The sequence below is a fragment of the Pinus tabuliformis genome, chromosome 5_2 (genome assembly GCF_031772625.1).
Source record: "Pinus tabuliformis cultivar Carrire ecotype Pingquan chromosome 5_2, CPIR1, whole genome shotgun sequence".
NCBI lineage: Eukaryota > Viridiplantae > Streptophyta > Pinopsida > Pinales > Pinaceae > Pinus > Pinus tabuliformis.
The window spans coordinates 1096330727-1096402815 of NC_142306.1; positions in this window are offsets into that span (position 1 = coordinate 1096330727).

Sequence of the window (72089 nt, forward strand, 5' to 3'; positions counted from 1 at the left end):
GAACATAGATAATGGATCTACCTATGTATGACGGGTTAAGCGAGGTGGATGATTTCCTAAACAAATTTGAAAAAGAAGTGTCAAAACAGCAGCGGTTCAATGCTCTGAAATGGATACTACGTGCTATGCCCGCAAGGTGGTGGGGTATGCACCAACAGAATTTTGAGGACTGGTGGGAATGAAGAAGGATGATGCGCCTACGATTTAGGAAGCCTCAAATGCGGCTAAAAGATAAATGTGATGGATGGGATGATCCATGTGCACACCTCGCGAAATGGACCAAGGTCTACGGGGAAGAGCCACAACATGAGTGGGTGCATCTGTTCTGTCATACCCTGGATATCATACCCATGAATTAGTATACTAAGATGGAGCTCCGCCATGGCATGAGAGAATGGGATATCTTGCACGAAGGATTCCTTCTAACATTCATGTTTGAGGATCATTGGTGGGATACTGTTGATGATGCACTACAAGCAGTAAAAGCCGATATCTTCAAAATACCCCAGGAGCCAATGGAAGTGCTTCAGCCGAAATGGGTGACCCAGCTGAGCTATGCGCTAGAGTGTTACAATGTAAATATTGAGGAGGATGATGAGGACCCACAGAAAATTAACATTCCAAAAACCGAAGGCTGTCATGAGGTTCAAAGACCATTGATTGAAGATCCTGACATTGCCGTGTTGCTAAAAACGAAGCAAGTAAACATTAGGACGGAGGCTGAACCGAAGTATGCAACACTTGGTGATTATTGGGATGATGCCATGATGGATAAGATCTCTTAGTTACTCCACGAGTACCAATACTTATTCCTGACCAAGATTAAGGACTCAAAAGGGATCATTGGAGATTTAGGGATGATGAAATTCACCCTAAAACCTTACACAAAGCCGGTTAAGAAGAGGCCTTACCATTTGAATCCGAAGTACAAGTAAAAGGTCTGCGTAGAACTAGACAAAATACTCGTAGCCGAAATTTATTGAGCCAGTGGAAGAATCCAACTGGGTGAGCCCTATGGTAGTGCAGGAGAAAAAGCCGAAGGGTGAGATAAGAATATGCATGGACCTCAGGAAGTTGAATGATGCCTGTGTACACGATCCATTCCCGACCCCGTTCATAGATGAAGTATTAGAAAATGTTGGTGGGCACAAGGCATATTCTTTCACCGATGGGTTCTTAGGGTACCACCAGATCAAAATTGTGCCAAAAGACAGGAGCAAGACCACCTTCGCCACTGAATGGGGTTGTTTTCAGTACACCATCATGCCGTTTGGGTTAAAGTAATGCGCTAGCCATCTTTTCGCACATAGTTGTTGCCGCCTTCAAAGAATATATCCAAAAATTCCCAGAGGTCTATCTAGATGATTGGAATGTCTTTGGATTTGTTAAGCACCACGTAGCAAGCTTGTGCTTAATGCTGGATACTTGTGCTAAACCTTAAGAAGTGCACATTCCTTGTTCCCTTTGGCAACCTACTCGGACATGTGGTCTACAAACAGGAACTGATGGTAGACCCTACGAATATTGCAGTAATTTTGAATTTGGAAGCACTGCAAAGTGTTAAACAGTTGCGCGCTACCTTGGGACACACAGGGTATTACAGGAAGTTCATCAAAAGCTATGCCCAAATCACCACGTCGATGGAGAAACTATTGAAAAATAATGTCACATTTTGCTGGAATGATGATTGCATGAAGAGCTTGGATGTCCTAAAGGGGAAATTGGCTTCTGCTCCAATCCTGGTCTTCCCAAAATGGGATGTGGAGTTTCAATTCCATGTTGATGCGTCGTGTATCACGCTAAGAGCGCTGCTCACACAAGAGGGCGGAGATGGCTTGGATCACCCTATCGTGTTTGCAAGTCATAGATTGTCCAAAGCCAAAAAGAACTATTCCACAACCGAGCACAAGAGATTGGTTATGGTGTATGCACTCCAAAAATACTGGCACTAATTGCTAGGAGGACATTTCAAGATCTATACAGACCATTTCGTGCTAAAGTACTTGGTCAATAAGCCTATGTTGGGGGGGTGCATGTGTAGGTGGCTCTTATTGTTCCAAGAATATGACTTTGAGGTCGTGGTAAAACCTGGACGCCTCAACGCAGGACCGGATCATTTTGTCACGTATTGAGACATGCGAGGAACTTACTAGTTTGGAGAAAGGATTACCCGATGCACAGCTGTTTGCTGTGCACATTGTGGACAGACCCTTCGAAGATATAATCCACTTTCTGACAACAAGGACCGCGCCGAAGGAATACTCTATCCAACAGAAGAAAGAATTGGTGGTGCGCATGGAGGATTTTTCTGTCATCGCGAGGCACATATACAAAATGGGAAATGATGAGATATTGTGAAGGTACGTACCTGAATTTGAACGAAGTCAAATCCTAGCCGAAGCACATGGGGGTGCTGCAGGAGGACACTATTCAAGATGAGCAACTGCAAAAAATATTCTTCGCGCAGGGTTGTGGTGGCCAACCCTTCACGAGGATTCAAAAGCACACTATAAGGCCTACGATATATGTCAAAGGATCGACAAACCATCACGGAGGGAGGAGATGTTGTTGAATCCACAAATGATGTTGCAACAATTCGAGAAATGGGTAATCGACTTTGTTGGACCTATCAAACCTCAGGGAAAAATGGGCGCACAATACATCATCACTGTGACAGAGTACTTGACATGATGGAAGAAAGCACAACCGGTCAAAGATTTCACGGCCGCTACGGCTACGAAGTTTTTGTTTGAAAACATGTTGACCCGATTTGGTTGTCCAAAAATCTTAATGAGTGATTACAGTACACATTTCCTAAATGAAACCATCAGTGCGCTCACAGAAGAGTTCCAGGTGTATCATCAGAAAAGCACACCGTATCACCCACAAGATAATGGGATAGTAGAAGCATTCAACAAAATACTGGAGACTGCGCTAACCAAAGTGTGCAATGCGTAGTGAAGCGATTGGGACCTGCACGTACCTACAGTACTATGGGCTTATAGGACAATGTGCAAGAAACTGACGGGACAAACACCTTTCCGGTTAGTTTATGGCATGGAAGCTATCATGCCGATGGAATATATTGTACCTAGTCTACGCATAGCAACACTCACAGGTATGATAGATCGCGAAGCTCTAGAAGAAAGGCTCGCGCAATTGGAAGAACTTGAGGAGGAACGGTTCTTGGTTGGTTTTCATCATCAAGTACAAAATCAACATGAAAAGGCCTAGCATGATCGCCATATTAAGTTACACACCTTCAAGGTAAATGACTTAGTGTTGCTGCATGATTGTAAGTTTGAAAAAGTTCTGGAAAAATTCAGAATGCATTGGCTGGGACCATACGTGGTTAAGGAGGTCATAGATGGAGGCACGGTCCAGCTAGTCAAACTAAATGGAGAACCCTTCCCAGGCAAACTGAATGGCAACCACTTGAAGCCCTACATGGGTGGGTCGGCTATCTTACTAGCCGGCAGAATCACAATCGTCACACTCCAAGGATCCAGACAAAGGCGTGGGACTATAAACATATACAATAGATACCAGTACAGATGTATGGAATAAGTTTGGACACAGAGGTCTCGGGACAACGTATGCAGCAGATCCAGCAAGTAGCATCTCAATGCACTGCTGACCTCTGTGCAATTCAAGAATAGTTGGAGGGACTCCGCACCAAGATCTTTGTGCTGATAAAGTGACTTGAGGGCAAGTCACAATGTTTGTGTTGGAGGCTTGTTGGGCATGGAATCCCCCCAAGGCATGTTTTAGGGCTCAAAGCCCAAGTTTTGATCGAATTTTGTTGTAAAGTTCCATGAATTGCGGCGCGGGGTGCAAAGAGTATGATAGAGTCACAAGGTTGTCCGCCCTAGTTTTGTAATGTAATGTTGGCGAGATTGTATAAATAGAGTAAGGATTTAAATGTAAAAGATAGCGAAGTAAGAGATATAGTAGAGAAGAAAGGGTCTAAGTGACTAAGTGTTAAGTGTATCTTTGGGTCGTAGGGTAGGAGAAGGCTCTGCAGTTGAGTGCGCATAGGCCTAGTAGTCTGCAGCTGAGTGCACGGACCCTTGTAGTTGAGTGCGCAGGGTGAAGTCAAGTCTGTAACCGAGGAATAAATTAATAAAGAGAAGTTTTATTATAATTTTGTGCATCTATTCTTTGGTTAATACATTTTTGATATAAGTTACTAACATATTGTTTATTTACTGTGTGCACCTGTATGAATGGTTTATGTTGTTAAGTGTAACTTAAAGCATGCAAGTAGGCTAAGATAATCAACTAACATTGGAATACCATTAAGGTCTTGACTAATAACATAGAAGCGTAGTGTTTAGCCCCTGAATAGGGTTGCGCGAAGGTATTATCTCAGGCTACAAGGTATGGGAAAGTGCATGAAGGAACTTGCATGCAGGGTCGAACCGCGGACCACTTGAACTCATCAGACATCTCTAGGGTGTGGAAACCTAGTTCTAGCACCCTCCCATACTACTTCGGGTGAGACCTCAGTCCGCTCCATGGACTGTTGCCAAAAGGGATAGTAGTACTGGAATTTGTTTGGCTAAATCACCTTTGAACCTGGGTCAGGCCCCAACAAGCCAACAATAGGGTTTTTAGATGGTGCAACTATCATATTTTGAATCTAGCTTCTGCTTCTTGGGTAATTTATTCATTCACAATCTAGTTGGTTAATTATGATGGTGCTTGTATTTGTGTAGCAACCAAGAATGTCACTAAGTAGAGTACTATTATTGAACTACTTTTGGAGGGAATTACTTATGGTATTCAGTCTTTAGTGGTACACTTGGAATCCCAACTGGTGATGTCTCATTCTAATGGTTGGTAAGAGGTATGTGACTCCACTGTCCTCCATAAATTTCTATTAGTAAGGATACTTAAATGCTATTTTAATTTTATTACATATGTTCATGTTCCTATAAGTAGAAACATTTCACTAATTACAATAGTTACACCCATGTTCATGGTAATCCTACCACCCAAAGTTTATCATACTCTGGTAGGTCTTCTACTTGTGCCATTGGCATATAGTAGATTAAGCCCTCAAAGTTCTATTGCACAACTCAAAAAACTCTATCAACCTCTTTATCAAGTGTGTCTTTCCCTATGCCTCTATGGCAATGATGTGGATACCCCTTAGATCATATTTTTCTTACATCTACATGATAAGTGGATTTTGTTAGATATTTTTGTAACCAAAATATATGTTGCTTCATGAGTTTTATTTTATAAAAAGATAAATATCATAGAAATAAAATAAGTTAAAAATTGAAAAATCATATCTATGTCTCCCCATGCACCATTGAGAGGAAATTATAGCTCAAGATCTCCTTAGCAATATAATCCAATAGATTGGTATTCCTTGATGGCGATTATTTGGTAGTCTCACTAAATGAGCTCATTATCAAATGTTGCAGTCTTGACACCCCCAACTCTTAGTATCAATATGAGCTTAACCCATTGAGCCATCCAACACTCTCATGGGTCTGAAATAATAAGAGTGATCCATGGATTTAGGGCTATAACTTATTGAATAAAAATGAGAATAATGTGCTCCCATAGCTAAAGTTTGTCATCTTCCCTAATTTGTATTTTTTTAGCTATGTCTTCATGCCCAATAAGACTATAGTGTACTAATAAAAGAAACTTGGGCACCTACATTCTACTATGAAGTAAATTTTTGGGCATGATGCTTATTGTAATGATGCATAGCTAAATACTTGAGAGATGATGGAAACATTGATATCCAAAGCTAACTTTTGGATATCCCTGATATGAATATGGGGCCCAATGTTTTCATTCCCAAGGTAGCAGTAAAGATTAATATAGTCAACATTTGTGTTTCCACCTCCACCTTGTGTTTTTTGGTTCATTACTTCTCCTCACTAAAAGTGGCTAGTAATAAAGTGGTGGATTTTAAGTTTGATCACGAGATCTAATTATGAAAAAATACTAGACTAGTTACTTGCAAAACAAGAAACAAGAGAGAATAAAACTATTGAGAAATTAACTAATGAACCAAAGAAACAACTTGAATTATTGATAGAATATGATGGTGTTATTTTTTAACATGAATATAATATATAGAATATTTAGGAGGAATACCTAATTCAAACAATGTTGGGATTTCAAAAACATGCACTCAATGAACTACATAAGCACTTTCCCTACTTCACAAATGAGTGAAAGTTATATTGGGAGACCTAAAATTTGAAAAATATCCAATAATGGAGTGAATGGGAAGTAAGTGTAGTCAAAAATAAGTTAGAACTAAATAATAACTCTCATATGCAAAAAAAACCAGTTACACTCATTTGGTACTAAAAAATAAGAATGGGGAGAGAAAAATGGTGGATAAATGCTAAACATTATGGATTAATTGTGCATTCACAATAGGGAGACCTATGCATGATGGAATGTGCATTAATGGAGTGAAAACAACCCTATCAATAGGGAGGCTTGTGCATGAGGGAATGTGCATTAATGGAGTGAAAACAACCCTATCAATAGGGAGGCTTGTGCATAAGGGAATGTGCATTAATGGTGTGGCAATAGCCTTTTCATCCTACCATCAGTGTTTAATGAGTGCCACATGTCATCTTAGGTGGCATCCCTTGCTAAAAATAGACTTTCTAAAAATAGAAACCCCTAAAATAGAAAATGTGCCAAATGATAGGGAATTTCTATTTGTGAATGAAAAGTGGTAATATATGCCCCTAGTAATGTCTAGAAGAGGGTCTAATAATATCTATAGTGTAGTTCGTGGTGAGGTCCCAATGAACCACTAGCTACAATGTGTTCCAACACAAAGCATATATCTTCCACTTCAATCTTGATCGGCTAGTCAATGAGCATGAACATGTAATATTCTAGGCTCCAACAATTAATCAATGTTTGCAAAAGAAACTTTTTCACTTTCGTATTGGGAATCATAAAGAGTTTTATGAAACTAGAATCTCATAGGGTACTTATAGCCTCCACAATATTAAACACTTTCTTATTTATTTCTTCATGCTCTCTCTCTCTCTCTCTCTCTTTCTACATTATAAACATATTGCATTCAAAATCAAAATCTTGGGGCTAAAATCCAACCTTTCTCCATTTGTGTGCATATTTTTGTGACTCCTTAGGGATAGATGCATATATACACACCTTTCCATAAAGAATCATGTGTATAGCTTTGCATATATGTGTCTTGTGAGGATATTAAGTGTGTATACACAATATTCCTTTTTAAATCTCAAAAAATCATACAATTTGTGCATAAACGTGAAATTGAAATGGATGCAAATGAAGAAGAAGGCATAAGGAATTAATTAGTCCCTACGATTCTAAAATATGATGGGCATAGTTCTCTAATTGGCTAAAGAATTTTTGGGTATTTCAAGCAAAATTACCATTTTTGATAAAAACACAAATAACATGGTAAACAATCATTTTTCGCACACACACACACACACACACACACACACACACACACACACGCACACATACATACATACATACATACATACATACATACATACAGATACAAATATATATATATATATATATATAGGCTCCACCTTCGATTTAAGACACTTAAAATAGCTAGAAATGTTGGTGTCATAGTTTATTGGGGTTGATCCTATGGAAACCATGAAATCGAAGTCATAAATGCAAAGAACAATGCAAGATGACCCTACCTTATATGCTAAAAATCAAAAACATACTTTCCACACCAAAACATAAGTGGAACAAACTCATTGAAAATCATCATAGATTTATATTGCACCTAAAATATCAACAAAGGTCAATGCACAACTTATTTTAGGTTAGTCATATTAGTCAAAAATAACAAAAAGTTTATTTATTTATAGAAAAGTGGCTAAAATTGTTATGTGTGTGTGTGTGTGTGTGTGTGTGTGTGTGTGTGTGTGTGTGTGTATACATATGTATATATGTATCTATAGATATGTATATATGTGTGTGTGTATATATATATATATATGTATGTATATATATATATATATATATATATATATATATATATATATATATATATATATATATGTATATATATCTATATACCTATACATATATATATATATATATATATATATATATATATATATATATATATATATATATATATATATATATATATATATATATATATATATAACAATTTTAGCCACTTTTCTATAAATAAATAAACTTTTTGTTCTTTTTTACTAATATGACTAACCTAAAAAAAGTTGTGCATTGACCTTTGTTGATATTTTAGGTGCAATATAAAATCTATGATGATTTTCAATGATTTTGTTCCACTTATTTTTTGGTGTGGAAAGTATGTTTTTAATTTTAAGCATATAAGGTAGGGTCATCTTGCATTGTTCTTTGCATTTATGACTTCGATTTCATGGTTTCCATAGGATCAGCCCCAATAAACTATGACACCAACATTTCTAGCTATTTTAAGTGTATTAAATCGATGGTGGAGCCTACCTTTACCTAAGAATCCTAGTCAATACCATGCTATCCATTTTAGTGCCCATGTTGATTTGAATTCTTAGGCTTAGGGGCCCTTTAGAGATTTTCAATGATTTTTTAATGAATCCTCCTTAATTCCTCTTAATCTTGTTCTTTCCTTTATCCCAAGAGGCTCCCACTATTAAGTTGTAATACTAGATTTCATTTTCTTGCTTGTGCTTTGAGCCTAATGTTGGCTTCAACTTTCTCTTTTATAGACTACTACTTATGCATTATCTCTAGTTATTTTCCATTACATGTTAACATCCATATCCCTAGAGGGAACACTCCCAAGAGTATCCATATCCTACACACTTCTCTTGCATTAAGCATAGAAATGTTCCAAGCTCTAGAACTAGTTTTCTTGCCCACCGCACTCATTTCCTCCACTGTATTGTAGCATTATTTTATTAATTTGTTGGGATTTTATCATATGAGAAAGAAAAAGAAATAAAATATGATAGAAAATAGGAGATGGGAAACAAGTGACTTTTTGGTCTATTTCTAGCAGTAGCTTTTTGTTATGTAACCCTTGAACAAAGCACAAAGTGAGTCTATTAGATGAAATATCTCAGGGGTTATAACTTTCCTTAGGAAGATAAACCCTTTTATTAAGTCTTTATTCCTCCAACTAATTACTCTTCCATTCACCATGGAGAGTCGATTGATGCCTCCTCTATCATAATTTTATATCAATGTTTAGTCTCGAGTTAGTGTTTCCAATGTCACATTATGTTATATGCTTTTGTTCAAGAGAAGCTTTAGCATTTGTTAACCATTTCTCAATTCTTCTTGACTTATTATGTTAGCCTTTTTGGTTGTCAAGTCACTTTTAGCATCAAAAAAATATTTATTTTTTGCTCATGCTAATATGGAAGGTCTTCATTGACTTCTTTCTCATGAGCTATCTCTTATTGACGACAACAGATTGCTATGAGAGGCTCACCTAGAGTAGAAGCTTGGGCAATAGTGATTGAAGGGTTTCCCTTGTGTTTAATGTCAACAAAATTATTCACACATTGGGATTTTTGTACTACCTTCTTTTCCATTTTCCTCACTGGTGGAATTCCTCACCTTTTTCAGTGACTTTCATTTTTGGTTATTATTCAAAGGGTCTCCTCCTTGCAATATTCCATCTAGCACATGTAATAGATGTACTTGATGGTGGTACTCACAATATTTTCATCTGATTCCATCCAAATAATTTTTCATCAGTTTCATCATGTCAGACTATGGGAGATGCCTTAATGGCTTAACTCCGATGGATCTCTTTCCATTGACTCTAACTCATTTTATTTGGGAACATGATATAGAGTATTTATAAGACCTTGGTACTTACAATCATCAATTGTAGGCTATCTTGCCATTGACAGTTTGAAAACATCAATATGCCCTGATCATTGGATTATGTAAGTGTTTGACCTTAACTATAATTTCCCCATCCCACTACCAACTTTACCTGTTGGTATTCCCCTTCTTATTTCTTTTTCCAGGATGGTCACACGAATGTCTAAATGCACTCTAATTCAAATGCTTAGATATTTATTTTTTTACAAACAAAATATTATAATTCACGCATAGAAATTAAATTCATATATGAAACACAAGAAAATACATAATTAATTATAACATTATTAAACAAAATTTAACTGAGCACTTATATGATAAATTACCAACTAGATGCAAACCTTCAAAGTTCCTCCTAGCCATAGACCACACTATTCATTTTATCTTAATAACGAGTCACCCCTGAGCCAGGGCTTTGAATACATGGGGAAACAACTTTTCCAAATCCTGGTACATGTCTAGTACCATCAACCAACCAAGATACCAAAGCCCAATAGCCTCTAGCCTATAGGCTCACACCCCCCATTAACATGCACCCATGTAGTGCACACACTTCTCTACACTAACAGTCCCTTGGGATGTGTCTCCACCTCCAGGGCATCTTATTGAGATGGACAGGGACTTTATCAGAGTCTCATGGCTCCAAGATTTCTTTCTACCCTTTGGTGTCTGCAGGTATCATCTAGGCCCTCATATCAAATATTTGCAACCTCCAACCTTCAGGCTCACATCCTCCATCAACATACACCCAAGTTGGGCACACCCTTCTCTGCACCTGCAGTCCCTCAAGATATTCCACCACCTCTAGGGTGCCCAATTGGGTCGAACATGAACATTCTTAGCATTGGGGCTCCAAGACTACCATCTCCCATCCTGGTATATCCACTAACTAACTACTAACTCCTTCCCTTCATAATTCCAACCTCTTTATTTTATGTGCATGTCCTCTTTTTTACATGTGGCACTCCCTAAATTCACTTAATGTACCTTAGTTATATGCATGTTCTCTCTCTCTCTCTCTCTCTCTCTCTCTCTCTCTCTCTCTCTCTCTCTCTCTCTCTCTCTCTCTCTCTCTCTCTCTCTCTCTCTCTCTCTCTCTCTCTCTCTCTCTCTCTCTCTCTCTCTTTAAATTATTATTAAATCATATCAACCTCTTTTATATTCACATGCAATCTTGGTCCCCCATACTCTTTTTGTTTCATTCAGTTTGAAACCGTTATGTGTTTATTGACGTGTATAAGTTAAACATATCTAGAACATTAAGTGAGTCTAGCCTCATAACATATAAAAATATATACACATGGGCACACCAGCCCCAAAACATATACAAACACATACACATGGGTGCACTGCCCAAAAATTTAATTCTTAGCTCACTAAATGAATTAATATGTTTCGGCTTTCCAGCCTATGTTTAACATGTCAATGGTATTTACAATACATGGATAAAGTAGGGGTGTTACATTAGCTTTGTTAGGTCCCTATACTACTAGTGTAACCCCTTATTGTTATTAGTGCAATGCCCTTATTATATTGTTGTTCCCATGTAGTCCCTATATTTTTATTATTGTGCCCCATAGAAGCCCACTATTGTTATTTTTGTGCCCTTACATTATTATTGTTATGTTGGCTCGGAGTATATTAAGACCCCTTAGACTCCTATATATAGAAAGGATGCCTTGTCATTTGTATCATCCAAGAATTTTTCATTTGTATACTGTAAAGGAAGTTTCCTCCTTGAAGAGGCTAATTTCGAAGGTGTTGATCTATCTTTTCTATCATTTTGTGAGTTGGTTTCATAACATTTGGTATCAGAGCTTTGGATTCTAGGGTTTCGCTATTCCAAATAGGTCATCGTGGGATTTTCGCTATAACGGTTTTGCTACAATGTTTCAGAAGATAAAAAAAAAAAACCATTGGAGCCGCAATATTTTTGAACCTCAAGTCTGAATTTTAGATCTTATATTGCTATATCTTCAGAGATATGATCTGAGGAAGTTAGGGATTTTGCAAGCTCCAGATTTCCATCTAAAACAGGTCATCGTGGCCTTTTCGCTATAATTTTGTTTCTACGAATGTTTAGACTCTGAAGTTAAAACCCATTTGCACTGATATCTTGGTGAATCTTGGGCCCAAACTTCAGATCTTGTTTAGCTACATTTTCGGATATATAGTCCAAGACATTTAGGGTTTTTGCAAGCACTCGAATTAAATCCCAAATAGGTGACCTGGGGAAAATCATCATAACTTTCTCTCTGAGCATCATATTGAAATATTGTAAGAAGCTAAAGAAAGCGGACGGGCTGTATTGCGACAGAAGGGGAGAGAAGCGCAGGCAACGAGGGTTTCAGTTTTCGGAAGGGGTTTTTCTCCATGGATGGGCGTAGAGGAGGGAGCTCCACTCCCTCCTACAAGGAGGCAGTGGCCAACAAGGGCAAGAAACCTCCAGAAAAAGGCAGAGGTAATGCTGAGGAAGGAAGAAGAAACAGGGAAGAGGAAATAGAAAGTACCAAATCGAAGGAGAATGATGGCACAAAAGACAAGGAGGAAAATGACAAAAAACAAGGAACAAAAGACAAAAATCAGAAGGGACCGTGCAAACCCAAAGCTGAAATCACTCCTAGAGTAGTTTTAAATGATCCAGCACTGCAGGCGCACAGGGATCACATGCAGACTTATGCAATCATATGCAAATTCATGGGGCTATGGCCCACTGAAAAAGCTTTACAAACATGGATCAGATACCACTGGAAGCCTAAAGGGAGCATTGATCTTCATCTGGGGTCCAAGGGATTCTTTACTGTGGTGTTCACTAACATTGAAGATAAAGACAGAGTGTTTGAAGGTGGGCCCTACTTCTATGCAGCAACAGGGCTCTATATGCGGCCATGGATGATGAACTTCGTACCGGAGCGGGAAACTTTTACTTCAGTCCCGGTTTGGGTAAGACTCTATTCTCTACCTCTTGATTATTGGCAAACAGAATCACTAGCTACCATAGGCAATAAATTAGGACGGTTTGTCAAAGCTTCTGAAGCCACAAGGAGGGGAAAATATACCTCCTTTGCAAGGATCTGTGTGGAGATGGATCTATCCAGAGCTCTTTCGAATGAGGTCATCTTGGAGGTTTTTGATGAGGAATGGGTGCAGACAGTCGACTACGAGCATATTCCATTTAGATGTCGTAGATGTCATGAACATGGGCACCTTCTAAGAGACTTCCCCCTCAGTAAAGTAGAGAACAAAAGAAAAACTAACACAATGAAAGACACAGATAGCTTTCACAAAGTAGTTCATAAAGGAAAAAGTGGCAAAAAAGGGCCAAAGCAACACCAAAATGAAGGACAAAAGGTTAGTCAGAATCAGTTCCAAGTTCTTGAAGAGGATGAAGAAATAGCAGTAGAAGATCAAGTAATGAATGAAGGTTATGAAAAGAAGGAGAAGGAAGAAGAACATGATTAGACACAGGAAAATGAAAAATATAAATGGATCATGATGAGTGAATTAGAGCTGGAAATGGATCAGGAAATGACCCAAAGTGAGATGGAAATGGAGGACAATGAGCTACAGGAGATTCTTGATAGAGAAAACCTGGATCTAGAAGGGTTCTTGAGTCAGGGAACAACTGGCAAGGTAGAATCACTACCACAAGAAGAATGAAATCGAATACAGTAGTTATTCTTATGGAAAACTCAGGAAAAGGGTTTGGAGGGAGTAAACAACATTGAAATATAGAGTAATGAAGGGGTGAAAGCAGTAAAAACGACTTCATGGTTAGCACCAAGAAATCCAGGAAAAAAAAGAGGCAAGAAAAAGCAGAATGAGCCACTGATGGAATGTGGTAAGCTTATGGTAGACTCAGGTAAGATGAAATATCTAACCAATTACTCCTTTACCAATCTTTAATTATGAAGTTCACAACTTGGAATATTAGAGGTCTAGGAAGTTAGAGAAAACAAAGAATGTTGAATAACAGAATGAAACAGGTAGCTCCGGATATAATTTTTGTCCAAGAAACAAAATGCTCCATTAAAAAGTTAAGGAAAATACATAGTAAATGGCTCAACAGATTTGAGTTTCTAGAAGTTAAAGCAGAAAATACAGCAGGGGGTATCCTCACTCTCTGGAATCCCCAAAAAATTTGAATAATTGATGCAGAGGCATCAAGGAATTATTTGTTAGTGGTTATACAGCCTGTAGGAGACAAGGACACTTATCTAGTTATGAATGTTTATGGCCCTCAAAGGTTAGATGAAAAAATCAAGTTTATAGATTCCTTGGTGGATCTCCGGGTCAAACATGAAAGATTACCTTGGGTCATAGGAGGGGACTTCAATATGATTACATCTCTCTTGGAGAAAAAAGGGGGTACAAGAGCACTAAATAAATATTCCTCAGCCTTCCAAATCTTTTTAGAAAGCATGAAGCTTGTTGATTTTGAGACCAACAATGGCCTCTGTACATGGAACAATAAAAGAGGAGGGGATTTCAAGGTAGCCTCCAAGTTAGATAGATTCATGATCTCAGAGGATCTCATGCTTCTAGATAAGGAAATAATAGCAAGAATTCTTCCTTTTGGAGGCTGAGATCGTTGGTCAGTTCAAATGGAGATCAAGGGAATAGGTACCCCAAAAAATAGACCTTTCAGATTTGAAAACATGTGGCTTTCACACCCAGAATTCATCAGCAACATTGAAAAATGGTGGGCGAAGGACTTGCAGATTCAAGGATCAACAATGTTCCTGCTACACAAAATATTAAAGCACATCAAGCTAAAGCTAAAAGCTTGGAACAAGAATGAATTTGGTAATATTTTTGCAGGAAAGAAATCTGTGGAAAATAAAATTTTGGAGCTCAACCAAGCTTTGATCAAGGAAGGCTTTGATAAGAACAAAAATGATCAAGTAGAGAAACATCATCAAGAATGGGAAAAGTTGTGTAAACAAGAGGAAATTTTTTGGAAACAAAAATCAAGGGTTCAATGGCTAAAAGAAGGAGAGCATAACACTAAATTTTTCCATAGATCCACCATTGCAAATAGGACTCACAACAGGATCTCTTTGATCAAGGACGAGGATGGGCAGATTCATCAATCCCATGAGGAGATAGAAGTAGTGTTAGTAAAGAACTTCCGAGGTATTGCCCAGGAAAACGTTTTAGTAAGGGAACCTTTCATCAAGGACTTCACTAAACATATCCCTAAGCTAGTATCCAGAGAGGATAATTGTAATCTCAACAGACCTGTAACTGAAAAGGAGGTTAGTGAGGTCCTCAAGGAAATGCAAAATGGCAAGGCTCCAGGTCCGAATGGATTCAATGTGGATTTCTTCAAATCTTGTTGGAATATTGTCAAAAAGGATATTTTAAGGGTAGTGGAAGATTCCAGGCTGAACAGAACTATTTTGAAAGCACTCAATACCTCCTTTATCTCCCTTATTCCAAAACAGGATAATGCTCAAACGCCAGAGAGGTATAGGCCCATCGCTTTATGCAATGTAGTTTACAAGATAATTTCCAAGGTCGTGGCCAACAGACTCAAACCTTTGCTGCCTACGCTTGTTTCGGGGGAACAATCTGGTTATGTGGAAGGCAGACAAATTCTAGATAACATCATTCAAGCTCACGAGGTGGTTCACTCGTTAACTAGTAATAGGAAAGTGGGTATGATCATGCAATTGGACATAGCCAAAGCATATGATAAAGTGAACTGGACATATATCAAGAAAGTGCTTACCGCGTTTGGTTTTGATCATAATTGGGTCAGATGGGTCATGGCCCTGGTGACTTCCTCCAGCTTTTCAATTTTAGTTAATGGCTCTCCCTCTGAACTTTTTCTTCCTTCTAGAGGACTCAGACAGGGAGATCTGCTCTCTCCTTTTCTCTTCATCCTCATGATGGAAGGGCTGGGGCGGTCCATTAAGCATGCTAGAGTAATGGGCAAAATTCAAGGACTCCAACTATCAGAGAATGGTCAAGTGCTGACTCATCAACAGTTTGTAGATGATACCATGTTACAAGGAATTCCCACAGTCAAGGAAGCACTAGCATACAAACAAATCTTGAATGACTTTTCTATGGCAATAGGTATGGAAGTCAATCTTTCCAAATCAAAAATATTTTTCTTTAACACCCATATAGCCATTCAGAGAAATGTCTCCAGAATTCTTGGCTTTCAAAGAGAATCCCTCCCCTCTAAGTATTTGGGAGTTCCTCTAATGGCTAAACCTCTACACAAGAGCATATGGGAACCGTTAATCATTAAAATTCAAGATAAGGTCAGGAAATGGACAATCAGGTCTTTAAATCTGGCTGGTAGACTGGTTCTTACAAAGGCAGTGCTCCAAGCTATCCCAGTCTTTATGCTATCAGCTCTCCCAGCTCCAAAAGGAGTCTTACAACAATTTAGAAATATCCAAAGAGATTTTCTTTGGGGCAAAGAGGAAACAAGAAAAAAATGGGCTTTAGTCTCATGGGAAAATATCTGTAAACCCAAGAACCAAGGAGGCCTAGGATTGGATGATCTAGAGATTCTCAGTAAGGTTCTAGGGGCCAAAATTTGGTGGCGGTGGGTTAAGGATCCTAAGGCTCAATGGGCAAGCATCTGGAGGGAAAAATATGCTAGCACTGGCTTTCCTATGATATCAAAATAATGTCTAGAAATATGAAGGGATCTCCCATATGGGACAAGGCATGGGAGAACAGAGGGGTGGTTTAGAAAAACAATTTCTGGGAAATCAGACAGGGCAATCTGGCACTATTCTGGGAGGATAAATGGCAACAAGAACCAACTCTATTGAAAGAGGAATTTTTGGGCCTCAAGCATGAGACAGACAACCAAGGATTAGTAAAGGTAAAAGACTTTTGGGAGCATTCTCACAATACAGGAAAATGGAGAACCTAGAGAAAAATAGATGGCAGAGAGGACAGAAGCCTCAACAGTAGAGCCGAGACCCTTAAAAGGATGTTAGATCAGAGGATGATTTTAGTTATTGAAGGGCAGGATCAACTAAGATGGGGTAACAACAAAGAGGGCAACTTTAATATTAAGGAAGCAAAAGGTATTCTCCTTGGGCTGGAATCCCAAGCTCCGGATAGAACTTGGCAAAAGCTATGGAGGCACAAAGGTTGGATGAAGATCAAACTCTTTATGTGGTTGGTTCACCATAGGAAAATATTAACCTGGGATAATATTAGAAAGAGGGGTATGCTAGGACCCTCCAGATGCCAGCTCTATGAAGCCCAAGAGGAGACTATGGAACATCTTCTCAACAGCTGCATTTTCACCACCAGGTTATGGGATTTTTTTGCCAACATCTTCAATCAGTCTGATAGAGACAAAGAAAGTATCACTAACACCCTAAACAATTGGAGGAATAATTTTTCAGATTATGAAGTTCTTAACTCTGCCTGGGCTCTTTTGCCAAGTTTCATTATATGGAATGTGTGGAAAGAAAGAAACAAAAGAATCTTCAAAGAGGAGAAGAATTCCTCTCTTCGCCTATTGGAGCAGATCTTAAAACAGCTTAAGGAGACAGTCAGTACCACAGTAAGGGATCTCCCCAAAAATCCTCCCTCAGAAGTAGAGTTGAGAATTCTTAGGTAGTTAGGCATGCAGGGGCTCATTCCACAAGGTCTAGACAGGAAAATAATCATGAGGGAAATGGTTAAAGAATTCTGGAATCCTCCCCCGAAAGGTTTTTTGAAGTATAACATCGACGAAGCTTCAAAAGGTAACTCGGGAATGGCAGGCTTTGGAGGAGTTCTTCGGGATGAAACCGGAAGCATTATCTCCCTCTTCCATGGTCATTTAGGAAAAGCCACCAACAACATGGTGGAATTAATGGCTTTAGAGCAATGCTTAGAATTTTTGAAACAAGACAACTGCCAAAATGTGATAATAGAAGTTGATTTAGAGTTAGTCATCAACGCGACCAAGAGAATTATTCATGGAACAAGGCCGGAAAAAGTTACAAAACACTAGAGCTTAATATAGGTTCTCCATAAAATACAGGGACTACGCACACTTAGATTCATCCATGTGTGTATAAAGGCTAACAAATTGGCGCACATTCTAGCCAACCAAGGTGTCAGCTGTCAGGACAACAGAATTTCGATGGATTGGCTTGCAATGTCGCAGAGCAACCTAAGAGAACTTTTCCATAACCAGGCAGAAGAGGACAAAGAAGTGTATAAGAACAAAAATGAGGAAGCCAATTCACAATGAGCAGATTTCTGCAGGAATCACAATTTTGGTCAGACAGGTCTATGGTGGAAGGATGGCCAGGGTCCGCCTCAACAACCATGGTAATCACAACCTTGAAAATCCCTAGCATCAGACGCAAGGTTTTCTCAGTCCAAAGAGAGGTTGATAGTAATAATTGATGCCTTCCATTTTGGCGGTAATATTTCCCAATTTTCCAGTGGTAGGAGACAAAACCGCTTCCCGAGTGGTTTTGGAGCAATCACACCACTTTCAAGCCGAAGGTGGTTTTGAAAATTTGGCAGCGATGCCATACAACTCATGACACGTGGATGAGGGCCGGGTCCAAAAACCACCCTCATCACACACTAAAGTTTGATGACTTTAGCCGTGCGATATTCAGCTCCGCCGTCCGATTTAGCAAGGCCGATCAACGATCAGGATTGAGCGAGCGGTTTGGTGGGGTTTGGGGGTTAACCATCTTGCATCTTCATGGAGCGATATGTACCTCTGTCATCAGATTAAAAAAGAAGAATGAACGACAACGATTAAGAGGTAGGTTAGGTGTTTGTGGGCGCAGTTATATGTGGGGAGGGTTCATGTGCCCTACGATTCCTGTTGCTTATTCTTGTTTGTACTCAAAAAGGGTTAGGTGGGTACTTTTTGGGGTTTGAGGGTTTTGATTCAGACAGGAATTTTCCTATTTTACCTTAAACCACACAGTATGGTGGAAATAATTATATATTGTAAATTATGTTTGATTCAATGATATAGAAGGCACGACTCTTGCTTTAGCAAAAAAAAGAAAGCGGAAGAGCTGTACTTTTCTGTGTATTGGTTTCAGGTCCTAAGGTTGCAATAGTAACACGTGGCACTTTTTACAAGTTTGCTCTACTGAAAAAGTATATAAGCAGGTCATCTTGGGAGATTGGGCATAACTCTTTCTTGGGGAATCCAATATTGATCAGACTAGTGGGGTTAGAAAGAGGACGCTGAGAGCTACCACAAGAAGCAATTTCAGAAATTGGGGATCCGCAAGTACAAAGCTACAGTGGTTTCAATATCGAGCACCTACAATCAAGAAAAAATGATATGAGGAAGTTTGATGGCAAGGATCCGTAAATTGGATACTACAGATGGAGCAATATTTTGATCTACATGGTGCACAACTATTACAAAAGGTACAAATTGCATATTTATGTTTGGAACCGAATCATTTATATGGTATAAAGGGATTTTTTCTCGTAAACAACTTTTCACTTTTTCAATTTTCATGAAGGAAATGATAGCACTTTATGAGGATACAAAGAGCAACACCTTCTTTAGCCAATTGATATATCTCAAACAAAAGGGCACAATGGAAGAGCACATTGAGGACTTCCAAAAATTGAATATAAGGGTAAATGATATTCTAGAGAAGGAAAGGATTTATGTCTTCATAGGGAATTTAAAGGATAACATTCAACATGAGGTTCATCTTTGGGAACCTGATTCATTGGAGAAGGCATTCAAGTTGGCAAGAAAAATTGAAAGTGGAATTATGGAAACAAGGAATCCTACTACTCACAACTATCAATATGGAAGTGTTTTTTCTCCTAGTCTTCCACAACCTACAAGGTTTACACCACAAAAATTGGAAGAAGAAGGAGAGAAAGGGCTTTGTTACAGCTGTGATAACAAATATACTAAAGGTCATAAGTGTGCTGAGAAGAAATTATTTTACATAGATTGTGAAGAGGAGCAAGAAAGTTTCAAGAAATGTCAAAAGAAGAGGATATGCACTAGGAACCAACCCTAGAGAAAGAAGAAATGAATCCAACCATATCTTGTAAAGCATTGGCAAGAATTACCACTCCTCAAACTCTCAAGATAGAAGGACATATCAAGAAGAAAAGGTTCAAGAAGTGAAAGATCACATCGAGAATCAAGAAATGAATATGGCCATATATTTCAATGCATTGGCAGGAATTACCATTCCTCAAACTCTTAAGATAGAAGGACATATCAAGAAGAAAAAGGTTCAAGTAGTGATAGATCAAATCGAGCATCAACAACAAGTTCTCCAACTTCTAAAGGATAACCCCACTTTGGTGCAGAATAGAATGAAACAACAAGTATATCAACATCGCAGCGAAAGAAGTTTTGATATAGGCGACTGGGTATTTTTACGAATATAACCATATAAACAAATGTACCTCAAGCAATCTAAGAAGGATAATAAATTATCAACAAAGTATTATGGTCCTTACAAGGTCCTGCAAAATATTGGTACTATGGCATACAAATTGGAGTTTCCTGCATCTTCCCGAGTGCCCCCAGTTTTCCATGTTTCATGCTTAAAGAAGGTTATAGGTGACAAGCTCCCAGTTCAAACAATATTGTCAGAACTTGACGAGGAAGGAAACATCATATTGGAACCTGAAGCAGTCACGGAAAAAGAACACGACAACTACGAAATCGATCAATTTTAGAGTATCTCATCAAGTGGAAGAACTTACCCGCTGAAGATTACACATGGAAGGACGAGAATTTTATACAAAAGCATCCATAATTACTCAAGCGTTGAGGACAACGCTTTTTGAAGGAGAGGGGCATGTTAGGTCCCTATACTACCAGTGTAACCCCTTATTGTTATTAGTTCAATGCCCTTATTATATTTTTGTGCCCATGTAATCCCCATATTGTTATTATTGTACCCCATAGAAGCCCACTATTGTTATTTTTGTTCCCTTACATTATTATTGTTATGTCGGCTCTGATTATATTATGACCCCTTAGACTCCTATATATAGAAAGGATGTCTTGTCATTTGTATCATCCAAGAATTGTTCATTTGTGTAATGTAAAGGAGGTTGCCCCCTCGAAGACGTTGATTTCTAAGGCGTTGATCTATCTTTTCTATCTTTTTGTGAGTTGGTTTCATAACAAGCTCATCTAGTTGCACTTGTTATAATGTATTTGTTACCTTAACAACTATTATCATCATTGGTAGGTTGTCCCACATTTTTTAATGGTATACATTAACGATCATTAATCAAGCAAGATCTCCCATTTTCAACTTAAACTCATTTATTCACATCTCATAGGCTCATACCTTTGATGACTTTTTTTTAATACCTTGGATCTATCACAACATCATCCCTTTTATGTTGTTGCATGAGTTTTATTTGACAATAGCACTCCTATATTTGACATTGGTACTTATGGAGGATCAATTTTTTCATTCTATGAAATTTAGTTATCCTTCTATGTTGAGACATAGATCCATTATGTATCTACTCATGGCTATGCTCTTCTTTGACATGGATCTATTGTCTATTGTGCTTGCTACTCTCTTATATATTCATGGATCCACTATGTATTCATTCTTGTGGCCATGATCATTCTTTGTATATACTTCATGGATCCACAATTTACCTAATTTGGTGGCCATGATTTTTTTACAACTAAGCATTGGTATGCCCACATCGGGAAGTGAGTTATAGCTAACCTATTTTCTCGTTTATATGTGTCATTCATGCCCATTCTCTAGTGAAATATTCTTTTCCCCACTTGACATATCCTCCTAGATTTATATAATGCATTCTAGCTATCAGATTCTCTTCTGAAATCACACATTAGGGGGCATTTGTTATAGCATAATTTCCAACCTATGCATATGGTATGTCCCAATCTTACTATGCCCAAACTTTGTAGAAAACCCTCCTCACTGGAACTCTTTAGAAAATAAGTTTTCATTTCATATACATGGTGCCTATAAAAATGCATACACAGGTGACTCCTCTAAAATCAAAGCACACACATACACTTGTTTCCCTCAAGAAACTCACATATATCTAAATTTTTCACTAAAAAAAATTAAATGTGCACATAATAACATATTTTCGGTTGGGTTTATAGGTTTTACCGAGGATCCACATCCTATAGTTGGTTCCTAATGACCTAAACCACCTTTTAGGAGTATTTAATGATCCCATGGTGGAATAGGAGAGGGAGATAATAGGAGTACCAAAAATAAAGAATCGGGTGAAATATACTCATGTATTTGTTATTTTAGTCAATAGTAATGAAATCACTTCATTCTTGTCCTAATTTTACTTGTTGAATTTTTTTCTCATTTACTTAATTACAGTAAATTGGTTGCATTTACTTATCTACTTCTAAGTAATTAGAATAGTTATGGTTTTTCATTTACATTTCCTTCATTTTCTTCTTGTTCTTTCTTCTGTGTAGGATCATAAAGAAGGTTTTGGAGCAAGGCTTTGTAGTGAGAGGACTCTCCAATGGGAATCTTATCCAACATATAGTTGTCGAAGTCTTTATTTCCATTTAATTAGTTATAGTGATGAACATGTATCTATTATTATACGATTGTTGTGTGCTTTCTCTTTGTTTGATCTATTATGAATTCTAACCCTAGTAATAAGAAATTTTTCTAGAAATAGACATGCCCCAAATGAATTGGTGACAATTACAATAGCCAAAAAATATGACTCAAGTGCAGTTGTAGCCTACAACAACGATTTTTGTAGAAATTCTAAGTTTTGGCAACTAGGATACCTCCTCTAAGTGTAGGGAGAGGAATCTTAGCCTAAGAAATAGGCATGATCTAGAGTTTATCGTGAGCTATATGGATTAAGAAAAGTTTCAAGAATAACCATATTGTTGGGCGTGGGATCCCCCAAGGGCAGTTTTGGGGCTAAAAGCCCATATTTTGGTCAAATTTTGTAATCCAAGTGTAAAGACTCCATATTTTGTGGTCGCGAAGCGCGTAGATGTTAAAGAGGCATAGGGTTTTCTGCCCTTATTGTGGAAATGTAATGTTGGCTATAAAATATCTACCCATGGTCCGTGGACCATGGGATTGTATAAATAGAGCTAAGCTCTAAGTAGTTAGAATAAGGAATCAAGCAATGAAGATATGATGTATGAGAGATAGCTCTGAGGTAGAAGTCTAAGTTCGGGTCATAACGTAGGTAGAGGCTCTGCAGCTGAGTGCGCAGAGGCCTAGAAGTTTGCAGCTAAGTGCGCGGACCCCTGTAGCTAAGTACGTAGGGCAAGTTGACTCTGTAATTGTTTAGAATTATCAATAAAGAGAAGTATTCTACAATTTCCATGTCTTTCTTTCCTGTTTATGCATCTTGTTATGTTGGGTATGCATTTCAATTATAATGCTTTGTTGGGCAGTGGACCCCCCATAGTGAATTTTTGGGGCTTGTAGCCCAAATTTTGGTCAAAAGTAATGAAAGACCCCCTGAAATATGGGTGTGGAGCGCGAGAGTCTAGGGTTGTCCGCCGTAAAATAGTGTAATTTAATATAGAAAGTGTCGGCCTACCCATGGTTTGCGGACCATGGGATTGTATAAATAGAGCGAGGCTCGAAGTGTAGAAGTGAGCTTTTAGTCCTGATCTTAAGTGATATGGGTTTTTTAATGAGAAATTCGCTCTAAGTCTGTAAGTTTGAGTCTTGGGTCATAGTAGTAGGATGAGGCTCTGTAGGTGAGTGCGTAGAGGCCTGGTAGATTCCGCAGTTATGTGCGTGGACCCCTACAGCTGAGTGCGTAGGGCAGAGTTGGGATTGTAACGGGATAGAAGTTTAATAAAAGATAAGTTGATTCTGAAATATTGTGCATCTACTCATAGATCTGTGTGTTTATGCTTCTGTTATATTCTTATGCATCTCTTTACAGTTTATGATTGCGCGCACTTGTTATGAATATTGAATAATTGATGAAGAATATTGGGCCCACAAAATTAAGTTAAGATCTATAATAATAACACAGTAAGGATAAAGGATCTAGACAACACCTCTTCGCGCTCATTGCAAAGCTACACGAAGGTCTGATAGCTATGCGGAGTAGAGCAAGCGTGCAGTATTGGTTCACGAACTTCCTAGACTTCATCAAGACATCCCTAGGGTACGGAAACTTGGTTCCAGCACCCTCCCATACTACCTCGGGTGAGACCTCAGTCCACACTCTATGGACTATTGCCGAAAGGGTAGGTAGTTTCGGGATTTGTTTGGCTAAATCACTTCTGAACCTGGGTTAGGCCCCAACAAGCCAACAAATGGTTCCGTTGCTGAGACCGAGATCTGCCTAAGGGATGTCTGATGTCAGAACACTGGAACCCCACAAAGAAGGAAATTGAAGAGTGGTTGGATCAGAAGCTTCACGAGTTCATGACACAGGAAAATAGAACTTCGCAGATATATAAGAAAAGGTGGTTGGATCGCTATGTATATATGGAAACCCACGAGATCTTCTTCATGTCCTTCTCTTCTGAACTGTATGAGTGGATCGCAAGGTTAGCCAATAGCCAGGGAATGTACAAGCTCGATCAATCGATAGTGTGGACTCCGGAGTTAATGCACAAACTAGAGACATCAGAAGATAAGATCGCATGAGCTGTGGACCATTGGTTCGACTGGATAATAGGGGTATTTATCACTAAGTTCACGATAGACACAACCATGAGCTATAGCGAAGTAGAACAATGTTTTCTCAAGGGACCGCGAGGTAGGTACATTAAATCCCTTATACCTGGATTAAGATGTTGTTATGTGAAAAGTGGGTTATTTGAATGCATTAATGTTGGGAATGATGCGGACTGGAAAGATCTACAAAGGTATCGAAGGATTAGGAAACAGTCCTTTAATTTCACCTTCATGAGAGAGCGAGGAAGAGCGCACTCGAGTTCCCCAAGAAGTGTTGTCAATTTGATAAGGTAGCACATTCCACAGTTATCACCTCCACTTATGCCTTCACCCGCTTCACCTACTTCACCTCCATCTTCACCCACATCACCTCCACTACCCCACGATTCAGCATGGCAAGCGCAATCAAGCTACCTATATTCAGAGGAGTAGGGAATGAGGATCTGGACTAGTTCTGCTTCGTGGTAAGAGCAGTGTGGGAAGCACAAGGGGTCATGGATGACAACATTAAGAAGGCCACATTGGTAAGTGCACTGCGGGATCGTGTGCTAACATGGTATATCAAGAACTCGAATGATCACCCAAATGCAGGAATAGTGGAGATCCAGAATGCGCTGAACAGAGAATTTAGCCGGTCGAAATCAGAGACACAGTCAATCATTGGATTTAAAGAGATCGCGATGCTTCCAGGTGAGACCCCATGGGATCTGGATCAGAGACTGAAGAGTACGATCTGCGAGGCTAATATGATGCTAACGGATGTGCAGCATCACACATTGTTTTGTGGTGTCTTTGACACCATACCTAAGGACAGCGTTGTCACAACAGAAGCTTTCAACCCAGGCCGAAGCGTTGGAAATGGTGATGAGGTTGCATGAAACACTAATACAGGATCTAGGGTTGGATTCCAACAAATCCATGAGCAACTACAGAATCTATGCTTGGAGATGCAGAGTTTTAAGTAGGATAGGGTGCCGTGGCTAGAGGCGCGCGAAGAAGTGTGGTTCATAAAATGCAAAGGATAGGGCCACGACAAGGATCACTATCCAGTATTAGCGAACTACTTGGCACGAGGGGGACCAATGCTGTTGAGACCAGAGGCACAGGCAGGGCCAAGTTTGGAACCTGCGCTCTAGTGTGTGATTTGTCAGGTGGGAGGAAATCACACAATGGACAACTATCATTTGTTGCAGAAGCATACGCAGACTCCCCAGCAGCTGTTTTGCAATTTTTGTAGATCGGTGGGCCATGACTAGTGTACTTGTCACAACTACAAGTTAATGATGGAGTGGACCCCAGCATATAGAATGCAGAAAGAAATGCAAAGCCTCGACCCAACCGTGGGGATGGCATGCGCTAGATTTCAGGGTCAAGGTTGAGGACGAGGAGGAATGGGACCAAGAAGGGGCCATAGACAGTTAATTTGTTACAATTCTAGAGGACCAGGGCACTATGATCGTGATTGTACCAACCCATCGAGAATATCTTATTCGTATTGTTCTCAGTTTGACCATGAAATGGTAAATTTTCCTACGTTGATCACACAGATGCATGAGAAAGGGGCACTACAGCCTACGCCAACTCAGAATATCCAAATGATGAGGTCTAAACTGCGCGAAGAAGACTCCAACGTGAACATGGTGCTTAGAAGAAGCATGACCACAGGGGAAGATAAGGGGAAGCAGCCCAAGGAAGATACATGGGTTCGCAAGACTCCTAAAAGGGAACCTGAGTTTGACTTGGAACGTGCAAAGGAGACACTTATGGAAGCTAAGAAGAGCTTTGTAGAGGCCTCTGCTTCAGGTAGTAATGATCAACCAGAGACAGGGATGGATCCTTCTATGCTAACTACCTTTTTAGAGACATGCATGAAATTGTTGCGCAATAATAAGGTGGTTAAAGGACTACAAGAGTTGATAACTAGGTGCGTAGGATTAGGGGAACCACACGTAGTCCAGAAGCTAGGAAAGCATGCATTGCACACCGAGAGGGAAATGAGATTGATGGCACAGATTGGCGAATATGAAATGGATCAGGTAATCCTAGACCTGGGCTTGGACATGAATGTGTTACCAAAGCAGATGTGGGAACACATGGGCAAGCTCGTGTTGCAGTGGTCCCCCATTCAATTGTGAATGGCGAACCAACAAAAAAAATTTCCCATGGGGAGATTGCAAGGAGTAACAGTGGATATCGAAGGCACGAGCATGCAGACAGATTTTGAAGTGATAGAGATTGTTGATGACATCAATCCTTATCTCGCATTGCTAGGAATATACTGGGCCACTGATATGAATGGAGTCATCAATATAAAGAAGCAGAAGATGATATTCGAGAAAAAGTCCCTATGCGTAATAGTTCCATTAGACCCAGCCGAAGGAGCGCACTACACTGAACTGGTGCGCAACGATGGAAGCGACGATGAGCTGGACTGTATCTACAAGATAATTTCGTGAGATCAGGATTAGGTGAATCTGACTGTAGATGGAAGGATCTCATGGGAGCGTGCAGGTTCCTTCACCTTCGATTCAGACGAAGAAGATGAACGCTGGCACAATCAGTTGAACGAAGTAACAACGCTGAACTGCAACATGATTGTTAAAGGGAAAAGTGTCTACACAGAACTGCTCATCCCACTAAGGTGTGGTAGCTACCTTAGAAACAAACAAAGTAAAGCTACTTTCATTTTTCCTTTATGAAATATAGATGAGAGAAGAACAAAGAAGACCAACCTCTGTCTTGCGCTAATCTCCTAGTTCGATTCCTCTCTCTCTTGATAGTCTTTCACTTGCTCTCTTGTACGCCCAGCTTCACAGAGTACCTGTAAGATCAAAGTAGCATAGCACTATACAAGAACATGGATCTATAATCATAAACAATCTAGGATCAGATGTAAATTGACCATACAAATGCATAAAACATAAATGACACAAGAGTATGGAGGAAAACTTGAATAGCTTTTATTGATAAACAAGAAAGAGCCAAGGGAGTTACAACCAATTGTTCTGACCTAGCATCATCCTCTCAGCAAGGAAGCCCCTCTTCACCTCATACAAAGCTTAAATCACCCAACAATCTGATGTTGTCTCAAGAAACCAACAGCAATTCCTTACAATATGCAAAATTCCAGCCTCTGGATCTCTGGGATGAGGGATCCATATATAGATATCTGTAAGGGAGATGAGTTAGCTTGTGATTTGATTAGTGTCTTCCCTCTGATAGTTCTTGCTTCCACTTGGATATTGATGATCTCTTACTCATCCTTGGTCGAATTCAGAGAGGCAAGTGTCATAGGAGAAGTTTATGGAGGATTCCATGCCTCTCCACCTCGCGGAATGACACTGCCATTTGTCACTTCTCGTCCATCGCACCCCATAGAAGGGATTTTTGAAATGCAACGCACCCACATAGTGTATTTAGGTGAGATGCAACGCACTTTGCCTATGGAGCAGCTGAAATGATCCTGTTTTGACCAGTTCTGAGCAGTTTTTCATGGAGAACTTCTGGGAGAAGCTGTAATGAGTTGACCTTGTTCCTTTAGGGGTTAGAAAAACACTTTTAGGGACTTAGGAGCCCTTGGTTTATGGAAATTTCATGCTTGGGGTTGTAGTTCCCAAAAATGTCTATAACAGTTACCCCCTAAAGCATGAGGTCGTTAATCTTTTGATGTCGGGTGAAATGCTTTATTATGAGGATCCGAAGTTCTTTCAAGCTGGGAGGAGACCTGTAATAAGATACAATACAATACATTATCTTCATAATATTTTCATGATCTAGCTGAGGCGGGCATTCCCATGCTCAGCTTTATAAATTCATTTTCATGTACATAGGACAGACAATCGTTTGAGAGTAGACTGATGATTCTGGTAGAGCCATCATCCCTTTGATTGGATGATTATCTATACAGCAATGATGTATATTTGATGTCTTTATTTCCCTGAATATATATCGCAGCCCGGATGGATGAAACTAGATTCGGGGTCTTCAATCTCATTCGATCTTCACTCAAAGTACAAGTCTATCCATGTGAGAGATGTTCTGGAGTCGAACATGGAAAGACATCGCCTGATTACCAGCCAATGATGTAAGCTGTTAACAGGCGCGAGAGGAATCACTGATAATGATAATGACCCTCAAGGTACTGCAGTACAATTCATGTGGTGTGAATAAAGGGCTTGGCGTCGAACTGTTGGGTTGTGTTATATTCTTTCCACGTAGTTAATAGGGGGTTTGAAGGGCACCCGTAACCCCAATTTATGGTTTTGGACCATATGTTAGGTTGGGTGGACCCACCTATGGTTTTGTGCATGATTTCCGCACATGTTTTTTGGACGCGATGGTTTTCGGTCCATGGTATTGGACACGATGGTTTTCGGTCCATGGTATTGGATGCTTCGGCATGTATAAATATGTATTGTAACATTGAAAGGAACATAATGAAAAATCAAGCTGGTAGTCCCGGTTTTGGGATCCAGGGAAAAATCACTGTGCATATGTGTTTTATGGGTTATGCTCTCGCATTGTTTATTTTCTTTGTTTAAGAATTCGTATGCAGGTAATTTCTGTACAGGGTTAAAACCTACATTTGGTATCGGAGCTGTTTTGGCTTCAAGGGGACGCCTTTGTTGCTGAGGGGTTTCGCTCGGGCCTGTGGTAGACCCTGTTCAGTGGGAGATCTGCGAGATCGATTCTGGTGGTGAAAGAAGATGGCGAGTAGTGTAAAGATAGAGATTGAGAAGTTCAATGGTCAGAATTTTGATTTGTGGAAACTCAAGATGGAGGATCTGTTGGTGGATAAAGATCAGTGGATCGCGGTAGATCCGGGTACTAAACCATCGGGAGTGACCGATGAAGAATGGAAGAAGTTGGATAGGAAGGAAAAGAGCACAATACGATTGTGTGTCTCGGATTCAGTATTGCTGAATGTATCAGGGGAAGCTACGGCAAAGGCTTTGTGGGTCAAGTTAGGGACTTTGTACCAATCTAAGTCTCTGGTGAATAAACTGTTCCTGCGGAAAAAGCTGTATAACCTGAGGATGAAAGATGGAGACTCGGTGACATAGCATCTGAATGTGTTTAATACTGTGGTAAGTCAGTTATTATCTATTGATATCAAAATTTCAGATGAAGATAAGTGCATCAGTCTGTTGTGTTCTCTACCAGATTCATGGGATAGTCTGGTTATTGTAATAGGTAGCAATGCAACTGCTTTACAGTTTGATGAAATAGTCTCAGCCTTGCTAACGGAGGAGATGAGACAGAAAAATATGGACAACCAGAATGGTGATGCCTTGTCTGTACGAGGACGGTCCCAGAACAGAAACAAAAATAAGTCATCGAGTGGGAGATCTAAATCTAGAGGGAGATCTAAATCTCCAGGAAAACCTACAAAGGTGGTGTGCTAGAAATGCCGAAAGGAAGGGCACTTCAGAAGGGATTGTAAATCTAAAGCTCTTGATAAAGGAAAGGGATCTGATGATGCTCCTTCTGCAGAGGCGAAAACCACCTCAGATGAAGGTGGGGATGTGTACTTGGCTTCTTCAAGTACACATGTAGATCATGAGGCATGGTTGATTGACTTAGGTGCATCCTTTCACTTCACTCCCCATAGAGAGTGGTTCTGCGAGTATGAGAAATACGATGGTGGTGATGTCTTCTTAGGAGATGATAGGAAGGCTAGAATCATTGGTCGGGGAAAAGTAAAGTTGAAGTTGCAAGGTGGAAGGGTTAGAACACTTCCGGGTGCTCTACATATTCTTGCATTGGCCAGAAATCTGATTTCTGTAAGAAAGTTGGATGATGCAGGTGTAAAGATGGTGTTCGAGAAAGATACCTGCAAGATGGTTCAAGGAGCATTGATATAATGCGGGGAGTTCGGATTGGAACTCTGTACAAGCTACAAGGTAGCACTATTGTTGATGGGTGCAATAGTTCTATGGTTCCTGAAAATGGAGTAGAGAATCTAGTGGTCTCTGGAGAGAAGACCATGTTGTGGCATCAAAGGCTTGGACATATTGGAGAGAAGGGCCTTCGAATACTTCATGGTAAAGGTATGGTAGAAGGTATGAATAATAGCTCTCTGGATTTTGATTTCTGTGAAAATTGTGTATATGGGAAGCAGAATCGGGTGAGTTTCCCCTCTGGTGGTAAGAGGACGAAACAGATATTAGAGCTTGTGCACAGTGATGTGTTTGAACCTGTGAAGGTTCCATCACTGGGTAAGTCTGTGTACTATGTATCATTCATAGATGACTTCTCAAGGAATACATGGATATATTTTCTTAAGAAGAAATCTGAAGTCTTTGACAGGTTTAAAGAATTTAAGGCTCTGGTGGAAAATCAGACAGAGAAGAAGATAAAGGTGTTGAGGACAGATAATGGTGGAGAATTTTGCAGCAAGGAATTTAAAGAATTTTGTAAGAAGTGTGGTATAGCACGACAGAAGACTACTCCATATACACCTCAGCAAAATGGAGTCGCAGAAAGAATGAACAAAACGTTGATGGAAAGGGAAAGAAGCATGCTCAGTGGTGTCGAGTTAGGACAGGAATTCTGGGCAGAGGCAGTGGATACTGCATGTTACCTGATCAATAGATCACCTTCATCAGCGTTGGAGGATAAGACTCCACAAGAAGTATGGACTGGTAATAAACCCTCTCTTTCACATCTAAGGGTATTTGGATGTGATGCATATGTACATGTTCCAAAGGAGAAACGAACCAAGTTGGATAGTAAATCTGAAAAGTGCATCTTTATTGGGTATAAGGATGGTTTGAAGGGTTATAAGCTTTGGAACCCAGTCACACGGAAGGTTGTGTACAGCTGAGATGTGTTGTTCAGAGAGGTAAAAGATGTTATTCAACATGAAGTCCAACCAAAGGAACATGAGAAGATAGAGTTTGGGCCAAAGGAGGAAGAATCAGACTCTGCAGCAGAGGAGGAATCAAAAGATGAAGAGCCACAAACTCCGGCTGTGAGAAGATCAGTTTGAGAAAGAAGGCAGCCAGAAAGGTATAGTCCATCTGCTTTCAGTTCAAATTTTGCTTTGTCTGTTACTGATAATGATCCCAGAACTGTGAAGGAAGCAGTGGATTCAAAGGATGGAAAACTCTGGAAAGAGGCCATGGTCGATGAAATGGCATCTTTGCACAAAAATGAGGCTTGGGATCTGGTGGAGTTGTCGGCTGGAAGGAAACCCATTGGCAGCAAATGGGTGTTCAAGAAGAAGACAAATGCAGAAGGAAAGGTGGAGAAATACAAAGCTCGGTTGGTAGCAAAAGGTTATTCCCAGGTGCCGGGAATTGATTTTGGTGATATTTTTTCTCCTGTTGCCAAGGTAACTTCTATTAGATTACTTTTATTTGTTGTTGTTGCTTTTGATTTTGAGGTAGAACAGATCGATGTGAAGACAACATTTCTTCACGGGGATTTGGAAGAGGAAATCTACATGAAGCAACCTGAAGGCTTTGCGGTGAAGGGTAAGAAAGAACTGGTATGCAAGTTAAAGAAGTCTCTGTATGGGTTAAAACAGTCACCAAGGATGTGGTATCAGAAATTTGATACATTTATACGGGGACTTGGCTTCACCAGAAGCAAAGCAAATCATTGTGTGTATTTTAAATTAATTGGTGACCATATTATTTATCTGGTCTTGTATGTGGATGATATGTTGTTGTTTGGAAATGACAAAGAAATTATCCAGGATTTGAAGACCCAATTGTCCTCCAAATTCGACATGAAAGATCTTGGTGCTGCAAACTATATTTTGGGCATGGAAATTAAAAGAGATCGGTCAAAGAGGAAGCTCTGGTTAACCCAGAGGAAGTATGTCGAGACAATACTCCAGAGGTTTAATATGCAGGATAGTAAACTGGTGAAGGTTCCTATTCCTGTAGGTGTGAGGTTATCTGCTGAATAGTGTCCCAAGACACAAGAAGAGGAAGAGGACATGTCCCGTGTTCCATATGCAAGTGTACTGGGTAGCCTGATGTATGCAATGGTCTGTACTAGACCAGAAATTGCACATGCAGTGGGAGTATTGAGCAGGTTTATGTCAAAACCTGGGAAGGAGCACTGGACAGCAGTGAAGCGGGTTTTCAGGTATTTGCGTGGCACTAGTGATTATGGTTTGTGCTACCAAGGAAGACCAGGATTGGACAGAGTGTTGGATATTCATAGCTTTGTTGATGCAGACTGGGCTAGAGATCTGGATCAGAGAAGATCTACAAGTGGGTATGTGTTTAACCTATTTGGAGGTGCAGTCAGTTGGATGAGTAAGAAACAATCTGTAGTGGCACTATCAACTATAGAGGCAGAATACATGGCAGCCACTCATGCAAGCAAGGAAGCAGTTTGGTTGCAGAGATTGTGTTCAAGTATGGGGTTAGTACAGGGAGCTATAAGAATAGACTGTGACAGCCAAAGTGCAATTTTCTTTGCAAAGAACCCTGCTTATCATTCAAAGACAAAGCACATTGATGTTCAGTATCACTTTGTGAGGGATATGATAGAAGACAGAAAGATGTTGCTGGTAAAGGTGGACACTTTGAAGAATACTGCAGATGCATTGACAAAATCTGTGAGCTCTGAGAAGTTCTCTTGGTGTAGAGAAGCAATGGGAATCTCAGGGTTGAAAAAATGACTAAGCTCTCCTGTGGCCCCCTGTGGAAAGAAAACAACAAGTGGGAGATTGTTGGGTTGTGTTATATTCTTTCCACGTAGTTAATAGGGGGTTTGAAGGGCACCCGTAACCCCACTTTATGGGGTCCAGGGCAGCGCCCCGAAAAATTTTGGTTTTGGACCATATGTTAGGTTGGGCGGACCCACCTATGGTTTTGTGCATGATTTTCGCACATGTTTTTTGGACGCGATGGTTTTCGGTCCATGGTATTGGACGCGATGGTTTTCGGTCCATGGTATTGGATGCTTCGGCATGTATAAATATGTATTGTAACATTGAAAGGAACATAATGAAAAATCAAGCTGGTAGTCCCAGTTTTGGTATCCAGGGAAAAATCTCTGTGCATATGTGTTTTATGGGTTATGCTCTTGCATTGTTTATTTTCTTTGTTTAAGAATTCGTATGCAGGTAATTTATGTACAGGGTTAAAACCTACACGAACACCACGCAAAATCTTTCGGTCGAAGGTCATTGATGTAAACCTATCGCCGGAAGTGAGAAACTTGCCATTGAGGCATGCAAGCTTCAAAGTACTAAACGGTGTGTTCCTAGATCGACTTCTTGGATAATGAGCTGATGTCGACAAGAAGCGATCCGTCACAGGAGGGCCTTAATGAATCCCACATCAATGACACAGAACGGAGCAAATGATTTTAATGGAGGTGAAAACGATCTGATGACATAAGGTTCAGGGTGGCGGTCATGAAAGAATGGAGTGTAAATGTATTGTAGCGGGTGAGACACAGGTGAATTCTCTGAATGACTTCTCTTGAACATATCGGCGACACTGACGTGATGTATTGGTAGCATTAACCCCAAATGTGGATGGTGTGATGGGACCATGGCGATGTGACCGGTGAATGAAACAACCCAACCCGACTTGAATGTGGAGTGAAAATGTCATGTTCAAGAGCGACTTGCTACCAACAAAGTTTCTTCAAGTTTTCTTCCCAATTTTTCCCCAGTCATTGCTGACCAGTACCTCTTTATTTTTGTCAAGCTTGAGGAGGATAACATATGCTTGTTCTATAATTTTCCCTTCGGGAAAACCCATCGCTATGTTTTAACGAGCCTAGCGATAGTGAAACTTGTTCTTGTCTACTATGGACAAGTTTGTCGCTATTAAGTTTTAACGAGTTTAACGACAAAGATAACTCGGTCCTTTTCAATTTTAGAGAGTCTGAAAAGGAACGTAAAGGAAACTCCAAAATTCCTTTTTCGTCATCTAATCCCTTAAGTCCAAAAAAGTATAAAATAATACAGAAGGGATGAATTTTCGATACTTTTAACGAGCCGAACAAAACAAGCGCTCGATCTTTTTGTGTAATAATCCCTCAGGTCCAAAAATATTAAAATTTAGAGGAGGGATAGCACTTCCGGTCCCTTTAACAAGCTAGAGAGGCCAATGGCTTGGCAATCTTTTCATATTTTACGAGTCAGTTGAAAAGAGCTTAAAGGAGACTCATCTCTTGAGGAACGAGTGATAAAATTGGGTAGCAGCTGATTCTAGGTAAGGTTTGGAATTTTCCAATCACGGCAGTGTTACAAGGATGGCTAGTGAGATCACTCTTCGCAGCTGTTCGTCAAAAGGGGTAAACAATCAAATGGTGGTGAATGATCGGCCAATACAGAGTAGAGGTCATGATGAGAACACGACCAAGGCTTTAAAGGCTGAAGTACTACATTCACGATGGTTATTTACCGGAAAATAGTTCATTTTTAATGAGCTTAAACGTCGGGGGAAACATTTTCTCATGGCTTATGTTTATTTTTTAACAAGCTTGAACTATGCGCTAAAACTGCTTGATGCGGGTTTATTTTTTAACGAGCTTGTAACACTGCTCATGGCGGGTTTATTTTTTAACGAGCTTGAACCCTGCAGTAACACTGCTTGTGATAAGTTTGCATGCCCCCATCATAATAACGCAAATCGAGGTGCATGGCCCCCAAGCTTCATTGCATTCAACACGGTGGTTGGAATGAAGGTTTACCTTTCATATTTGGAAAGGGGATTTGTTTCATTTTTTAATGAGGTTGACACTTTAAAAGAACTATCGTCATGACTCCTTGTTTCATTTTTTAACGAGGTCGACACGAGATAAGAACCATCCTCGAAATCCACCGTATTTACAGTATTTGATAGAAAATCAAAAACTGATGGATGATTAAGGTTGCTAGAATAATCTTCGTGTTAATCCGGAAGATGAGAGCGATGGTGGTAATCTTCCCATGGTGCCTCTCCTATCATCATTGATTGAATGATTCCTTCGTCTGTAGAATGTACATGCGACCAAGGATCTGAAGAGGTGCCATATTCCTTAGACCTATCTATCCAAACACTCGATGAGCGTTGATTTGGGTTTGCCGTCCAAGCCAAGAAAATTGATTGCTACAATATTTCTAAAATGGCGATGATCCATGCTGACAAAATGTTTAGGAATCTTCTGAATCCATTAGATATAGAAGATTTCATATTGCAGGTTTCCACTGTGGCCACTTCCGTCAGATTACTTTGAGGTGGTAGGGAAAAAGTACCCATTAAGGCAGGGTCTTTTCGGAGGCCTCCTCTAATATTTTGAAGTGAATGATTGCTTCCATGGATCATTGGAATGCTTCCTGTAACTTGTGAACTTTTGGGGAGAAATGTTTGTTGGTCGACGATTGTAATTCTTCCTTGGAAGGGAAATGTAATCTTCCTAAAGTAGGTCGACACAACTACGGCCATGGCATATATTCAGGGCCTTGCCAGTAGGATGTTGTAATCGAGGTTTCCGTCGATTACTTCGACATCAATTTCTACTATTTTGCCCCCCAGTTCAACTTGCAAGTTACTTAAAATCCCGTATGGAGTGTATGATCGTCTATCAAATGCTTTTAACGTTGTTGACGATCTCGACAAGGGTGGTGAGCCTAAAATTTTCCAGCAACTTATCGACATAATACATGTAGATTCCCCCTCATCAATAATTGTTTGATGAATAGTTTTGTTGAGGGCTTTCACTTGAATAAGGAAAGCTAGTTGAGCTGGTAACTGAGGGTCATATCCTTTATGATCAAAGGCCACAAGATTGGAATCCATTTTGTCAATCCCACCTATTGCTGATAATAAAGCTTGCTTTTGGGAGGGGAAATTTTGCGGTACCTCAAGTGTCGACATAGCGGATGGTGATTGAGCCAGGTCCTCTACTATATTATAATTTTATGCTACTTTTGCACGAGGATTAAATGTCGATTTGTGTACTACTCCCTTTGGCGACTTTATCATTGGTCCAGGAGTGATGGGTGGCACAACTTCAGTTGAAGTTGTTGTCGAACTACTAGGTTGATCTTTATCCTTGTTGTTCGACAGCTGTGGATTCCCGTAATCTTTATTCCTTGTCGTTATCAAAGCATCATTTTGCTGTTTCGAAACCGAAAACATAAGCACTAGGGATCGGGAAGCATTTTGATTAGCAACCAGTTTGGTTCCCAGGTTTGGAAACGGATCAGTCAATACCGCTGAGGTTCTTGAACTCTTAAAGAGTTTCTTAACTTCAGCTTTATGTGGACAATCTCTCGTCCTATGATCCTCATCGCATATCTTGTTATAGACAATTTTGTGCCTTGCAGCATCAGGCATGAATTGTCAATAATCCAAGGGATCCAAAGTCCCTAAACATGATGTTCCTACCCCTAGAGGAACAAGGTTAGCAAACCAACAGCTCTCAGATCGGTTCTCCACCTGAAAACACTCAAAAACAAGCAATCCTGAAATCAAAGCAGGTGCTCCACTAGGCTTCTGTGCTGAAACTCAACTCCTCCATGGTGTACCTGCGTTGCAAAGCAGGTAGAACAAAGGCCACCTGCGCTGAGCGAGATGGGACAAGTGGCACACTGAGTCATTGCTCTGGAATCTTCCAAAAATGACACTTGGATCAGGGATTTCGCCTTGTGATGAGTCAGAGGCTCTGTTTCTCCAAGTGGAAGCAAGGTTCTCCAAGTGGACTCAAGAACTGAAGATCAACTGAAGAGAGAGAGGACAAAAGGCAGCTACACATCAGTTGCAAGCTGACTCATCCTTTCTCAATTCATCTATATATTGAGCTCTCTCCTATGAGCTCAGGAGGCTGGAATTTTGTGCAAAGTAATGATATGCTGTTGGTTTCACTATAGAACTATTGGGTGATTGCTTGAAGGAGGTGAAGAGGAGAAATTCTTTCTGCTGGGAGGTGTTGCTGGATTGGGGCCTTCAATGGTTGTAACACTCTCAGAACTTTACTTCTTCCATTAATAAAAGCTATTGAGGTTCTTCTATATGCACTTGTTTCAATGATGTATTGTGATAATTGTATATTTGATTTATGCTAATCCTTGAATCAGTTATGATTGCATGCTTCTTGTAGTTTCCTTCTTTGTTATTTTGCAGGATCTCATTGTAGCTGGGCCAGCAAAAGAGCAAGGAGCTAGGAGCAAGCAGCGAAGAGAAGAGTTTGGATTCGACATTAAGCGCAAGGCAACGGTTAGTGCATTTCTTCATTCTCTCTTGCTTTCATAAAGAAGTAAACCTTAAGTAGTTTTCTTTACAGTTGTTGCTGAGGTACTATCACCCTTAGAGTGGGATAGGGTCATCCGAATTGGATACTTTTCCCTACAACAAACTGGTGACTCCGCTGGGGATCGTATCTGTTTGATTGTTTGTAGTATTTTGCTATTCATTTCCTGAACAAAAGAGTACCAAATCGAAAAGCTTTTGACTATATCAAAAGTGAAGTAGAGGGCAGCTACTCTAGCTCATTTCTGAGCATGTTCATGATTTGAAGAGCTGATCTACAAGGATCCTTGTAAGCTCTTAGTGATATATTTTCATCTTCCTTGTCATCCCTTAGTGTGTGCTTGACTGATAGCTTCTGATTTGAGCAAAAACTGTGAATTTTTGAGAAAATTGTGACCCGGAAACTGAGAAAACGCAACTTTCGTTTTCCAAAGCAGGTAGTACACAGGCTACCTGCTTTGCAACGCAGGTCCCGAAGGGGCTACTTGCGCTGAGAGCCAGATTGGCTGTGCAGCACCTGCGTTGGCCCAATTTTGCCTTGTGCATTTGGGGTTTCCTCCCTTTTTCTTGCATGTTTTCACTATAGATTTTGCAGCCAGTTACCAGTCTTGTACCTGTTCTGAAACCAACCTTACTTGCCATCATTCCACCTCTGTTATATAACGAAATTTTACTTGTTCTTTTGTATTTCTTACATCATTTACAATTTCCCATAACGAAAGTGAACTAGTCTTGCTTTGGCCTCTTAGATCTGAACCTGTGTTAGGCATTTTGCTGGTCTAAAGAGTTAGCTTGTTTGTTGTCCATAGCTGATTAGTCTTTTTACTTTCGTCATTATGGTTTGATTTCATGTATTTCCAGTGATTAAACAAGTAAATCTTAAGGTGTCTTTTGATTTTGGACAAGCTTGTTTGTTTTCGCTTTAAATCGAAATCAAAGTTATATAACAACTTTCTTTTTGTAATACATCAACATTAAGAAAGGGAAAAGAAAATACATGCATTGTGCATTTTGCATTTGACTGTTTGCATGCTGATTTAGGAAATTTTGCATTAGTGTGTGCTCTATGATCTGTGTGAAAAGATTTGCCTTTCTTCTCCTCAGTAGTTAAGATTTTCAAAGTTGAAAGATTGAAAAGTTTGCTTCTCATCTTAGACTGCATTCAGGAATTTGTTACATACATCTCGTGGTGATCCTTAAAGGCAAACTTCTAAACAAGATCAACATTAAAATAAATTCAATTTACATAACAACGCTTTGTAACATAACGCAAACACATAGAGGTCTAGGTAGAGACGTGTTCTGGCGTCGTTAAACATAGTGACTGTCGATCTCTACGAAGGTGGGTGATTCCTCCTGAGAGTCGGTGGCACTAATACGGACTTGTGCTCCCACGTACCGTCGCGTATATATTGGGAGAGCCCTATAGGAACAAAGCCTTTATCCATAGGAAGCCGTGTCGGCCGCCCTACTGATCGCGATGCAGTGAACACAGCATTCACGAAGATCGACCACCCGTACCGTAAAACGTATTCTGTGGTTTCGCGAAAAGTTTGGCACACCCTCTGCCTAGAACTCCAGAGTAGTTTCTTTTGGCCTTTTTCAAACTCTATAACTGAAAAAGTCCATCCGAGCATTTGTCACTTCGGGCTCGTTAAAACATCGAAGGAGACTAGAGTCATCTTTAGCTTTTTCTCGACTCTTAAAACATGAAAAAAGCAAAGTTGTGTCTAAAGCGTCGTTAATAAAATTTATTTTAATCGGAACATAATCACCTGTTATTCCCACGTTGATCTTTCAGTTGAAAAGTATGGAGCCCACCAACCAAGGAAGTCACCTTGGTGGAAGTCCCAATCCCTTCTCCTCTTGGGGAGATGTTGGTGCGCCTCATATGGCCACATTTTCACTTCCAGGATTGACAATTGGCCTACCTATATGGCTCTTTTCAACTAATGTAGTTCAGATCACCACTAATCCTGAGCAGTCGAATCAACAGTCAGACCAGTCTAGAGCTACCCACCAGCCTTCCACTTCTTACAATTCTTCCTCTGATCCTTCATCTTCGCAACGTAGAGCCGGAAAAAGTCAGCCTCCCATGGAGAAGAAGGAGAAGAAGAAGAAAGAAAAGAAGCAGAAGGAGCCTAAGGCGAAGGCGACTGGGGGCAAGCAAAAGACATCTGACAAAAATCCACACACTGCACCGACCGGGCCTAAATCACCATGTGTCATTTGCGAAGGGACCCACTTCCACCGTGACTGTCCTTGTATTCCCCGGATACTAAGGGACTGGTCCCCCAGGTTGCACAATCCGGTAGCATCAACCTCTGACAGACATGTTGATTGCATTCCGTCAACTAGCGAGAGTGAAGGACAAAAAGGGAGACCAAGATCACCCTGCAGACTGTGTGAAGGCGATCACACCATCCACCGTTGTCCATTCTTAGATGAGGCAAAGAGAGTTTTGGAAGATCGTCCGGTTTCACCATTACGACTTCCTCCTGGATACCAAAAACTCGTGCCAAGTCCCTCGATAGTTGAAAATCCAGCTGGCCCGATCAAGTGGTCAGCTGAAGTGTCGGTCATTGAGAATGAACCTACTGAATCCAGACCAGACGAAAGTCTAAAGGTCGAAACGGCAGTTGACCCGGTTCTTCCTTCAGAGGTTTCATCCTCAAATGACACCGTCGTTGAAGATTCATCTTCAAATGACACCCTCACTGAAGAGAACAAGGATGACACCATCCAGATTCTTTTCATCAACACAGACTCTGATGAGCATCAGGGCAACGCGCCCATTCCTTTATCGCAGGAAGGAACCTCGTCAGGGTCGTATCCGGCCGTGTATTCGGTCCCACCACCAAGCAACCTGGTTGTGTCCTTTGATTGGAATCAACTAGGCAGACCCCGGTTACCAGCCAGTATCCCATTCAGAATCATCGTCCAAATCTACAGAATGGTGATGGCTGGAACTATCATTGATGAAGGGGCATCTGTGAGTATCCTTTCCTCTATTGCTTGGAAAGCACTGGGTTCCCCGGCGCTTTTACCTGAGATAAGAAATCTATCAGGTTTTGATAAAGGAACCAGTCGCCCGTTAGGGATTCTCCCCAATGTTCCCGTTACATTGAAGGGGAAGACAGTTCATATGAACGTCATGGTCGTCCAGGGACCCTTGGTGTATAACTTACTCCTTGGACGAGACTATATATATTGCATGGAGGCGATAGTGTCCTCACTCTTCAGAGTTATGTGCTTTCCGCACGAAGAAAGAATGGTCAAGCTCGTAGACCAACTTTCATTTCCAGGATCACGCATCGCAAATAGTCAAATACCATCCCTTAACGGTTTATTCACTCAAGGAATGCCTCCACCCCCGGTTCTACTTCCCGATGAATGCGAGTGATTCGGAAAGATGTAACTGGGACCCAGGGGGCATGCACCCTGGCCTGCCTTGGGCAGAGGAAACCTTGGGTATAAAGTTAATTTCCGCAGAAGAATTGGACTAGTCCATACCCCGTCCGAAAGAAGGAAGAGAGGGTTGTTCTAGGATAAAGTTCTTTTGTCAAAGTTATGTGAGTGAGATAATCAGCTTCTCGCTCCCTTTATCTAAAAAGTAGGCTCTCCTGAGGAAGGAGATCCATTTGTGGCGGCAAGTAGCCACCATCTTTGAAGGCAAGCCTCACCCATTAAAACATATGTTTTGAAGGATAAGTAGGGGCAGCCTCCAAAGAAAGAGATGAAATTGCTGCAACAAGTAGTCACCATCCTTAGCAACCTAATGATAGACATCGCCAGGAAAAAGAGTTTAGTTTGCGGCAGCGAACAGAACCATTTTTCGGATAGTAAGAAAGAGGCAGCGCCTTGAAATTATACTTTATACCTGGGGGCATGCGAACCTTTTGGAGTGCAAGCACGGGACGACTATTTATTTTTTAAATTTTTAGGTCCTCCCTTTAAACCTGTAGGTCTAACCCTTTAAACTCGTAGGATTAGCCGTTTCCAGCTTGCACAAAGAAAGGATGTGGGGCAAAAGTTAAAACTTGCCAAATAGGAGCATAGCTTCGTGAGATAAAGCTCCTTAAAAAATAGCTATCTCACCTGAGGCGTTTCTTGTATTATGACTGGTATATTCGAGCAGTTTTAGCACACAGTTCATGCTCGTTAAAAAATAAACGCAAGATCCGAGCAGTTTTAGCACATAGTTCATGCTCGTTAAAAAATAAACATAAGTTGTGAGCAATCTTCCCCTAGAGTTCAAGCTCACCCAGAAAAAATGAACCGGTAAATAACCTTGGTAAATGTAACCTTTGACAGCCATATTAAAGCCCTTGGTCGTGTTCTTGCAGTCTCACCTCCATCCGTTCATTTGGCCATGTCACACGGAATTGGTCAAGGGTGCGGACACGGCTGACCTTCCTAGAAGTCTAAGACGTTCTAATGACAAACAAGACAAAATGGAGTGATCTTTCTCTAAATACACCTTTTACAACATGAAAGCTACAAGTGTTTAGGCTTACCTTATTCCAAAACGCTGTTGTTGAAGTCCGTTCTTGACGATCCGGATGAGCTCCTCCTTCAAGTCAATTCCTGCAACCACAAACAATCAAACAATTACCAAGCACTTGCATTTCATATAATAAAACATATATTCAACATGCAGACCAAGGAACACATGAAATAACTCATTAACACAAGCTATTGAGAAAAATAAACCAGTTTGTATTAATAACGAAACAAAGAAACTCTTACAACCTGGCCTTGGTGTTGTGCAAGTTCCTCCCAGGGTCCATCAAGGGTTTTTCCTCTACTTTGACAAAGCTCACCCTCTCCCAAGTAGAATCAAGTGAAGACAATCTCTCCTCACAAAGGCTCTAATGGAAGACCTAAATCCTGCAGCATTTACCCAAAGAAAATGTATAGCTCCAACCTCTTCTCCTTCTGGCTCAATGTCTTTATTTATAGTGCTGTAAAGAGGTTATTCAGGTCCACCATCAATGGGATAATCCCCCTCTTTGGGTGGGATAGCTCCCTTATTGATGGGATAAGTTCCCCCTTAATAGAGATACATGAACCAACTGGAGGCGCATCCATTTCATCAAACCGACCTCTAGAAAGTTCTAGAAGTAACCACAAGTAACTTTTTTAAGATGAAACTCGCGCATTTTGCCTTTTACAGAGGGACGCACATGTCCCTTAACATACAGAGCGTCCAAGGACGCACCTTTTGTGAACATGGTCAGCGTCCCCGCAGGTAAGGCTAGAGAGAACCTGCGACCCCAGAGATAAACATATTTTTTACAAGACTTTCTCTCTTCTTTGAGTTTGAGATGGATAACAGAGGCATAAGACTTGCCTAAGAGGGTAGCATGACTGTTGATTTGAGCCATACTAACTGTAAGTGGTCATGGTGACATTTTTTAGTGTAACAGATTGCCCCCTAAAGTGCGAAGCCTGGAATAGAGTAGGGTTTTGTAATTCTAGGAAGGGTGAAGCGCTTTATCATTTCAAGGATTGTCTTGTGGATGGCCTGGTTGGAACCTGCAATTTTCAACACAAAATACATGGATAAGATTATATCATCACTGAGGTAGGCATTCCCATACTCAGATTCAAAACTTTAAGTAATGGACTAACTATTCTGATACAGGAATGATCTTGCAGTACATCATTTTTATAGACTTTTGTAGACACAGTATGGACGCAGCCATCTGTTTATGATTAGTCTACATAGATAATGAATACAAAACTCCTCGCAGCCTGGATGGTAGAAACTAGATCCAGGGTCTTCACTTCTACTTCCCGAATTGGTACGATTCTAGCCATGTGATTAAATGATTCGATGTCGAACATGTTAGAAACCACTTGATTACCAGTCGATGATGTAAATTGTTAACAAGCGTGAGAGAGACCACCAGTAATGTCAATGGTTCTCAAAGTACCAAGCACAACCCGTGAAATGTGAATAGATGTTTTGATGTCGAACACTTCACGGAATCCTTTGATCGAAAGTCAATGATGTAAACTGTCGTCAAAGGCGAGAAACCTGCCATTGATGCATGCAGACTTCAAGGTACTGTCGATTCCTAAGTCATCTTTCTAGATAATGTGTCGATGTCGATAGAAAGCGACCCGTTGCAGGCAAGCCCGCAACGCGAAATCATTGTTCAAGTTGAAGAAATGTTGCTGTAAGGACTGACTCAGGGATGGTCAAATGGATGACAAGTATTTTGCAGATGAAAGTTTTGCTTGCAGACCTCTTGAACACATAACGACACGACAGATGGCTTGGTGACGAATAACTCAAAGTTAATCCCCGAAACCCAGTTAAAGACTTTCAAAGTGATTTGATCAACTGTGAGGTAAAAGATTTCCCAACCCAGGTGAATGAAAAGTGTCGTGTTCAAGAGCGGTAATAAAGTTTCATTTGAGACAAAAGGTAACAAACAGGTTCATTCTTCTCTCTTTTCCCCCACCATTTCTGGCAAGTACCTCTTTATTTTTAACAAGCTTGAGGAGGATAACATATGCTTGATTATAAGCTCATCCTTCGGACGAGTCCAACCTAGTTTAAATTCGAACCCTAGGAAGGAGTGGTTCGTTCCTGTTTGTAATTGAACAGGTCCTTTACTGTAAAAGTTTAACGAGCCCAGTATAGGAGAAACTCGGCGTTTTTCAATTTTAGAGAGTCTGAAAAAACAAAAGGAGACTCCATGTTGAACTTTTTCGTATATTTGTGTCCCTCAAGCCCGAAAAAGTATAAAATAATACCTGGGGGAACCGCTTGATCTTGCGACCAAGGAGTACTTTCATAATAGTTTCGTTGACCTGAAAAGTAAAAAGCGATCAAGGACACGTCGTTTTATTTCCTTATCGAGTTTGAAACGACAAAAACCCGGCAATCTTTTCCTGATTTTGCGGTCAGAAAAGAGCTAAAAGGGGACCGTCTTTTAATTCCGTTTTAACGAGTGTAAAAGAAACGCTCGACAATCTTTTCATGTTTTAAGAGTCTGAAAAGGGTTTAAAAGAGAACTCCAAGGTTTCATTTTTTCGTAAGTTTTAACGAGTTCGAAAAAATGATAAAAATGTACTCATATAGCCGACTTTCAATTTAATTTACGAGCAGGAAAAGATGGAAAGAACTCGGCATTTTCATTTGTTTTACGAGAATGAAAGATAGCAAAATAACCTCGGTATTTTCATGAGTTTAACAAGTCTTGAAAATAACTGAAATTGACTCGAGATAGGTTTCATTTTTACAAAAGCTTGAAATAGAGAAAAACTATGCTTCAGAGTAGTTTCATTTTTACACAAGCTTGAAACAGAGATAAAACTGTGCTTGATGCCCCCTAAGCATAACTGCTAGAGTGCATGCCCCCCTAGCTTCATTTCATTCAACTAAGGTGGATGAAATGAAGGTTCAAGAACAAGATCATTTGAAAGACTCGACCTAAAACTGTAAGAAAATTATGCAAAAACTGAAATAACTAACCTAAACGTACAACCTAACATCTATGAGGTCTAGTCAAACTCTCGACTCAATTAGAGGAGGATTTGTTTCATTTTTTAACGAGCTTGACACAGGAAAAGAACTATGCTCGGATTCAGTTTCATGTTTATGCAAGCTTGAAACGAAAAACTATGCTTGTTATAAGTTCACATGCCCCCAGCATAAAGATGCAAACCAAGGTACATGCCCCCCAAGCTTCATTGCATTCAATGAGGTGGATGGAATGAAGCTTTACTTTCAAGATCTTGGAAAGAATTGTGGGAGTTGTTTCATTTTTTAGTGAGCTTGACACAAGACAAGGAACTATGCTCATAACTACTCTCTACAATCTACCTAACAAAAACTTAACTCTAAAAACCTTGATTCATTTTTTAACGAGCTTGACACAAGACAAGGAACTATGCTCAAAAAGTTCGCATGCCCCCAGCATAATGATGCGAAATGAGGTACATGCCCCCTAGGCTTCATTGCATTCAATCGGCTGGATGAAATGAAGGTTTACTTTCAATATTTAACTTGAAAAGGGAGTTGTTTCATTTTTAAGGAGGTTGACACAAGAAAAGAACTATCCTCATACCTGATTCACTTTTTTAACGAGGTTGACTCAGTAACAGGAACTGTCCTCATACCTGATTCATTTTTTAATGAGGTTGATTCAGTAAAAGGAACTTTCCTCACAATCCTACTTTCTACAATCTACCTACATATCCTAAAATCTACCTGATTCATGTTTTAATGAGGTTGACTCAGTAAAAGAACTATCCTCATACACTGATTCATTTTTTAACGAGGTTGACACAGTAAAAGGAACTTTCCTCGCCCCTGATTCATTTTTTAATGAGGTTGACTCAGTAAAAAGAACTATCCTCTGACCCTTGTTTCATTTTTTAAACGAGCTTGACACAAGATAAGGAACTATGCTCATAACTTCTACTTTCTAACTATCTATATAACCTATCCTTGTTTCATTTTTTAGCGAGGTTGACACAAGACAAGGAACTATCCTCGAACTAACTGATTCATTTTTTAACGAGGTTGACACAGTAAAAGGAACTTTCCTCGTACCATCCAGTTTCATTTTTTAACGAGTCGCCAATTTGTCACACGGAATTGGTCAAGGGTGCGGACACGGCTGACCTTCCTAGAAGTCTAAGACGTTCTAATGACAAACAAGACAAAATGGAGTGATCTTTCTCTAAATACACCTTTTACAACATGAAAACTACAAGTGTTTAGGCTTACCTTATTCCAAAACGCTGTTGTTGAAGTCCGTTCTTGACGATCCGGATGAGCTCCTCCTTCAAGTCAATTCCTGCAACCACAAACAATCAAACAATTACCAAGCACTTGCATTTCATATAATAAAACATATATTCAACATGCAGACCAAGGAACACATGAAATAACTCATTAACACAAGCTATTGAGAAAAATAAACCAGTTTGTATTAATAACGAAACAAAGAAACTCTTACAACCTGGCCTTGGTGTTGTGCAAGTTCCTCCCAGGGTCCATCAAGGGTTTTTCCTCTACTTTGACAAAGCTCACCCTCTCCCAAGTAGAATCAAGTGAAGACAATCTCTCCTCACAAAGGCTCTAATGGAAGACCTAAATCTTGCAGCATTTACCCAAAGAAAATGTATAGCTCCAACCTCTTCTCCTTCTGGCTCAATGTCTTTATTTATAGTGTTGTAAAGAGGTTATTCAGGTCCACCATCAATGGGATAATCCCCCTCTTTGGGTGGGATAGCTCCCTTATTGATGGGATAAGTTCCCCCTTAATAGAGATACATGAACCAACTGGAGGCGCATCCATTTCATCAAACCGACCTCTAGAAAGTTCTAGAAGTAACCACAAGTAACTTTTTTAAGATGAAACTCGCGCATTTTGCCTTTTACAGAGGGACGCACCTGTCCCTTAACATACAGAGCGTCCAAGGATGCACCTTTTTTGAACATGGTCAGCGTCCCCGCAGGTAAGGCTAGAGAGAACCTGCGACCCCAGAGATAAACATATTTTTTACAAGACTTTCTCTCTTCTTTGAGTTTGAGATGGATAACAGAGGCATAAGACTTGCCTAAGAGGGTAGCATGACTGTTGATTTGAGCCATACTAACTGTAAGTGGTCATGGTGACATTTTTTAGTGTAATAGGCCAATCGTTCATCTCCATATGTTTGTTTACCCATTTTGAGGAACAACTGCGAAGAGTGATTTCACTTAGCCATCCTTGTGACACTGCCGTGATTGGAAAATTCCAACCTGTACCTGGAATCTGCTGCTATCCATGTTTATCACTCGTTCCTCAAAAGACGAGTCTTCTTTGAGCTCTCTTCTCCTGACTCGTAAAATATGAAAAGTTTGCCGAGTTTTGACCTTCTAGCTCGTTAAACGACCGGAAGAGCTATCCCTCCTCTAGATTTTAATCTTTTTGGACCTGAGGGATTATTGCACAAAAAGATCGAGCGCTTGTTTTGTTCGGCTCGTTAAAGCAATTGAAAATTCATCCCTTCTGTATTGTTTTATACTTTTTCAGACTTAAGGGATTAGATGACGAAAAAGGAATTCTGGAGTTGACTTTATGTACCTTTTCAGACTCTCTAAAAATGAAAAGGACCGAGTTATCCTTGTCGTTAGACTCGTTAAATTCATTAAATAGCGACAAACTTGTCTTTAGACGAGAACGAGTTTCCCTATCGCTAGGCTCGTTAAAACATAGCGATGGGCTTGCCCGAAGGGCAGGTTATAGAACAAGCATATGTTATCCTCCTCAAGCTTGATAAAAATAAAGAGGTACTGGTCAGCAATGACTGGGGAAAAATTGGGAGAACCTCACAGCTTTAATGGTAGCAAGTCGCTCTTGAACATGACACTTTGTCCTCTGTATCACATCGGGTTAGGTTGTTTCATTCACCGGTCTCATCACCATGGTCCTCGCCACACCATCCACATTTGGGGTAATGCTACCAATCCATCACATCAGTGTCGTTATATGTTCAAGAGATGTTGTTCTGCAAAGAGTCAACCGTGTCCCATCCACTGCCATACATTGTCCTTCATCCATTTCATGACCGCCACCCTGAATCATACATCACAGTTTGTTTTTCACCTCATTACAATCACTAGCTCCGTTCCGTGTCACTGATGTGGGATTCATTAAGGCCCTCCTTTGACGGATCGCTCCTTGTCGACATCAGCTCATTATCCAAGGAGTTGATCTAGGAACAACCCCTTCAGTACTTTGAAGCTTGCATGCCTCAATGGCAAGTTTCTCACTTCCGGCGACAGGTATACATCAATGACCTTCGACCAGAAGATTTTGCATGGTGGTCGACGCCAAGTCCTTTATTCCCACCATGTGAATTGTACTGCTGTACCTTGAGGGTCATCATCCTTATCGGTGATTCCTCTCGCGCTTGTTAACGGTTTACATCATTGACCGGTAATCAAGCGATGTCTTTCCATGTTCGACTTCAAGAAATTCTCACATGGATCGACTTGTACATCGAGTGAAGATCGGAAGAGATTGAAGACCCCGGATCTAGTTTCATCCATCCGGGCTGCGATATATATTCAGGATATAAAGACATTTGATATGTACATCATTGCAGCAGATGATCATCCTTCTCAAAGGATGATAATTTCAGCAGAGAATTATCAGTCTATCATCAGACGATCGTCTGTGCTATGTACCAAAATGAATTTATAAAGCTGAGCATGGGAACGCCCGCCTCAGCTAGATCATGAAAAAGAATGAAAAATAATGTATTGTATTGTATCTTATTACAGGACACTTCTCAGCAGATTGAATGAACTTCGGATCCTCCTAATAAAGCATTTCACCCGATAAACGACCTCATACTTTAGGGGGCATCTGTTATAGACAATTTTGTGCCTTGCAGCATCAGGCATGAATTGTCAATAATCCAAGGGATCCAAAGTCCCTAAACATGATGTTCCTACCCCTAGAGGAACAAGGTCAGCAAACCAACAGCTCTCAGATCAGTTCTCCACCTGAAAACACTCAAAAACAAGCAATCCTGAAATCAAAGCAGGTGCTCCACTAGGCTTCTGCGCTGAAACTCAACTCCTCCATGGTGTACCTGCGTTGCAAAGCAGGTAGAACAAAGGCCACCTGCGCTGAGCGAGATGGGACAAGTGGCACACTGAGTCATTGCTCTGGAATCTTCCAAAAATGACACTTGGATCAGGGATTTCGCCTTGTGATGAGTCAGAGGCTCTGTTTCTCCAAGTGGAAGCAAGGTTCTCCAAGTAGACTCAAGAACTGAAGATCAACTGAAGAGAGAGAGGACATACGGCAGCTACACATCAGTTGCAAGCTGACTCATCCTTTCTCAATTCATCTATATATTGAGCTCTCTCCTATGAGCTCAGGAGGCTGGAATTTTGTGCAAAGTAATGATATGCTGTTGGTTTCACTATAGAACTATTGGGTGATTGCTTGAAGGAGGTGAAGAGGAGAAATTCTTTCTGCTGGGAGGTGTTGCTGGATTGGGGCCTTCAATGGTTGTAACACTCTCAGAACTTTACTTCTTCCATTAATAAAAGCTATTGAGGTTCTTCTATATGCACTTGTTTCAATGATGTATTGTGATAATTGTATATTTGATTTATGCTAATCCTTGAATCAGTTATGATTGCATGCTTCTTGTAGTTTCCTTCTTTGTTATTTTGCAGGATCTCATTGTAGCTGGGCCAGAAAAAGAGCAAGGAGCTGGGAGCAAGCAGCGAAGAGAAGAGTTTGGATTCGACATTAAGCGCAAGGCAACGGTTAGTGCATTTCTTCATTCTCTCTTGCTTTCATAAAGAAGTAAACCTTAAGTAGTTTTCTTTACAGTTGTTGCTGAGGTACTATCACCCTTAGAGTGGGATAGGTTCATCCGAATCGGATACTTTTCCCTACAACATATCTGACACCCCGCAGGGGGTTTCCTTTGCCCAGAAGGGTTTGTAGAAGGTTTTTCAGGAGATGACTCATCCTGCTTCTTTTTTCTCCCTTTCTTTTTCTTCTTTCCCCTGGTTGCTTCAGTTGTTTGCCCTTGTCAGTTGACATGGCATTTACCTCCGAGGCGAGAAGTTCATCATTTGCATTTTGAATAGAAATATTACGGGCCTTTTTAGATGTAGCCTTTGTTGATTTTGTGTTTGTCGCACCAATCACGCCGTCGCCGGCATGAGTGTCATTGCTCGATTTAGGAGGAGGGGGGACCGAAAATTTCGGTCTGGGCACGTCAGGTATTTTATCGTAGAGTGTGCCAGACTGAGTGTAAATCAAGTCCAAATATTGCACATGAGCAATAACTTGCTCTTCGGTGACGACTCCCCCTTTTGCCACATATTCTGTAATGGAAGGTAACAAAGACTTAATAAACCATTCAGCTAAAAGCTGATTAGGAACATACGTTTTTACCATTCTACGACGACGTTGCCACTCATGTATATGATCAGATATGTGAGTGGTCGTTGTTTGTTTGAAATTGGTAAGAAGTTCTGTTCCCGTTTCGTACCTTATCGGTAACTGAAAATGGGTTAAAAAGGTTGTGGCTAGGGTACTAAAGTTGTCAAATGAAGCTCTGGGTAACTCGATATACAATTTTGCTGTTGGACCAATTAACGTCCTCTGACAAAGGCGAAGCCTAATCAAATCATCGTTTAGGGTGTTTGATGAACACCACAGATGAAAGGTCATCACATGATTCGACTGATCTTCACCCAGATTTCCATTAAATTTAGGAATATCTAATGGAAGTTTATGTGGAATTTCTGGTCACCAAGGGGCGTAAGCGATTGGATCGTTTGTTAACCTATTTAAATTAGGTAACTCTAAAGTTGCCACGAAGGGTAACTGTTGATTCAGGTTAGGTGAAGCATACCCAGGATAAGATGGGATTGTCTGAGTAGTTGGTCTTTACATACCAGCATAATGCATTTGATGCTGGTAACTCTGGTGGGCATGACCATTGTAGAATGGCTGATTTTGACTGTTTTGAATATACGGTTGCCCACTATTCGCAAAGATTTGTTGCTCAGAACCTTGGTATACTTGTTGGAACTGCGGTTGTTGGTATTGCACTAGCCATGGTTGTGAAGCCATGTGCTTTTGCCTGATACTAACTGTTTGACCAAGATGAGGGGTAATTGTACCCGTTTGAACCTGCGTCATTCCACCAGTCAGCGATTTTGGTTGAGTTTCAGGGTCAAGGGGCTATTGCATTACAACCTGAGAAACCTGAGGTTGGCATACAACAGGCAGCGCTTGAACTTGCGACACCATCACAATAGCTGGCGTAGTTGGTATACTTGACATAGGTAAGCATTGTTGCATCGAATATACAACTCTTAGTTGTTGAGGTAGTATCGGTACCCAACTGCTTGACGTAATTCCAGCATAACCCGAATTTTGTTGTGAACTCCCGTATGGCTGTCCTCCCGAAGGGGATAATGAAAGGGTATACTACCCCCCATACGGTGGTAATCCAGTACTTAAGGGAATGATTTTCCCTTGAGGGCCGGACTGCCCAAATTGACCTCCAAATGGATCAATTTTTTGAGACTCAACATAAGAGTTTCCATATATTATTCCGGATGAACAAACAAGAACAGACCATACCGTCAAAATGGCCCCTGAGTGGGCTCCTTCTAGCGATTGAGAGCTAGTTGGGACAAATGGTATACCGGCGAACATTTTTGGAGTGACAGCAGGAAGTTTTGCCGTCGCTATGTCAAACGACACGGTCCTAGATGTTGACGGTTGTTCAGAAATTTCTAGTCTATCCAAAAGATTACCTAGCGATTCTACAGGAGCTTCCACTGGCGGTAGACTAATTTCTGATGAAGAAGGATACAGAGTGATCCTGGCTCCAAATTGCGATGGAGTACTAGATGGAGGATCTTCCACAATCTCTTCTAGAGCAATCAGACCAGGTGGAAGGGGTAGATCGTCAGGTCCGTAGAATATTTCTAGTGCCGAAGAAGGTATGTAATCTGCAGCTACAGATGTTTGGGGAATAACACTCTCCGAACTGGTTGTAGATGGAACTGGTTCAGTGATACAAGTGTTTACCCTCAGACTAGGATCAGTACTACTATCCTTCTGTGGCTGCTGAACTTCTTCTGTAAAGGCAGGGATACCAGAAATGTTTGGAGTAACCGGAGTCTCTGATGTTGTTGGAACACTCGTTCTAACTTTACCGGGAGATTTGGAACCGGTTAAACGAGTTCACTTTGTCCGTACTAGCTTCAATTTCAGAGACAAAGACAGTTGACTCATAAGCCTCCACGAACGACGGGGTTTCAATTGACTTTCTTCCACGATTGCGGATTACTCGATCAACTAAAAATAAATGGGAAGTATGTTTCCGAATTAGATGAATTTTAGACGCTTTGACACAACTTGTTTTTTCAATTTTTAAGAGTCGAGAAAAAACAAAAGATGACTCTAGTCGCCTTCAATTTTTAATGAGCCTGAAGTGACAATTGCTCAGATGGACCTTTTCCGTTAAGGAGTCTGAAAAGGAATGAAAGGGATTGCTCTGGAAATCTAGGTAGAGGGATTACCAAACCAATCGCAAAACTGCAGAATACTTTTTACACTACAGCAGTCAATCTTCCCGAATGCTGTGTTTAGTGCATTACGATCGATAGGGCGGTAGACACAGCTTCCTATGGATAAAGGATTAAGCCTATTGTGGTCTCCCGAAATATACTCGACGGTACGTGGGAGCACAAGTCTGTACTGGCACTTATCGTCTCAAAGTGGAGGAATCACCCAACCATCAGTGAGAACAACAGTTACCAGGCTTTACGACGCCAGAATATGTCTCTAGCCTAGACTTCTAAATGTTGTGCGTTAGGTTCCAAAGCGTTGTTAGATTCATTGAATTTATTTTATAGTTGATCTTGTTTAAGAAATTTGCCTTTCAGGTTCACTGCGAGATGTAGATGTATAATTCCTAAAATGCAATCTAAGATGATAAACAGTCTTTTATCTTCTTTGTGCAATGAAAATCCTAGCTCCTAAGGAAAGAGAGACAGTATTCTTTCACAAAGAGCAAAGAGCACACTCTAAATGCACTGTCCTAAATCAAACCAATCAAACAGTCTAAATGCATATGCACATGCATGTATTTGTTTTCGGCTTTCTTAGTATGTGAATGGTAAAAAGAAAGCTAATGCACAAATATGAATTACTTTTCAAGCGACAATTATTAACAAGTTTCTTTTCGAAATAAAAAATGGAGACAATCACAACACTTTATGATTTGGAAATGAATACTTATTTTTGACACTAGAAAAACTACAAATTCAGACCAAATACAATAGTAACAGGATAATCGACTATCAATAGCAACCAAACTCTTTCCTATGACTAAAAACGACACTTGCAACACTTTCAAATCAAAGGACGACAGTACGATTACGTTACTTTTTGCAAAGAAGAACTGAAAATGACTCAACAAATACACAAAAACATTTACAGTTCTTTTGCACAAAGGAGGCGGAATAACAGCAAGGAAAAGGGGTTTCAAACAGAGATATACTGATTACAGGCAGCAAAATTCATGAATAGAACTGAAAAGAATGAATCACATAAACCAAAACTGAACAATGCCTAGTCTGATCAGCGCACCTGTAACACGGGGAATTTGAAATACAGCGCACCTACTACACTCGGGAAGTGCGCTGAATTTCAGATTCACATAATAGTACCTGCGCTGGACCAGAGACGAGACTTTGCTTGGGTTCCAGGTCACAGTTTGCAGTTCAGTTTATGAGTTTTGGCCGAGCAAATGGTAATCAGTAATGCAACAATCAGGGGTAGATCTAAGGAGGTTCTAAGAGCTACCACAAGGGGCAATCAGAGAGTTTGTAAATCAGTTGCTTAATTTATAAACAAATCCCGGAGATTGACTGAAGCGGCATTTTCAATTCGAAAGCTACTTGGCTCGACTTCAGGCTCCGTCTGTAAGTTTATAAAATAGACAACAAGGAAGATAAACAAACAAACTAACTCGTCCCCAGTGGAGTCGCCATTTTGTTACAGGGAAAAGTGTCTACACAGAACTGCTTATCCCACTAAGGTGTGGTAGCTACCTTAGAAACAAACAAAGTAAAGCTACTTTCATTTTTCCTTTATGAAATATAGATGAGAGAAGAACAAAGAAGACCAACCTTTGTCTTGTGCTAATCTCCTAGTTCGATTCCTCTCTCTCTTGATAGTCTTTCGCCACTTACTCCCTTGTACACCCAGCTTCATAGAGTACCTGTAAGATCACAATAGCATAGCACTATACAAGAACATGGATTTGTAATCATAAACAATCTAGGATCAGATGTAAATTGACCATACAAATGCATAAAACATAAATGACACAAGAGTATGGAGGAAAACTTGAATAGCTTTTATTGATAAACAAGAAAGAGCCAAGGGAGTTACAACCAGTTGTTCTGACCCAGCATCATCCTCTCAGCAAGGAAGCCCCTCTTCACCTCATACAAAGCTTAAATCACCCAACAATCTAATGTTGTCTCAAGAAACCAACAGCAATTCCTTACAATATGCAAAATTCCAGCCTCTGGATCTCTGGGATGAGGGATCCATATATAGATATCTGTAAGGGAGGTGAGTCAGCTTGTGATTTGATTAGTGTCTTCCCTCTAATAGTTCTTGCTTCCACTTGGAGATTTATGATCTCTTACTCATCCTTGGTCGAATTCAGAGAGGCAAGTTTCATAGGAGAAGTTTCTGGAAGATTCCATGCCTCTCCACCTCGGGGAATGACACTGCCATTTGTCTCTTCTCGTCCATCGCACCCCATAGAAGGTCTTTTTGAAATTCAATGCACCCACACAGTGTATTTAGGTGAGATGCAACGCACTTTGCCTATGGAGCAGCTGAAATGATCCTGTTTTGACCAGTTCTAAGCAGTTTTTCATGGAGAACTTCTGGGAGAAGTTGTAATCAGTTGACCTTGTTCTTTTAGGGGTTAGAACAACACTTTTAGGGACTTAGGAGCCCTTGGTTTATGGACATTTCATGCTTGGGGTTGTAGTGCCCAAAAATGTCTATAACAATGATGACTAGATCATTGCATTGTGTAACAACCCAAGCCCGAGATCTACCAACATATGATGGATTGACAGCGGTGGATGAATTCTTGCGCAAGTTTGAGAGCGCAGTACTGGAACAACAGCGGTTCGACACACTTAAGTGGGTGCTACATGCAACACCTGCGCTTTGGTGGGGAACAGATCAAGGAAATTTTGAAAACTGGTGCGGCTGTAGGAGTATGATACGGCTACGATTTGGGAAACCATAATTATGGTTAGCAGATAAATATGATGGATGCGATGACCTGTGCATGCACCTCGTAAAATGGACTTTACAGCATTAGAGGCTTTGAAATCAAGTTCAGTATTTGAAGCATTACCAAAAGATACAGAGGACCTTCTGAGTAGAGCAATGTCGACTGCTAAGGAAGCCACACTGAACCCTATGTCACCTGTGGGGTATGCCTCGAAAATTACAAAATCTCCCCAGATGCTGAGGCCCAAAAAGGATCCACAGGCAGTAGGACCAGTCCATATGTCTCTGTGAAATCCGCAGTTCAGCAAACTGTTGATGGAAGAAAAGGGAAAAATAGTTAATATTGAGAGTGATGACGAGGAGGAGGATCCTCAGACCTTTGTAGAAGAGATGGAACTAGATGAAGAGATGGAAGAAGACATCTAGCCAGTACATGCCACAGCAAAGCTTCCCAAGTATGTCCCTCCGTAGAAAGGGAAGGTAAAGGTACCTAAAGATTTGGATGTCGTTAAAAGCACACTTAACACCCCGTTCCTCCCCTTGGGAGTTCTATTTGAAGGTTCGGTTGTGGGCTATGTACCCACTATGAAGTTTGAAGACTGTGACCTCACAGATAGCAAGAAGTGTCGTGGCGGAAAAAGTCGTTTGTGCGGACACAACTGACCTCCCTAGGAGTCTAAACTCTCTAGCGACAAACAAGACAAAATGGAGTGATCTTTCTCTAAATATACCTTTTAAAACATGAAAACTACAAGTGTTTAGGCTTACCTTATTCCGAAACGCGGTTGTTGTAGTCCGTCCTTGCCGGTCCGGATGAGCTCCTCCTTCAAGTCAATTCCTGCAACCACAAACAATCAAACAATTACCAAGCACTTGCATTTCATATAATAAAACATATATTCAACATGCAGACCAAGGAACACATGAAATAACTCATTAACACAAGCTATTGAGAAAAATAAACCAGTTTGTATTAATAACGAAACAAAGAAACTCTTACAACCTGGCCTTGGTGTTGTGCAAGTTCCTCCCAGGGTCCATCAAGGGTTTTCCTCTACTTTGACAAAGCTCACCCACTTCCAAGTAGAATCAAGCAAAGACAATCTCTCCTCACAAGGTTCTAAATGGGAGTCCTAATTCCTGTAGCATTTACCCAAAGAAAATGTATAGCTCCAACCTCTCCTCCCTCTGGCTCAATGTCTTTATTTATAGTGCTGTAAAGAGGTTATTCAGGTCCACCATCAATGGGATAATCCCCCTCTTTGGGTGGGATAGCTCCCTTATTGATGGGATAAGTTCCCCCTTAATAGAGATACATGAACCAACTGGAGGCGCATCCAAATCATCAAACCGACCTCTAGAAAGTTCTAGAAGTAACCACAAGTAACTTTTTTAAGATGAAACTCGCGCATTTTGCCTTTTACAGAAGGACGCACCTGTCCCTTAACATACAGAGCGTCCAAGGACGCACCTTTTGTGAACATGGTCAGCGTCCCCGCAGGTAAGGCTAGAGAGAACCTGCGACCCCAGAGATAAACATATTTTTTACAAGACTTTCTCTCTTCTTTGAGTTTGAGATGGATAGCAGAGGCATAAGACTTGCCTAAGAGGGTAGCATTACTGTTGATTTGAGCCATACTAACTGTAAGTGGTCATGGTGACATTTTTTAGTGTAACAGATTGCCCCCTAAAGTGCGAAGCCTGGAATAGATTTAGGGTTTTGTAATTCTAGGAAGGGTGAAGCGCTTTATCATTTCAAGGATTGTCTTGTGAATTGCAGGTTCCAACCAGGCCATCCACAAGACAATCCTTGAAATGATAAAGCGCTTCACCCTTCCTAGAATTACAAAACCCTAAATCTATTCCAGGCTTCGCACTTTAGGGGGCAATCTGTTACACTAAAAAATGTCACCATGACCACTTACAGTTAGTATGGCTCAAATCAACAGTAATGCTACCCTCTTAGGCAAGTCTTATGCCTCTGCTATCCATCTCAAACTCAAAGAAGAGAGAAAGTCTTGTAAAAAATATGTTTATCTCTGGGGTCGCAGGTTCTCTCTAGCCTTACCTGCGGGGACGCTGACCATGTTCACAAAAGGTGCGTCCTTGGACGCTCTGTATGTTAAGGGACAGGTGCGTCCTTCTGTAAAAGGAAAAATGCGCGAGTTTCATCTTAAAAAAGTTACTTGTGGTTACTTCTAGAACTTTCTAGAGGTCGGTTTGATGATTTGGATGCGCCTCCAGTTGGTTCATGTATCTCTATTAAGGGGGAACTTATCCCATCAATAAGGGAGCTATCCCACCCAAAGAGGGGGATTATCCCATTGATGGTGGACCTGAATAACCTCTTTACAGCACTATAAATAAAGACATTGAGCCAGAGGGAGGAGAGGTTGGAGCTATACATTTTCTTTGGGTAAATGCTGCAGGAATTAGGACTCCCATTTAGAACCTTGTGAGGAGAGATTGTCTTTGCTTGATTCTACTTGGAAGTGGGTGAGCTTTGTCAAAGTAGAGGAAAACCCTTGATGGACCCTGGGAGGAACTTGCACAACACCAAGGCCAGGTTGTAAGAGTTTCTTTGTTTCGTTATTAATACAAACTGGTTTATTTTTCTCAATAGCTTGTGTTAATGAGTTATTTCATGTGTTCCTTGGTCTGCATGTTGAATATATGTTTTATTATATGAAATGCAAGTGCTTGGTAATTGTTTGATTGTTTGTGGTTGCAGGAATTGACTTGAAGGAGGAGCTCATCCGGACCGGCAAGGACGGACTACAACAACCGCGTTTCGGAATAAGGTAAGCCTAAACACTTGTAGTTTTCATGTTTTAAAAGGCATATTTAGAGAAAGATCACTCCATTTTGTCTTGTTTGTCGCTAGAGAGTTTAGACTCCTAGGGAGGTCAGTTGTGTCCGCACAAACGACTTTTTCCGCCACGACAAATTGGCGACTCCGCTGGGGAATCCATTAATGTGAAAGTCTTTTCCTTTGTGTGAACTTTGCTCTGAGAAAATCATTTTTATTTTCTGGTTTTTGACTGTGAGAATTAGTATTTGGGTGGCTTAGCTTGTCGTGGCGGAAAAAGTCGTTTGTGCAGACACAACTGACCTCCCTAGGAGTCTAAACTCTCTAGCGACAAACAAGACAAAATGGAGTGATCTTTCTCTAAATATACCTTTTAAAACATGAAAACTACAAGTGTTTAGGCTTACCGTATTCCGAAACGCGGTTGTTGTAGTCCGTCCTTGCCGGTCCGGATGAGCTCCTCCTTCAAGTCAATTCCTGCAACCACAAACAATCAAACAATTACCAAGCACTTGCATTTCATATAATAAAACATACATTCAACATGCAGACCAAGGAACACATGAAATAACTCATTAACACAAGCTATTGAGAAAAATAAACCAGTTTGTATTAATAACGAAACAAAGAAACTCTTACAACCTGGCCTTGGTGTTGTGCAAGTTCCTCCCAGGGTCCATCAAGGGTTTTCCTCTACTTTGACAAAGCTCACCCACTTCCAAGTAGAATCAAGCAAAGACAATCTCTCCTCACAAGGTTCTAAATGGGAGTCCTAATTCCTGCAGCATTTACCCAAAGAAAATGTATAGCTCCAACCTCTCCTCCCTCTGGCTCAATGTCTTTATTTATAGTGCTGTAAAGAGGTTATTCAGGTCCACCATCAATGGGATAATCCCCCTCTTTGGGTGGGATAGCTCCCTTATTGATGGGATAAGTTCCCCCTTAATAGAGATACATGAACCAACTGGAGGCGCATCCAAATCATCAAACCGACCTCTAGAAAGTTCTAGAAGTAACCACAAGTAACTTTTTTAAGATGAAACTCGCGCATTTTGCCTTTTACAGAAGGACGCACCTGTCCCTTAACATACAGAGCGTCCAAGGACGCACCTTTTGTGAACATGGTCAGCGTCCCCGCAGGTAAGGCTAGAGAGAACCTGCGAACCCAGAGATAAACATATTTTTTACAAGACTTTCTCTCTTCTTTGAGTTTGAGATGGATAGCAGAGGCATAAGACTTGCCTAAGAGGGTAGCATTACTATTGATTTGAGCCATACTAACTGTAAGTGGTCATGGTGACATTTTTTAGTGTAACAAGAAGTTCCCTCATTTGGAAACTAGCTCGCTGATGGAACAAAGCATGGAGGGGGCAGTTACAACACTGCAGCCATGGAAATGGCTGCGTGGGGTGGAGGAGGCCGGGGTACTCCACCTCCTATCGATTCCACACTTTCATTGGGCCCCAATCATGATATTTTTAATCAATTAACTACTTTGCTTGGTGCACAATGGGTAATTGTGGCTGGAGGATTGCATTCACATCATGGCGGAGCTCATTCATAGGATTTCTTGGCTTCCCTGTATAGGAAGGGACCCCACGGAAATAACTGGCACAAGTGGAGACTTGGCGATTGTGGAGGCCATGAAAAGGAAATATAAGTTGGAGAAAAAGCAGAGGGGTTACGATATTACTAGTATTCAGGACAAAGGGGTCTGCATCACTACCCATTTGTTGGCAGGAAAGGTGATGAGAAAATGTCATGGCAATGAGGTACCAGCAACGGTCATCGCGCTAGCCAAGCAATGCGCAGAAGGGGTATGGTTCAACTGGGTGAAGTTCCTCTGCGAGGAGTTCCTAACGAACTGCAAGGAGGCCTAAGAGTACGGTAAGACCTTCCACTATGCGTGGTTGCTCTTATTTATCCTGTTGGTTACAGGAGAATTTCCTGAGGATAGTTAGTTTCCTCCCCTTGACCAGGATTGGCCAGAGGTAGCAAAATACATGTCATTATGGACGATGAAGGATACCATGCGAATCCGAGAAACCAATATCTTCTAGGTACTGATGGAGGCAAGCGTACGACTATGGATCAACAAATTGTCATGCCTATCTACCTCGGTATACGACAGTCTGAGGAGCTTTGCAGACATTAAAAAGAAGATATTCACAATGTGTATATCACAGTGCAAAAGGATCTGGAGCAGAAGTGGACCACACTCCCCTTCATCGAAATAGATGACACTGTTTTCGTGGTGTTTGACACATGGCCACCGAAATGGCACGCACCAGATTTGGTGGTGCGCGATGAGATGGAGATTCAAAGACAAAAGGTTGCCGCCAAGCTGCTAGCACAACAAAAGCGGAACGAAAAGCTAGCTAAAGAATTATGGGCGTCCCGAAAAGTAGCAAAGGTCCCTATGGAAAAGGCAATAGCAATAGGGACCGCCTTGACACAGGAAGAAAGAGGCCCGAAATTGACCACAGGGCATGGGACAGATGATACGACGAAAGGTGCAGACCCAAGAACCACCTCTACACAATTGAAATGGCCGCGCAAGACAGAACGAACAGGGCCACGAAAGAAGACCAAGGCTTCCAAGTTGGATGGGGAGCCTATTACACTGACTGAGGGTGACCTATACGACATCGGCAACACAGTTCACGAAGTCGCCAGGGAGGCACTCCAGGAGGCAATGATGGAGTAGGAGAATGTGTTGGGGGCACTCAGGGTGAAACTCTAGGAACTTTAGGTGCGGGCCCCACAGCAGGGAATGGTAGCCATCCACAAGGCTATGGGTACATCAACAATCAAGCAATTGCTGCAGGACAAAATGGCAAATACCGTTGTGTTGCTGGAAGGAGCTATAATAGCGGACAATATGGAGGACAGAGTTGTGGTAGGCCAACTCAAGGGACTTTGCCTAAACTTGGTTACCCTTCCGCGAGAGAGATTATACCAGGTATAGGATGGAGCGATGATAGAGCTCCACGCTAGGGAAGGACATACAGTATAGATGGTCAGTGAACAATGAATCAACATTGAGTAGTTGAGCCTCCAATGCGATGAAGCGGTAGCACAAACTTAGCAATTAGAGCAAATCGTCGAGGGAGCATGTCGTCGTCCCTGAGCTCAAGATTGCAGTAGACTTACCAGTAGGTATACGGATCCACAAACTTTCAAGTGGATTCCACGAGGCAAAGGAGGAAGCAACAAGGACCCAGCTGGACCTCAACCTGCAGATCGCGGAGTTGAGGCTAAAGGCGCAATCCTCTACACCGCGGGAAGTTAGAGAGCATCGGCACCGCGACATTCAATCAGGGTTGGAAGCAATAGAGCACGTCATACATGATTGCACAGGCTTGTTAGATCAGTCACTCTTCACCCTCACTTCACTGCAGGAAGACCCAACGCTACAACGGTTAGAGACAGAAGTGCAGGAGTTGTAGCAGGCCTATGATAATGTCCGGGGGACCACATAGATGGTCGCCCTTACTCAGCAACTAGCCAAGATGAGGGAGGCCCAGGCTCTAAAGGAACAGGTGGATGCCGCACATAAAAAAGAAGCAGTGCTTAAAGAACGCATCCAACCTTGGCTCGAGGAAGCATTCATGGTCACCGCCAAGATCGAGGGAAAGTTGGCACAGATGCAGGGCATATATGCACTCAGGCAAGGAATTGCACCTGACAACAAAGCATTGGAGATACATGCACAACAGGTACAGCGGACAGCGGAAGAATGTGTTGTGGATGTTAGTGAAGTGCAGAGGTTGCTGGATGAACTTCGCACGAAGATCACCGCACCAACCAAGTGACTCGGGACGAGTCATGATGATTGTGTTGGGGGCTTGTTGGGTAGTGGATCTCCCCATAACAAATTTTTGGGGCTTGTAGCCCGAATTTTGGTCAAAAGTAATGAAAGACCCCGTGAAATGTGGGCGCAGAGCATGAGAGTCTAGGGTTGTCCACTCTAAAATAATGTAATTTAGTATAGAAAGTGTCAGCCTACCCATGGTCCGTGAACCATGGGATTGTATAAATAGAGCGAGGCTCTATGTGTAGAAGTGAGCTTTTAGTCCTGATCTTACGTGATATGGGTTTTTTAATGAGAAATCCGCTCTGAGTCAGTAAGTCTGAGCCTTGGGTCATAGTAGTAGGAAGAGGCTCTATAGCTGAGTGCGCAGAGGCCTGGTAGAGTCTGCAGCTATGTGCATGGACCCCTACAGCTGAGTGCACAGGGTGGAGTTGGGATTGTAACAGGAAAGAAGTTTAATAACAGATAAGCTGATTCTGAAATATTGTGCATCTACTCATAGATCTGTGTGTTTATGCTTATGTTATATTCTTATGCATCTTTTTATAGTTTATGATTACGTTCACTTGTTATGAATGTTGAATAATTGATGAAGAATATTGGGCCCACAAAATTAAGTTAAGATCTATAATAATAACACAGTAAGGATAAAGGATCTAGACAGCACCTCTTCGCACTCGTTACAGAGCTACGTGAAGGTCAAACAACTGCACGAAGCAGAGAAAACATGCAGGATTAGTTCATGAACTTCCCAGACTTCGTTAAGACATCCCTAGGGTGCGGAAACCTGGTTCCAGTACCTCGGGTGAGACCTCAATCCGCGCTTCGCACACTATTGCCAAAAGGGCCAGTAGTTTTGGGATTTGTTTTTCTAAATCACTTCTGAACCTGGGTCAGGCCCCAACAAGCCAACATGCTTATATGATGTGCGAATGTATGTAAATGTGTTGGTTAAGTGAACGCAAGTAATAAAATCTGCTTATGAAAAGCTAACTAAGATCGGTTAATAAGATAAGTAAAACACTTAGCCTAGTTTGGGAGATATCGCAGTTTGCTGCCCTAGCAGTGCGTATGTCCCTAAGTCGTAGGTTAGGGCTATACGAAAGCCAATTGTACCCTTTCGCCAAGGTACCGAAGGGTGGAACAGAGGGCTAAGCAACCTATAAGGTAGGTATAGCTGGAATAAATCGACACCACAACCATCTCAAGGGTGTGGAAACTTGGTTCCAGCATCCCCCCATATGACTTCGAGTGAGACTTCAGTCCGCTCTCTGCGGGCTGATACCGAAATGGCCAGTAGTGTAGGGATTTTTTTGTCTAACTAACGCTAAACCTGGGTCAAGCCCCTTCAAACCAACAAATGGTTACGTTGCCGGGACCAAAATCTGCATAAGAGATGTGTGATGTCGTATCACTGGAATCCAACTAAGAAATAAATCGAAGGTTGGTTGGACAGAAGGATCCATGAGTTCGCGGCACAAGAGAACAAAAACCCGCGACTATCAAAAGAACACTAGTTGGACCAATAAATTTATATGGAGATCCACGAAATCTTTTTTGGCTTCTTTCCTACTAAGCTATACAAGTGGACCGCGAAGCTAGTAGATAGCCAAGGAAGGTGGAAACTTGACGGTCCTATTGTGTGGACCCCAAAGCTAGTGCGAAGGTTGGAAGAATCAAAGGATAAGATCACCCGTGCTATCAATCATTGGCTTGATCACATCGTAGGAGGATTTTTTACTGAGTTTGCAGTCGACACCTCAATCAGCCGTAGCGAGGCAGAGCGACGCTTTTTCAAAGAACTGCAAGGTAAGTACGTAAAATCTCTGAATACTTGGATTAAAATGTTGTTGTGCGAAAAACAGGTTATGCAGCGACCTTGATGTTCAGGACTATGTGAAGTAGAAAATTTTACAGAAATGAAGGAAATAAGGGTCTAGAGCATAGCCCCTTGATTTCACCTCCACGAAGGAATGAAGAAGGAATAGCAAAGTTTTCTCCGGGAAACGTTGTTCAGTTAATAAGATAGGGATTCCCGCGAATACCACCTCCACCCACACCACCTTTGACTTCACCGCCATCATCTCCAACCTCACCCACACCACCTCCACCTCCACTGCAATTCAGTATGGTGAATACAGTGAAGTTGCCTTTGTTCAAAGGCTTGGGAAATGAGGACCCGAACCAATTCTGGTTCGTTGTGAGGGTTGTATGGGAAGCTCAAGGTGTTAAAGATAATAACATAAAGAAGGTGACATTGGTTAGTGCTCTACAAGATCACATGTTAACCTGGTACATTAAGTACTCCAACGATAACATGAATTCTAGAGTAGCGGACATCCAAGCAGCACTAAATAGGGAATTTAGCAGGCCTAAATCTAAAGTGAAGTCGATTGTGGGATTCAAAGAGATAGTGATGCAACCAGGTGAGATGCCTTGGGAACTGGATCAGAGGCTAAAATGTACAATACATGAAGCCAACATGAATTTGACAGATGGACAACATCGCGAGTGCTTTGTGGCTTCACTACTACCACACGTGCGTTGTCATAGCAAAAGATAACAACTCAGGAAGAGGCCTTGGAGATTTCCATGAGACTACATGAGACTCCGATGCAAGATCCTAATATAGGAGTCCAGCAGATCCATGTGCAGCTGAAGAATCTATGCCTCAAGATGCAAAGCCTAAAGTAGGACAAGACAGTTTAACCAGAGGCACACAAGGAGGTATGGGGCTTGAAATGTAAGAATCAGGGTCATGACAAAGACCATTACCCGGTCTTTGAAAATTACCCTGTAGGAGGAGGACCAATGCCTTCAAAGCCAGAAGCTCAAGCAGGACCTAGCGCAGTGCCTGCCTTATGGTGTGCTATCTATCAGGTAGCCAGAAAACATGCCACGGATAACTACCACTTGTTACAGAAGTATGTACAAACACCGCAACAGTTGTTTTGCAACTTTTCTAGGTCAGTAGGACATGATGATCATACTTACAGGAGCTACGAATTGATGATGGATAGAACTCCCACCTACATGGTTCAGGCTGAAACGTGGCCCCTTGACCAGAATGCAGGGATGGCGCAGACAAGGTTTCAGGGGCGCGGACGAGGCCAAGGTGGAGGAGGACCTGGAAGAGGTCAAGGACAGTAGATTTGCTACAATTATGGAGGGCTAGGACACTATGCCCGTGATTGCACTAATCCAATGCATCCGTCGTGCAAGTATTGCATGCTATTTGGTCATGAAACAGAAGATTGTCCTACGCTGATAGCTAGGATACGTGACAAAGGAGCGCTACCACCTCCCCCGAATCAGAACCTGTAGATGATGAGGTTTGAGCCGTGCAAGGAAGATCCGAATGTAAATATAGTGCTCCGAAGTGGAATCTCAATGGGAGATGATAAGGGAAAACAACCAGATGCAATACCTGGGTTCGTAAAGCCCCAACAAAGAGGTTGAGTTCGAATTGGAGCACGCTCGTGAAGCATTCATGGAAGCTAAGAAGAGCTTTGCTTAGGCCTCTACCTTCGGAAGCAAGGATAAGCTTAAGCCAGAGATGGACCCCTCTATGATCACAAATTTCTTGGAAACCTGTATGAAGTTATCGCGCAATAGTAAGGCTATGAAAGGGTTACAAGAACTCATCAATAGATGTGTTGGGATCGCGCCATGTGAACCATGCATAGTATGAAAGATTGGCAAGCATAAGACAAGGACGGGGCATAAAATGAGACTCACCGCGCAAATCGGAGAATATGAAATGGATCGCATCTGATCTAAAATGGATCCAAGAACTCTCTAAGTGTTCAAAATCATTTAAAAGAGAAAAACTATCACATGAGGAAAAACCCTTAGAACAGGTGGAAAAACACTATCAGTAGCCAAAAACACAAAGAAAGGATAAAAAACAGGCCTATTGGCGGTCAAAAGAATGATGCACAGGATTCGTCAGATATGGCCGATCAATGGTCCAAATCCGATCGACATATCGCAAATCGGCGGAGGCCATTGGGAGGCTATTGGAGACTGCCACTTAAAACAACGCGACAACGATTAGCACGGTCAACAGGGATCATCGATCAAGCGTGCAGATCAACGGCCCGGGTTGACTCGTGATATCACGTCGGAGAAACCCATGGGAGCACTTACCGATGACTTGGGGCTTCTACGACATGTGATTGTGACAAGTCGCATCGGAGCTACACAGAGGAGCTGACATATATATATATATATATATATATATATATATATATATATATATATATATATATATATATATAGATAGATAGATAGATAGATACACGACGCGATAGCCGGACCTGATAATATTATAAACGATATTCCATATGTTTTGAGATCCTCCCACCAATATTTTGCGTGTATTGTCGCGTATTTTGTTTAATAAATGAAATACAAAGGGAAGTGTTGATGCGATGAATCCCGAACCCAAAAGGGTTTGCGAATGAAAATGTATAATATTTCACGTCCACATAAAGCCATTTTTTGCGGTTTCCAATGTTTTAATGTATTTTTAATGCAACGGGGAAACCATGGAATGGAATTTGTGACATGCGATAGTGACTTACAGGCGGACCCAATAGGAGAATAGGGCACATTTATGAATATGTGAAGTCCAAAAAATTGTGTTGTGGTGGATTTTCCTGTGTTTGAATGCATTTCTCTGGGTAAACAAAGAATGGCTATTTCAGGGATTTCAAAGCCCTGATGCACTCTTCCATTGTAGAACAGGTGGCCACCTCCTCTAAAAGCATTAGTAATGATTATTTAATGCCCAAAAGGGGGATTTGAGTGGTCAGAGGCTGGGAGCCAGAAAGCCCGAAGAAGAGGAAATGAACAGACAATGCAGATTGGCTTTAAAGCCAGAGAAGACAGAAAGGAGTGTAGAGACAGAGAGCAAACAAAGACAGAGAGTCAGTAAGGAGAGTCTATGTACTCAGAAAGACTTGGGGAATCCAAGTAAAGCCTTGTTTTTCATATTTGTTGTGTGATACTCAAATTGAGCTCACTTCTGTAAAACTCTGTTTTCAAAGAAATAATAGAGAGGTCACCACTAAAGGCTGGACCAGGAGACATAGCCCAGGAGTGTTGGATGAACTCCATATTAAACTTGTTGTGTTTAAGTTTGTAGTCTATTATGTTTCTTTACCTACTTCATTGTCTATGTATTTCACAATATTATCAATCCATTGCATAAAGTAACATAGGCAAATCCATGCACATGAGTCTATAATACCTTAATAAATGTCTAAGATCTCATTTTCAGATCAAGTGGCATCAGAGCTTTAGGTTTGCTAAGGTTAGACAAGCTTGTGATGGATTGTTGAATGCTAACTAGGTCAAAGCTCAAATTAGGAGAAGGAGAACTAGTTGAGGCTAACCTAGAAATTGGAAGAGTCTATCCTAGGAGGAAAATGACAGAAGAAATTCCCTTGGAATCAAACTCTCAGTTCATGGACAGTTTCAAGACCTTGAGAACCATGGTAGAAGAGATGTATCGAGAATTTAAGAAAGGACAAGGGGAAAGACCTTCAGCATCTCAAACAGGCAAAGGAGTAGAGGAACCTCTTCTAGTTTCCCATTCAGAGGTGAAAGGGAAAGGGGAAGAACCTCCTCCATCAACACCTCCTTCTAGCCCTGAAAATAAAAAGAAGAAGACTTCTGTGATTAAATTAGATGTAAAATTTGATTTGCCAATATATGATGGAGAATTAAATGCAGAAAAACTAGATAACTGGATTAGATAGATTGATGCATATTGCAGGGTGCAGAACATCAATTCAGAAAGGAGAAAGATTCAGCTGGCTAGCCTTCACCTTGGAGGAACTGCCCTAGTGTGGTGGGAAGGCAGGACACAAGTTGATCTGAAGAAGCATGGTAAAATTATTTCTACTTGGAGTGAATTTGTTTCTTCCATTAAAAAACAATTCTATCCACTAGCTTATATGCAGCAAGCCATGATGAGTTGACAAAATCTTCGCCAATTAAAGGGGCAAAGTGTAAAAAGCTATACCCAAGAATTTAGGAAAAGAGCTTTAATTCTAGGCATTTCTCTAGACTCACCTGAAACTTTGTTGAAGTATATAGGTGGTCTGCATAGCTATTTGAGCCACACCGTTCTCATGTTTAACCCCACTAGCATAGATGAGGTATCCGTTCAGGCTACACATTTAGAGGCTAGAGGCAAGAATGTGAACCCAGAGATTGGGGGATCCTCAAAATCCACTACAAGCAAGAACAAGGAAAAGAAGAAGAAGAAATGGAAAGAGAGCAAGGCAAACATTGTACAGAAAAGAAAATCTTCATGCACTCATTGCAAGAAGGATGGACACAATGATGAACATTGTTGGTCTTTGCATCTGGAGCTGAAACCCAAGAAGTTCAATGGAAAGAAGAAGAAGAGTGTTGCTGCTATTCAGAAGGATTTGGGGTCAGACTCAGGTGATGAAACAATAGTCACAGCCACAGGTATAAAAGGTAAAAATTATGAAGCATCTACTAGTAATTCTGCACAAACTATTGATAATAAGAAAATGAGAGGAAAAGACATGAGCTTTTTCACATTAGAGTTATTTCCAAGCATCAAAAGATTGATACTTTATTTGATAGTGGCTCACAAGTAAACTTGATTTCTGATGCAATTGTAAAGAAATTGGGATTACTAACCACACCTCATAAGAAGCCATATCCATTAGGTTGGGTATGTGATAAAGCAAAGCTACAAGTGACTAGACAATGTAAAGTTAGGTTTCCTTTTGGGTCAGCAACTGTAGATGAGGTTGAGTTAGATATCGTTCCCTTGGATATATGTGGAATTGTTTTAGGAATTCCTTACTTGTATGATAGAAAAGCCATTTTCGATAGAGCTGAAAATAAGTATCAACTCACCAAAGATGGAATAGAATATATTGTAAGAGCTCATAAACTCAAAAATAATTACACTCTCATAAACTCAAGGAAGATGAAAAGAATTGTAAATTCATGCAAGCAATTTTTGCTGATGGTTGTAAAGGAAAAGAACCCTGATAAAACCAATATATTTGAAGGCTGTGATGCCAAACAGAAAGTTGATTTAGAAAAAGTTGTTTCAGAATTTGATATCCTATTTTAAGAACCTAAAGGTCTACCACCCAAAAGGGAAATTGTACATGATATTCATTTGCAGCGAGATGCTCCATTGCCTAACATCGGAATGTATAGGTTATCCACTTTAGAGAATGTATAGATCAAGAAGCAAGTAAAGGAGCTACTCAAGAAAGGGTTCATAAGACCAAGCACATCACCATGCAGATCTTCGATCGTGTTGGTGAGAAAGAAAGATGGTTCGTGGAGGATGTGCATTGATTACAGAGCGCTGAATAAAATAACGATCAAGAATCGTTATCCCCTTCCTCGCATTGATGATCTATTGGATCAGCTGAAAGAAGTTGTTTACTTTTCCAAGTTGGACTTGCGTAGTGGTTACCATCAGGTCAGAGTAGCAGAACAAGATGCATGGAAGATTGCTTTCAAAACAAATCAAGGGTTGTATGAATGGTTGGTTATGCCTTTTGGCTTAATTAATGCTCCTGCCATTTTCATGAGAGTTATGAATGATGTACTCAGGCCTTTTATTGATGATTTTGTAATTGTATATTTAGATGAAATTCTTGTTTTCAGTAAAACATGGGAAGAACATTTGAAGCATGTAAAGCAGACTCTAGATGTTTTGAAAAGAGAAAATCTCTATGTGAAATAGTCAACATGTGAATTCGGAAAAAGATCTTTAAATTATTTGGGTCATATTGTAGGGGGTGGTGAATTGAAGATAGATTCCTCTAAGGTTGAAGCCATTGTGAACTGGCCTAAACCCAAATCTGCTACAGAAGTTAGGAGCTTCCTAGGAGCAGCACAATATTGGAGAAAGTTTATTGCTAACTTTTCCTTGATTGCAGCTCCCTTAAATGCTTTAGCAGGATTGAAAAAGGTGTTTCAGTGGGGAGGAAAATAGCAGAAAGCCTTCAACACCTTGAAAGAAAAAATTAGTACAACACTAGTACTAGCATTGCCAGATCTTCAAAGACCATTTGAGATTGAAACAGATGCTAGTGACTATGCCATGGGAGCAGTGTTGATGCAACATGGTAAACCCATATGTTATCATTATTAGACATTTAATTCTGCAGTAGTTAATTATCCCACATATGATAAAGAACTATATGCATTAATATAGAGTGTGAAAAAGTCGAAACATTACTTAATGGGCAAAGAAACAGTTATACATACTGATCACCAACCACTTCAATATTTGCACTCACAAACTAAATTGCAACAATCAAGACACTATAGGTGGATGGGTTTACTACGGCAGTTTCATCTTGTCATCAGATATAAGAAAGGCATACACAATAAAGTTGTAGATATGTTGCCCAGACCAATCATAAATGCATCTACTATACTTAAGCATAATTTAGTATTGCATGAAAGCTACATTGAACAATATGCTCAAGATGTAGATTTTAAAGATGTATATGAAACTTTAAGTCATGGAAAACAAGTAGAAGAATTGGATTATCATGTCAAGGACCAACTCTTGTATCATTTGGGAAAGTTATGCATTCCTCAAACTGAAAGAGTTAACATAATCCGAGAAGCACATACTTCTCTAATATCAGGTCATTTTGTTGTAAGTAAAACAGTTGCACAACTGCAAAGATTCTATTATTGGACAAGAATGCATGAAACAATTTCTAGATATATTAAAGGGTGTACCATTTGTGCTAAAAGCAAGCCCAACAATAGAAAATTAGGCTTGTACACTCCACTTCCAATCCCTTCTCATCCTTGGGAAAGTGTTTCCATTGAATTTGTTGGGGGAATGCCAAAATCTAGGAAAGGTCATGACTATTTATATGTTATTGTGTACAAGTTCAACAAAATGTGTATTTTAATACCTTGTAACAAGCAGATTACAGCTGAAAAAACAACAAAGTTGTTCTTTCAGCATGTCTGGTTTCATTTTGGGTTACCCACTTCCATTGTATCTGATCGAGATTCCCGATTTGTTTGGAAGTTTTGGTCAAGTTTGTGCGAATTAATGGACATGAGACTGAAGAAGAGCACAACCTTTCATCCATAAACAGATTTCCAAACAGAAGTAGTCAACGGGACAGTGATCCAGTTGCTCAGGAGTTATTGAAACAAACATCCCAAGCTTTGGGATGAACATTTGTGTTATGTGCAACATGCTTACAACCGTGCTAAACATTCTTCTACACAAAGATCTCCTTTTGAGACTTGTCTTGGTTTTACACCAAAGTCTCCCTTGGATTTTTTCTTTGGGAAAGACATAGCGGTTGATGGACACAGTGATGTGGACAAAGCAACCAAGTTCATTGAACAGATCTAAGGAATTCACCAGGCAGTGTAGGAACAACTGGAACAGAGCTAGGCCAAGTACATGGAAAGGCATGATAAGCATCGAATTGAGCATAGCTTCCAAGTTGGTGATCAAGTATGGCTATACATCAGCAAAGACAGAATGCAAGGTGAAGGGAAGAAGCTGAAACCAATAAGGTATGGGCCTTTCAAGATACTTGATAAAATTGGTGAGAATGCTTTTCACCTTGATTTTCAAACTTACATGCACATTTATTCAGTAGTTAATGTAGATAACTTGAGATTATTTGAACCTTCGTTGATTGAAGAACCCGAAGATCAAAGTCAGTTGCCTTCTATTAATGATCTGTTGCCCGAATATCTCAATGAGTTGCAGGAAGATACAGTTCTGGACAGGAAGGTGAGAACTATGAGCAGAGGGGATGTTGAATACCTCAAAATCAGACTCAAAGGTTCAAAACCAAGTAGTGCAACATGGATAGAGATTGGACAAGTGAGGAAGTTGTACCCTCA